Genomic DNA, 72,089 nt, shown 5'->3' on the forward strand with positions numbered 1-72,089 from the left:
AGTGGGTCAATTGTTTGGTGACAGGTGGTAATTAGACTTAGGGTGGTGATCACCTTGTAGTGTATACAGATATTGAACTATAATGTTACACACCTGAAACTTATATAATGTTATATATCAATTTTACCTCAATTAAAAAAAGATGAAATAAGATGGAAATGTACCATGCGGCAGCTTCTAGGAAGGTTTTTGGAAGATAATTTATGAGTGTCCTTTGCCCTTTGCCCTTTCCTTTTTATTCCTTTCTCCTTTGAGCTTGCTGGAACTTGAGGTGATGACTGATGCTCACCGTTATCTGAGGTCTTGATGACAAGGGCTGTGCCCTAGAGCAATGAACTGAAAGGACCCTAGTCTCTGTACAGTGCTGCCTTTCCAGGCCTGGATTTGCTGCCTCTAGATTTTACATGAGAGAGAAATCAACTTTTCTTTTATTTATACCTCTGTTATTTTGACTCTCTGCTTCATGTGACTCAAACTAACTCTGTCTGATACAGACAACTTTTATTTTATTGTAATTTTTGGAAAGTTGTTTTCGGCTATATGCAAGGCACATTCCAAAGAACCACTTCAACCCATATAATAAATAGAATTAAAAAATCCAAGACCAATTTCAGTAAAAGGTACATTGTTCTAGATGATTCTGAAGTTAATGATCATTAAACAGAGATATGGTTGTGGGATTTTAATTCCATCCTCATGAAAACTTGCTCTAGCTATATCAGTGTTTATAAATGCAGATGCTCAGACCCATAAATACATGACTTGATTAATATTTCTATTTTAGCTGATAATTTTAATTTTATAAAACCATAATGCTTGAAGGAATGTTAACAAGTAATTTGGCAGGGACCTCTTCTTTGGGAGTAAGTTTTATTGGGTCCATATGGAAAGACTAGATTTGCTGACTCAGAATTGTTAACTCAGTAAGTCAGCCGACTTACTGTGGACTCCTGGTTGACATTGTTTGAAGTTTTATGGGCAATTTGGACCTTCCCGTGAAAGGTCAAGTCTTCTATACCACACTGCCTTTATTTTCTTAAAACCTAGACTGAGGTTCTGATTTAGCTATGCGTACTTGGCTACTACTCTTACTATATTGGACAAAATCTCTCCTTCCCTTGAATTTTCAAGGCAATGTACACATTTATCTTATGATGTAGTTATCCGTATTCTCATAGCAGCTGTCTTCCCTCTTTCCCTTTCTCCACTCTCTAGTCCATTTCTTTCCCCAGTTAATAGATTGCAGACTTTTGAATGGAGAGAAGCCTACTCTCCCTTCCCCATGGTAGGGTCTTAATAAATATTTGGCTAATTGAATTAAATTTCTGATAGTTATTTGTCTAGCGGTGAAGAGTGAGCTGCGTGTGTTTGTAATTCTTCACTCCCACTCAGCATTCATGCCAACTGTTGACTTAAATCAGATGCAGAGTTGAGCACCGTGGTTTTGTTGTTTACTTTTCAACAATCTTTTTTGACTCTGATCGATGAGGGGAAAAGTAATTTACATTTGATGTGTGGCTCCCTTATCTTAAGCAGAATGACAGCTGCTTGAGAGATAACTTGTTAAATATAAACCATGCAGTTACCCCTTGCTTGCACAATATGCTTTGTCTGAGTACAAGAGGATGTAAATACAGGCCTGTAATTACTTTCTGTTACGCTTCTCTGCATTTATGGTGCTGAATATATACAGATGTTTCAACAAATAAATTACCGCATAGTTATTTTACTTCTATTTTGGTGACAGAAAAATATCTTTTAGGGATCCAGTGTTTAATAGGATGCTTCTACAAATATCTTCAGAATTTGTCTAGGTAGTGTAGGTCTATCATTAATTAATTTAAGGTCAAATGAACTTTGATTGTTAAATGTCTGACAAACCATGAGAATTCAGCTCAATAATGTTCCATGTCTGATGAAGATATTTAATTACTTTGTTAAATTATTTGAGGCATGTGCCATGAAAATCATTTCACAAGTTCAGAAACTTGAAATGCTATTTTAAAAGCAAAGTGAAATCTGAGGCATAATTAAATCATGAAACTTTTTATTAGTATTCCTCAATGTGCTATTCTCCTTGAGGTCTTGAAAGTGAACACGGTGTGTTTCTGGTATAGGATTAAATGTACTCTATGCAAGCAAAAGCCAGATTGAATGACTTTTGTCTTGAGATTTAGTAGGTTAGGAGGTATATCTCATTATACAGAGAAGTTAGGATTCCTGTTATACCCTAATGAAGTATTTATGAGGCACAAAGGCAATGGGTATCTCAAATGAAGTATCACTGCGTAATATATGCAAAACTCTAAATACTCTCTCCATCTGGTTTATCTCTGACTTTATGCTAGTGTCAGCAGCCTCATGTCTTCTGACCACAGATATACTACAAGTTAAAGATTTTACTGACAAAGGATACGTAGTTAATATGAAGTAACACTTTGGGAACTTTGTTTAAATCTTTCAGGTATTTCTTATGTGTTACATTATTTAGAATGGAAGAAATTTTACAGAATTACAACCTGGTATGTCCTCTAATTCATTGGGTTACAACCGGTTAAGCTCTTGTACGAAATTTTAGAGAAATTCACTTGAAATAGTTTTTTATATGTTTATATTTCCTAAATTTCAGTAATTAAAATATTTTTTTTCTGGAATGGTTTTTAGCTATTTAGTATAAAGACATTGATCATAACGGGTGACTGGACACAACGCAGGTTAAGGAGGGAAATTGAAGGAGGACGTTTCCTTTTCTCTTTCATAAAGCAGACGTAGCATTTCATCTTTTAGAATTATGACTCTAGGCTTAAAGCAGTTATCAAATCTGAGTTTGAGAGACAACCAATTATACCAAAAAATATGAGTATGGAGAGAAAAGCTTATTCTTGTGTTCAACTACATTTTAGCCTGCCGTGGGGTAACGCTTGAGAGTCGAACTTGCATTGAAAAATTTAGTTTGCCTCCCTGCTCTGATTTATCAGCTCGGTGTAACTTGGCTTCTAATAGTCATAAATTTGGTTTTTCTATATGAATACAATTTAGATAACTTGATGACAAATAAAGCATAATTTTACATGTCTACTTCACTATTATTACACAAAAATTGTATACAATAACATCGTACCAGAATTAGAAAGGTTTATGATTATCTCTGTAGCACAGAGTTTGGATTAATGATTCAACTTGCAAAGAGAAGCCCAGCTGTTTTTAGTTTCCATTTTCACAAAGCAATTTATTTTTAGTTTTCTGCATATGGTTTCATGATTTCTGTTTTATAGGTAATAAAAATCCAGCATGTTGATGTGTTTACTTAAGCATATTGTAGCTTACATACTGGCAATTCGATTTTACAGAATATTATTGACTTGTATTTACATTGAGTAATATATGAAGGTCTGTCACTGTACTAATTTCAAGGACACCCTTCGTAAAGTCCTCATCAGGGTGGGATTTCTGCCTTTTTCCCAGAACCTCCCCCACAGTGCCTGGAACTGTGTAACTTAGAACTCTATATCCGTTGAATGAATATTAATGTCATACTCTTTTATTTCAATGTTATGAATACAAACTACCATGAAAAGAACCAGCTCCTTGAGATTTTGGTGATGTGAAGAAGTTGTTAATTTTTGGACTCTGTTAACAATGAATACTCTGGTATATAGATGATAATATTACCGGGAAACCCATATCGCATAGAGCATTGTTTTAACTGCTGCAATACTCTTCACTATGACACTGTGATACTGTTTTTATCCTCATTTCACAGATGAGGAAACTGATGCTTGGAGAGGTTAAGGGACTTAGCCAAGAAACAGCTAGTTAATGGCAAAGCCTTGCATCAGACTCAAAGCAGTTGGCTCAGGAACCCGTGCTCTGAAGCAGTAAATTATGCTGCCTCCATAAAATGATCTTGCTAACAACATGAACAATAATAATACCCTATACGTGAAGAGTATTGTGCTTTTCAGTTTGCAAAACTACATTAAATTAGAAACGTAAGTTGTCTGTTAACATAATTTTAATGGAATATATTCAGTAGCTTAGAGATTCACTTACTGGTGATCTTAACGTGGCCAAGGAGAAGTTTATATTTGGGTAAATTTGGTTTTTATTGAGGGAATTTTACATTTTTTAGGTGGTAACAATATATTTCTTTTCTTATTCGCCATAATGCAAATGTGTGACACCATAGAATAGGGGTCAGGAAGCTCTTTCTGTAAAGAGACAGACATATGTTAGACTTTGTGGTCTACATATGGCTTGTGTCACATATTCTTTTGTGTTTGTTTTTAGAACCCTTCAGAAATGTAAAAATCACTCTTTGCTCACAGGTTTCATTAAACAGAGGCTACATGGGCCCAAGTTGGCCAGCGTCTGCTCTACAGCATAAATTCATGGACTCAGGCAAGAAACACTCAGTCCACACAAGCAATTCTAATAGTGAGCATCCAGATTGTGCAGAAGGCAAAGGAATTTCCCTTTAAAAAAAATTTGTGTTCTGCTTTTGATTGTTTTGGAAAGATTCTGAATTTATTTTTCCAAGTGTAGTTGAAAAACAGTTAAAATCTTTTTGTACACATAGACAAGTTTATTCTAAAATTTATGTGGAAATAAATAAACCTTGAAATATCTAAAATTATCTTGAAAAGGAAGAAAAAAGTGGGAGGAATCAATCACTCTACCCATATTAAGGGCTGCAATATAAATACAGTGAGCAGGACAGTGTGGACTGGCAGAAGGATAGATATAGACAAATGCAACAGCATAGAGACTCTTGAACTAGATCCACACAAATCTACTCAATTGATTTCTTTTCTTTTTTTTTTTGGTGAGGCAGATGGTCCTTGAGCTAACACCCATTGCCAATCCTCCTCTTTTTGCTTGAGGAAGATCGTCCCTTAGCTAACATCTGTGCCCATCTTACTCTATTTTGTATGTGGGATGCCACCACAGCATGGCTTGATGAGTGGTGTAGGTCTGTGCCTGGGATCCAAACCCGTGAACCTGAGCCACTGAAGCAGAGTGCACTGAACTTAACCACTTCACTACCGTGCCAGTCCCTCAACTGATTTTTGACACAGGTGCAAAAGCAGCTTGATGGAGGAAGAGCAGCCTTTGCAGTCAATGCTCCTAGAGGAATAGGACATCTGTACGCAAAGAAAATGAACCTCAAATTAAACCTTACATCATATACAAAAATTACCTCAAGATAGATTATGCACTTAAATGTAAAGTGTAAAGCTATAAAACATTTAGGAAAAAAATAGGACAAGTCTTTGGGTCTGGTCAAAAAGTTCTTAAACTTGACACCAAAAGCATGACTCGTTTGTGGGGAAAACTGATAAACTGGACTTCATCAAAATTAAAAACTTTTACTTTGTTGAAGATGCTGTTAAAAGGATAAAAAGACAAGTTAGAGACTAGGAGAGAATATTTGGAAACCAAACATAGGCCAAGGAGTAGTATCCAGGATATATAAACAATTCTCAAAATTCAACAGTAAAAAAATAAAAACTCAATTAGAAATTGCGCAAAAGACAGAAGGAGACATTTTACTGAAGAGGACATACAGATGGCAAACAGGCAGATGAAAAGATGTTCAACGTCATCAGCCATCAGGGAAATGCAAATGTGAATGACAATGAAATACTCCTCATTGTCTTTGAGTACCTGTCAGAATGACTAAATTTTTTTTTTAAAAAGTGATTACACCAAATGCTGATAGAGATGCAGAAAAACTGGATCACTTATACATTGCTGGTGTGAATATAAATGTTACAGCCACTTTGGAAAATAGTTTGGCAGTTTCTTATAAATGTAAATATCCAGGTATCATATGATCCAGCTATTGCACACTTGGGCATTAATCCTAGGGAAATGAAAACTTGTGTTCTCATAAAAACCTCTATACAAATGTTCACAGCAGCTTTATTTGTAATATCTACAAATTGGAAACAACCCATATGACCTTTATTGGGTAAATTGTTAAACAAACTGTGGTGCATCCATACTATGGAACACTACTCGAGAGTAAAAAGAAACAAATTATTGATATATGCAACAACTTGGATGAATTAGAAGAAAATCATGCTGAGTGAAAAAAGCCGAAAAACAAAAGTTACACAGTGTATGATACCACATATTTAATCTTCTTGAAATGACAAAGATATAGAGACATAGAAATGAAGAATGAGACAATAATTGCCAGATGTTGGTGGAGGAGAGGATGTGGCTATGAAAGGGCAGCATGCGGGACCGCTGTGGTGATGGAACTGTTCTGTGTCTTGACTGTATCACTGTCAGTATCCGGGTTGTGATATTGTATTACAGTGTTGCAAGATTTTCATTGGGGTAACTGGATAAAGGATACATGTAATCTTTCTGTATTATTTCTTACAAATGCATAAGAATCTATAGTAATCTCAAAATAAAGAGTTTGGTGATGTAACATGAATACAGGGTAAAGTCCAGTAATGCTACACTTGAGTTAATTTTTAGAGAAATTTACACTCAGTTTGGACAGTAACTTACTTTTGTGATGTGGCTCTTCAAGGTGAAGAGGCTTTTATAGAGGATACACAGGTTCATGAAAATTCTTGTAATTCTTGAATGAGATGGGCAGGAACTCTCAACAGAGGGGCTTGCTCTCTTTCCTTTGGTGTTTTCAATACTTAATAGGATTTTATTTATGAATCAAATATTTTAGAGCTTATAAATTCACTCAAATATATAGATGATATATCCAGAGAGAGATATCTGAGAAAATTTGGACCAGTTAGAAAATTCTTCTCACGAATTTGAAGATTAGAACTAAGGGAAGAGAGTTAGCCTGGAGGTGGAGCATCTGGAAGGGAGGCTTGGGGGCGACTGGAGCCCATGCTGCCCACTATGTGAGGAAGCCAGTGTGCAGTAAGAGAGAAAGAAACCAATAGGCAGCAAGAAGCAGAGCCAAAAGTCAGAGCAAGAGTCTTGGCAATGACTGAGATTCTTTCCCAGTTATCTCTGGGGAAGGGAAACACCTTCTTTCCTTCCCATTGTGTCCTTTATGGACATCTAGCTATTAGCGGAGCTATTCCTGTTTACATGAATTAGGCGAGCTTGTCAGTTCAGGGGACATGGGGTTTTTTTTAGGGGGAGGATGGGAAATATATATGTATTCCATATACATATATCACATCTATATCTATATATATTTTTATATCTCTTCATATATGATATGTATATCAGGTCTCATATTGAAAATTATCTACACTAATTTGCTCCTTCTAAACATAATTTATATAGTCAGATTGGTCCTCACTTATACTGCCTTATAAATATTATTTATATTAACTTTGGAAGTTATTTTCCCCACATTCTATCCACTTAGGAGAAAATATTATTTCTCAATCACTAAAGTATCTTTATCTTCCTGCATGAGAGACAGTGTGGATCAATATACAAAACCCACTGCCTTTGTTTAAAGAATAACTTCCCTTCAACAGGGGGTATTCAGAATAAAATGGGTTAGGTAGCAATTCAGTGGAATTCTTTTTTATTCGTAATTGTTCCTCCTGTATTCAGAGTACTTTCTACTTAGTTGATAGTCATACCTTAAGCTTCCTTTTCAGAGCCATCCTCACATGGTAGACTGTCTTTATAGTATCAAGTATCCCCTATAGGCTATATAGGCATTCATGCCAATGTTTCTGCATCTTAAGATAATCTATAATTTAAAATTAAACTATATATATTTTTTCTCATGAAATTCTTGGAAGTCCTTTTAGAAAATTCCTTCTCCAGCTATCAGTTATATCAAGGATATGTTCAAGCAGCATATTATTAGAGAAGCTACTCAATGTCTTGCAAGTGATCTCTGATCAGCTCGTCCTCCCTGGATGACACACCACGGTAATATATCACCGGAATGTCAGATAGCCAGAGCAAGAATTCTAAAGGGGTACATAGGCTGGTATATTTTAAAAAATCACCAACATGTTTTTCTTCAAATTTCAGGTTGATTTAGGAAGGGAAAAGATGCTTTTGATATAGAAGTTTCAAAGACTTTCAGAGTCTTATTATCAGATCTACCAGTATGTAGGAGGAATAACTCAGCAATGGATCAAAAACTTTTTTTTGCCAAGACTCTAGTTTTGGGATTATTTAGAAAGCTCAAGTTCCTCTGAAATCTAATCTTTAAACTACTATACATTTAAAAAATTTCCCCAAAACTACCAATTCTTCTAAAGCTAAATGATGCCCATATTATTTTATTGTTTATAAGTTGTTTTCTGATTAGGAAGGGAATATATATGTATTAATAAGTACATAGAGTTCAAAGAAGTAGAAAAATTTCTCTTTACACAAGAAATAAACATTAATATTTTGAAGTATTTCTTCCAACCTTTTGTCTTGGAATATTTTTCACACAGTTAAAATCATGGCTTATATAAAAGTTTTTATTGTGACTTTTTCACTTGATATTGTAATATCAGCATATTCTCTGCTACAAAATTTTATAAACATTTTATTGGCTGCATTATTCTCCATGTTATGAATAAACTTGATTTTATAATACATTTCTGGCCACATAAGTTGTTTCCAATATTTTTAGAAATATAAATAGCTCTGGGATAAATATTTGGGAATAAAGATTCCTTCTTTACCTTAGAGTATTTCCTTTGTATAGATGTTTAGAAGTATAATTATCGCATCAATGATTATGAGTATTTTTAAGGCTCATGATCATGCTGCCAAATTGCTTTCAATATTGCTCAAAGAGCTGAAAGGAAGGGTAGTTAATTTCAGTATAATGAGGGTTCAATGTTATTAAGTGGGCATAACCAGCCAGGATAACACAATAAAGAAGAATGGACCTCAGATTCCATAGTATTATTTTAGAGTCACCGCAAAGAACTTCTCTCTCCTTCACATCATTCAATTTCATTCAATTTCTGAAATTCCAGTAACAGCATAAAAATTAAATATTAGTATTAACGATAAAGCCTCCAATACAAAATCTATATAATTTTCACCATGCAGCTTTTCTCAAAAAGTGCTCTTATAGCACTATTCCTGTACCACTCATCCGTTTTGGTGTAAGCCAATGAGTCATCTCTAACAATCACCATGAAAGCTCATATGCTGACCGCAGAAACTGTTGTTCAGTAAGGTCAAGTGGAGGGGAAAAGAGTAGACTCCGTCCTTTGAGCAGAGCAAAATTAGAGCTCAGGTTGTGAGGTGAAGCTAGCAAGGGATCATTTATCATTTGATTAAATGGATCATAATAGTAAAGCTGAAATCATTGACACCAACTTTTCCTATCTCATATTTATCTATCATCCACTGCCCTACTGTTAGCTTACTGACAATGTCCTACATTATCTGATGATAATCCAAAATTTTCCAAAGAGAATTCACCAAGGTGTCATAACTACTGCAAGTCCTTTGAACAGGAGTGATAGGTAGTATGTTGAAAGGCTGAAGGGACATAATTGTCCCCTAATTTTTTTGGACCAGTCTTACTACTCCTCTTCTCCTTGTTTTGATATAGTCAAGTTGAAAATCACTATTTGATTAGATGCAAAAATTTAACTCACTAGTTTTAGTATATGCTATTTACAGAAGACTTTGATTAGATTGTACACCATCTTTTTAACATTTATAAACCACTCTACTGGATCACTACACTTTCTAAAGATATTATTTTATTTTTAAACAACTCTATATTATTTTATTTTCATTTTACATCTACAAAAAAAGATGCTCATGGAGGTGGTATACTTTGTCCAAGGTCATTTATGTAGGATGAATACATCCGGTCTAGCAAACTCAGGTCCTACTGATTTCACTCTGTGATCTTTCCAATATACTGCACTGACAACAGTTTCTCAGCTCTCCACTACCGGTCACTTAAAAATTTTAATTAGTTGACATCTTGAGAAGTACAAGATAGGTATTGGTAGAAAAGAGTAGACAAAAATGAATGAGTGAAATGAGAGCCTATGGGAAAAAACAATTTCAGCTTGGTATGAAGATTTTATAGACTATCATATTGGTTGTTTGCAGTCAGCTTTTCTTCAGATTGATTGTGGTGTCCATAGGATTGCTTGATGCCTATTTTTTTCCCCCTAATATTTTGAGTATCCAAAAAAAGATATGCCTATGGTAGTTAGGAACCTGGAAAAAGGATGCAGAAGTTCAACTGTTGATTTAACCAGGATAATAAAATATTTATTGTTCTCTTTTTCCTGAACTTACTCTTTCTCTACTAGTATCAAAATAAATTTAAAAGATCAAAAAAGACAATGTGACACGTAGTGTCTGCTATTCCCTGAAACTGACCTGAACAATATGACCTAAACAATAGAATTGCCTCCTTTGTTCCTCAATTTTTTTTTTTCCGGTGAGGAAGATTGGCCCTGAGCTAACATCTGTTGCCAATCTTCCTTTGTTTTTTGTTTTTGCTTGAGGTAGATTGTCACTGAGCTAACATCTGTGCTGATCTTCCTCTATTTTATATGGGGTGCTGCCACAGCGTGGCTTGATGAATGATGCTAGGTCTGCACCCAGGATCCAAACCTGTGAACCCCAGGCTGCTTAAGAGGAGTACACCAACTCAACCACTACACCACCACGCTGACCCCTGTCCCTCAGTTTTAATTTATATTCCTGAGGTCTTATTTATACACATTGAACAGAAAGTCAGGGTTTTTTTTAGATTTTGTTGTATTGACCATTTTCTGTCTGACACTAATTGCCATCTTTGTCAACAACTTTATTGGCGAACCCACAGCTCATCGAGCACACAATTGACCCCATCTCCTGGGCAGAGTACATACTGCCAATTACTTATCCGTACCTGTGGACTCATGAGGAGCTTCTGTCTCCAGAGCTGTCGGGTCATCAACTTTCATGAACACTAAAATATATTCAGTTAAAAAAAAAGGAGGAGTAGGAACTGGAGAAAAAAAAAGTCTGAAAAGGTCAGTCATCCAACTTTCCAGTTTATTCATAGATACTGATGACGTATATTCAATTTGCCAATCATGCAATCAAGCCAGTTCAGAGAAAATTCTGTAGGCAAAGAATGCATGCTTGGTTACGTAGGTCATAGATTCGGATGAAAGTGCTGTTACTTTTGCAAACAAAAATATCCCTTCTTGTTGATGCCAATGCCACTTAGCATTCTGTTACCTTTTGATAGATCACTTTGTGACTTTATTATAGCCACTGGGAAGCTGCACACCATTTATTTCAGAGCAGTAACAGAGTCATGTCAGTTACTTACGAATAAGGTCATTGATGGTTTTAATGAGCTAATATTCACGTAAGAAAGACTCAGTAATATTATTTCACGGCTCTGTGAAACTGTCGCCCTTCTCTCAGTGGTATGATATGCTGTGTTGTAAAGAGGTACCAACACTGTGGTGCACCAGTAGATCTTTAAGAACACTTTACAAGCTTCTCTTGATTTTGTTTCATAGCAATCTCCTGTTGATTGCCTAAACAATCCTGAAAGGATTGAATTTCAGACTAATGCAAAAACTTGCATCATGCTTTCCTGGTTGCTGATTCCTAGCACTCTGTAGATTAGTGCAGAAATTGTTTTACTGTTCTTCAAGCATTAATCACAAAAGAAGGATGTTTTCAAGGGAAAAGAAAATGTAGCTATTTAAGTTGAGGCAATTTATTAAATCATTCTGTAAAATTTACTGTTACAGTAGAAATATCTAAAGGATAATGCTACCTATAACAAAGAATATCAGATTTTTGCCTTATAAAAGTCCTACTTGGGAATTTGTCAGGCAAGAATAATGTTTCCACCTTTTCCCTGTTTCCTAAAAAGCATTTAAAATTTTTATTTTAAATACCAAATCACTTCATTTTTCAAGTGCTTTGGTGATAATTGCTGGAATATAATGATGAACATTTACTTTTTCATTTGAGAAAATTTTCATGGATTTCAGAATCCTTAAGCAGGTATTTAATCATAATATTGTCTTAGATTTTGAACCTTTTCTGGTAGAACTCAAGACTGGCTGCTATTTCAGAATTCCTACCAGTTAATCAAATTGGCAACTGTCCCATCTTTCTATACTTGAATACTTCATGCTTGGCATTCTATTGTTGGGATCCTTACTGAGTTGGGGTCCCTTCCTTTACAAATTATTGCATTCAGGAGAAAATCACTTTTATTAGAGTATGCTCACATTTTAAATATTCAGAACCCATATTTAGAGTAAAATATTATACATCTTGACCAGAGGAATATGCAGACATAGACACAAAGAATTAGCTTTTTCATAACAGAAACCGTGTCTGCTCCTATTCCAGGGCTAGAGATGTGATGCATTCAGGCAACAAACAAATGAGATCATTTTGAAAATCCCAAATGCTACAAGGACAGTGTAGGATCAAATGTTAGAACATAGTGGTAGTTGTGGTGGTGGTGGTGGTAGCAGTGGGCCACTATTCTAGGTAGGAGGGCCAAGCAAGACTTGAGACATGATGGCTGAGATTTTAATAACCTCCTTGAGCCAAAAAAGTCAATTACTAAAATGAACTATTTTTAAATTAGAATACAGAAAATATGCATATTTCTCCATTTTGGACAAATTGAAAGGGTGGTGGTCAGAGCCAAAACTTTCCCATTGACTTTTGAGATTAAGATGAGTTTTGTTTTCATACATATGTGAGCAAATGGCTTTTCATCAAACTGTTGCATGATGATCTCGTAGACGAAAGTTCCAGACAGAGAGAATACCAAGTATAGAGAATTCAATGTAAGAAATAGCTTGACTCATTAGAGGAATACAAAGAAATTCAGTGTGTCTGGATCTGTTAGCTGTGTAGACTATAGAGAAAAGAGATGAGGTTGGAGAGTTAGGCAGGGCCAAATGATGTAGGGATTTTTACACAATGAATGGAGTTTCTTAGAGTAGTAGGAAGCCATTTAAGAGTTTTTTGGCAAGGGGTAGCTATAATCTGATTTCACTGAAATTTTTCTGGCTTCCTGGTGGTGAATGAACAGAAGCTGGGCAAGAACTAGGTAGAGGGACAAGGAAGAGACTATTGCAGAAGTCCAAATGAGAGGCGATGGTGGCTTGGAGTAGGGGACTAACGGTGCATATGGAGATTAGTGATGGATGTGGGATACATTTTGGAAGTAGAACCAAATGTTGATTAAGAGAACAAGGACAGTAATGGATGAATCTCAGACTGATGATCTTATTTTTCTTCTCATAGAGACCTAATCTCTGCCGTTTACTAGAATTATGGAACACCTCGTACCTGTAGGTTTAGAATCATTCTAACTCTGGAACCAGTCTTTTCTTTGTCAAGTGGAAGTCAAACACGGCAGGCCTGCCTTGTTGCTAGTGCTATTAATATTCTGTCCCTGCTCTGGTAGTCGCTGGACATCTCTCTTGCCAACCTGACTTTCTTGGGCAGATCCGCAAGAACACAAACATAGTCCTATTCCCCAACCCAGAACCTAGATCTGAATGCATGTCAGACCTCCCTGAGTGCACAGATCTCTTACCCACAGTTCCTTGCAGTGCATCGTGTAGACTCCCTGTTGCATGTTTTGCTCTCCTGCAGGAATGCTCTCTGAGTTGGGCCACCTGTTTACCATTCTTTATAAATTATTTTTCTTTTCATATGTGCTGCCTGTCTGCTAAATTTGCATCTCTTTCTGCTATAGTCACCTCCAAAATTCATAGGACTTTCTAGGATATGCCTACCCTTGGTGTAGTAGCATTCTTTGGTCTGAGATCCTATCTAGGCACTATGTGTTATGTATTTGGTCTACTTTGCATTTTCCTTCTGGCAGGCAGTTAACTTACTGCCTAGCTCCATGGTTTGACCCTGTCAAGGCACAGCTCTGTGGTTTGTTAGGGTGAGCCTGGAGATAGAGTAGCTTCACTCCTAAGATGTGGCCTTTCTAAATTCTTAACCAAATGCCAGGGTGTTCAGCAAGCTCTTGTGACTTGGATTCCTTAGACCATCAATTTCCTCCAGCATAGTGCTACCTTCAGAATTTTCATGCAGTTTCAAGCCCCGGTTGCCATTCTCTACCTGACCTCGCTCTATGCAAGTAGACCTAGTGTCTGCTTAAAGACGCAAGGATACTCCTATGCAGGTTTATGGAACTCCTTCTTTGTGCAGCTCCCTCTTCTCCAGTTGGCTGCCTGCAAATTCCAGCTGTGTCAGCAGCCCCACACTCCTGGCTCTGTTTTCTGTACCCAGTGAGAACACTGCTCTCTGTTTAGGCCCCGCTACTCTGTGTCAGGGATTTGAAGAAAGCCAGGGTCAGTGTGGAGCTCTCCATCCATGTTTCCTTTCACGGATTCAAGCTCTGCACTGTCTGTTGTCAAATGCCTGAAAATAGTTCTTTGTATATTTTGTTCCAGTTTCAGTTTTCTAGTTTGTGATGGGAGGGTAAGTGTGTTACTCATTCATTACTCAATCATGGCCCAAACCAGAAGTCCCTCAGATTCACAATTTTAAAGAATAACTTACTCATTTAAATTATGATAAAACATGAACAGAAATTTTCTTCCCTTATCACAATCACATCAAAAAGCTTATTGCCAAATATTCCTGAAAAGCAGCCTAATTTCTGTGAAGGTTTGGATTATCTTAAAGATTTTTCACTTGAAAGTATTTGAAATTCTTCCACATCTTTCACATACTTTCTGATGTGTAATTTTCTAGGCTATTCATGAGTCATTTGGCACCTTTACAACAGGAACAATTAACATGAATTATCTGGGTATCCGGGAGGCGCAAAAGTGAAACCTTCTAGACTGGAAATGGAATTTTCTGTTTGGAGAGATACATTTTCTTTCAACATGCTCTAACACCTCTGGCAATTATAGCTCAAGACTTTGTAGTCAATATCCAGTGGTCAAGATTATGACAACATTTTCTAGAGTGTTTAGCTATATCCTATAACCTGGAACAAATTCATAAAAACTAGTGCTAGAAGAAGCTCTAAAGAGTATCTAGTCCAATTCCATCATATGATAGAGGAAGGACTCAAGATTGTGAATTTTAAGGTGACTTGCCCAAAATCATAGAGCCAAAACCAGGACTAAAACTTAGGTCCTTTTTCTAAGCCAGAACACTTTACTGTTTGGGGCAAACTTTAGCAGTTAGGCCTATTCTCAAAGTCTGGCAGGAGTGAAATTCCTATAAAATAATATTAGACTTGTGAGGCACTGGTTGCCAGTGGAAATCCATATAGCCTGTACGAAATCTATAAGAGAATCATCACACAGTATGTGTGAGTAACAAATTGAGAAACAGTAAACTTTCTTCTTTTCAGGAACAGGAGAGGGGCTCCTCTATGTAGACTAAATACTAGATAATCTAACTTTTATTATTATCCAAATATGAATGATCCATTGGAATCTGCTTATGCTAAATGTTCACCTGGATTTGGGAGTGATTATGACCTTGAAAAACTAAAAGAATTTCTGACATTGGGAAAATTGAAGGATCTTTTGATCCTACTTTTCCAAATTTTTGTTAATAAAATACCTTATTTTATAATAAAAGGTTGCTCTCAAAAATGAGGAGTGGAGCTGAGTATCACAGACCTCGCTGAAAAAACTCATAGCTGAAGAGGCATTATTTGATCTAATTTTATATTAAAGACTTCTTAATGGGTGTTTTGTGGGTTAGTGATATTTACTGGATATAAAATCCCCTCCCTTTTGAGTGTTTTGTGGACAAATGATACTGGTCACAAGTGGAATATTCTTTTACTTTTTATTTATTTATTTATTTATTTGCTTGTTTATTTTTTATTTGGCAAGGAAGATTGTCCCTGAGCTAACATTTGTACCAATCTTCCTCTATTTTTTCTATGTGGGATGCCACCACAGCATGGCTTGATGAGTGGTGTGTAGGTCCATGCCCAGGATCTGAACCCGTGATCCCCAGGCCACCAAAGTGGAGTGCACAAACTTAACCTCTACGCCACCAGGCTGGCCCCACAAATGGAGTATTCTTAAACTCGACTTCATGGGTACCTCCTACGATGATGACGGTTTATATTTCAGAGTGCAAATAGCCTTCCATAGTGAATAAGAGACAGCCGAAATGTTATGATCCACTCATGAAATGAAGAATTGTTAAAATACATATTCTGGCATTTATTTTTATAATTACCCCAAATCGGAATTTGTTTTTCTTTTTGTTTTTTTTTTAAAGATTGGCACCTGAGCTAGCAATTGTTGCCAATGTTCTTTTTTTTTTTATTCCTGCTTTTTCTCCCCAAATCCCCCCAATGCATAGTTGTATATTTTAATTGTGTGTCCTTCTGCTTGTGGCATGTGGGAGACTGCCTCAACATGGCCTGATGAGCAGTGCCATGTCCACACTCAGGATCTGAACTGGGGAAACCCTGGGCGACTGAAGCAGAGTGTGCGAACTTAACCACTTGGCCACAGGGATGGTCCCTAGAAATTTTTTTTTTAATTTTTGAATATAAATTATTCATATTAATTCTGAAAAATTGTCTTGGAATCTGAGCATTTAGATGTAATTTTGCCTTAAGATCTTGTTCCTACACTGGTAAAATAATATGATAAGTTGCAATATATTTCAAAGGAACTATCTCTTTTCTTGGCAATTAAATGTTACTGACTCCTTTTCTTGATGAAATGAATCTAAGGGCACTAGGGTAAGCAAAGTTCAACTAGAGAGACTTGAATCTTCTGGAACCTTATGAAGTACTTAAAACATAATTCATCTGAAAAAAAACAGATGAATGCTGAGATGCTTTCTTATAAAAATATTCCATATTTTAATTCATTTTATTATCAATACAAAACATATTTGTTAAAGAAAAACTAAAATGTTCATTGTAGTATCACCACTTAGAGGCAACCACTGATAACTATAGACATATTTAACAGAAACATTTCTATACATGCACAAATATTTCTACAGCTATCTTCTTTTGAAAAACCTTTCCATTCTATTTATTTTTTACCTAGACTTTTCCATTTAATTTAGCATAAATATACTTCTGCGTTATGAAATGTTATGCTATGATATTATATTTAGGAGCTGTATGGTTTTATATTGCATAGATGTACAGTGAACTATTTAACAATTTACTTTATTGATACCTATTTTGTATATAATATTTCTGTGATACAACACTGGCATGAGTTACTTTTTAGAAAATATTAGTATTGTCTATGCCTCTTTTCTTTGGGTATATTTCTAGAAGTGGTATTTTAGGATAAAAGATATTTATTTTTAAGACTTTGATACTTGTTGACAAATCATCTTCAAGAAAAGTTTTATATTCTCAACAGCAGCAGATGACAATGCCTTCCTTGTCAAAATGTGTTTATGTATTTATTGCTGGTGGCTTAGAAAGGAAAAACAAAATCTCTGAATGAAAGGAAATCACAGTTGTGAGTTGTGGAATAAGCCAGTCTACTTTTTTTCAGGGGGTGAATGGATTGCAGACATGTTGCATAACATATTTACTTTCCAAAAGTCAACTTAAGATTCTCAGCCATTTCAGAGTTTCAAGGTAAGGCAGTGGAGGCTAATGGAGAGCTGGCCAAGCTGCCTTGTCTTCCTACTTCTGTTTCATCTCACAGTGAAGGGCCTTATGCACACCCATGTGGACGTTCCAGTCTACATGTTCCAAACTCCATTCAGATCACCCCCTCTATAGCTTCCCCTTGGCCACTTTTCATCCAAGGATGCGCACGGCAATGTCATGGGATATCCTGGGGACAAATGCACACACAGGGAAGAGGATCTCAAGGATGTTTTATAAGAATCTTTTGGATTCCTGATATTCAAATCTTGGTCTAGAAGGGGAGACCTGTGCTTTCCCGTGGGCATGCCTCTTGGCCCCGTGAACTTCTCCTCACCCCAGGAGGAGGGATCAGCTACAAAAGGGCTAGAATGCGCCTGGAGCAGAGCCTTTCTTGTCTGGATTTAAGCATGATAATGATTACTCTAGTTATAGGAAAAAACTAATACAGGTTATCAGGGATAATTGGGATTCTCCCTGATCAGGGACCAGAGATACTGAGTCAGGATCAGGGAACTGGAGTTGGGAATCAGGTTCTTTTAAATTGAGTTTTCAATGTAAGCTGTTTTGAGAAGATAAAATTTGAGCAAAACCTTAATAAAAGAGGGAAAGTTAGCTATTGGTTACTAGAGAAGAGTATGCTAGGCAGAGGGTAGCAGTAAGTGCAAAGGCCCTGAGGTAGAAGTACCTTGCCTATCTGAACAGCAAGAGGCCAGTGTACAGTGGAGCAGAGTGAGTGAGAGGCAGAAGAATAAGAGATGGGCTCAAAGAGATAACGGAGGTGAGGATGAGGTATGGACAGAGCACACAGGGACTTTGTGAGGCCTTTCGTCTTACTAAATGAAATGGGTAACCTTTTGTAGGTCACAAGAGTAAGATGACCCACCTCATGTTTTCAAAGATCACTCTGACAGCTGTATTGATAATAGATTCTTCAGAAGCAATAGAGGAATCAGAGAGACTACTTAGAGGACTATTATAGTTATTTAGGCAACAAATGGGGGTAGGCTGTGGACTAGATAAAAATAGTTGGATTTTGGGTATACTTTAGGATAAAGCAAGCTAGATTTATTCTGTGAAATTAGAGACGAAGAGTTATTAAAAAAAAGGAATAAAGGAGAATAAAATGTGGGAAGAGCAGACTTTAGTAAGATAACACCAAGAGTCCAACTTTGGATTTGTTGTTTTGAGATGTCTACAATTTGATACCAAAGTAGTTGTGCAGATTTTAACAGTTGGGTATATGATTGAGAAGTATAGGACAGAGGTCTAGGCTAGAGATGCAGTACCTTTGCGCAGTGTGGGCGTCGTAATTCTACATAAGGTCACCAAGGGTGTTAGCGTAAATGGATTGGAGAGAAGACTGAGCCGTGGGCACTCAGGGAGAAGAGGAGGGATTGGCAAAGGAGACTGAAAGCGGAGGAGAGTGAGTTTTGAAGAAAACTAAGGGAATGTGGTGCCCCGGAAGCCAATGAAGAAAGTATATCGAGGAAGAGAGAGTGATCAACTGGGTCAAATGCTGCAGTCGTTCAACTTAAGGTGAAAACTGAGTGCAGACCACTAGATTTAGCAAAGCAGGCATCGTTGCTGAACTTAGCAAAAGCGGTTTCATGGAATTTCAAACAGGCATAAGCCTGACTGGAGTGCATTAAGTTAGAAAGGAAGGAATGGAATTGGAGAATCCGAATACAAGCAATTACTCGAAAACGTAAAGTACGTAAAAATTTTAAAAACGTATTTAGAAATTCATTTATACTCTCCACTTAAAAATAAATATGGTTATTTTCATATATTTTCCTTATATGTGTGTATATTATTAAGGAAACTTACACCATAAACAATTTCTGTGAAAGTAATTATTCTACAAAAGCAAGATTTTAGTTACTATAAAAGCAATAGTCCATACCACTGCTTTATTAGTATTTATTTAACTAATCCTTTAGTATTGGGTTTTTTCCCTATTTGTTATAAATAACACCATGATAAATTTCATTGTATGTAAATGCTGGTAAACATCTCTGGCTATATTTCATTAGCATAAAATTATAGGTGTAGAATTACAAGGTCAAGAGGTGTGAGCATTACCGCTTTTGATATATTCTACTAATTTGCTTTCTTGAAAGGCAGAACCAGTTTACAACTGTTTCATTAAATACAGGAGGGCACTTTCTATCACTTGTTTGACAAATGTAGGGTTTGTAATTTAAAAACAATGCTGTTTTGATAATAGGAAACTTTTAGTTCATTGTCATGTTAAGATGATTTTATTGTATCTAATAAATTTGAATATCTTAATAAATTTGATTATTTTAATATCTTAAGTTTATTGGCTTTAGGGTTTTTTCTTCTTGTTGTTTTGTCTACATAAGCCCTTTCCCAAGTTAATTGGGATAGCCGTTTTACTCTTATTGGTTTTTCTATTACCTATATTTTTAATTAACATATTGCTAATATTAGACATTTGCCTTGCAAATATGCTGCATCCTCAAATCAGATATTTATATTTATTTTCTTATAATTCAGGTATGGTTTTATTTTATAGAAATTAAATCTAATTTATATGCATTTTATAATGTGAGCTCATATACAGATTCATACTTTATGTTTTCCCCCAGTAAACAAACGTCACAGTAGCATTTGTTCAATAATTTACCTTTTCATTACTGCTTTGAAATACCACCTTTACCTTAACCTACAATATTTTATATAATAAAATGTGTTCCTAGACTTTCCATTTTGTTTACTGGCACACTTTATACTTATACTAGTTTCACATTTTTTAATTATTCCTTTATAAAATGTGTTGCTATCTGATAGTGCAAGTTCAAAAATTCCTTAGTTATTCTCACACATTTATTATTCCAGATACCTTTAGAACGTCTTTGTCTTACATTTGGCTAAAACATGGTTGGAGTTCACATTGGAATTCCAGTACTTCCCTAAATCAATTTAAGCACCCCTGTTAAAAAGTTCTATCATGACTTATACAAATCAGTAAGTATGATACATCACATTAAGAAAGATAAAAATCATGTGATCATTTCAACAGATGCAAAAAAAAAGCATTTGACAAAATTCAACATCCATTCATGATAAAAATTCTCAGTAAATTGGGTGTAGAAGGAACATGCCTCAACATAATAAAAGTCATATGTGACGAGTCCACAGCTAACATGATTCTCAACAGTGAATAGCTGATATCTTTTCCTCCAAGATCAGGAACAAGACAAGGGTGTCCACTCTCACCACTCCTATTCAACATAGTACTGAAAGTCCTAGCCAGAGCAATCAGACAAGTAAAAGAAATGAAAGTCATCTGATTCAGAAAGGAAGAAGAAAATTGTCCTTTTTCCATGAAATGGTCTTACAGATATAAAATCCTAAAGACTCCACCAAAAAACTTGTTAGAAATAATCAATGAATCCAATAAAGTGGCAGGATACAAAGTCAATATACAAAATCAGTTGCACGTCTATACACTAGTAATGAATTACCAAAAAAAAAAAAAAAAAAAAGAGAAAGAAAGATAGCAATCCCACTTACAATAGCATCAAAAACAATCTAATACTTAGGAACAAATTTAACCAGGAGGTGAAAGGGCTGTATACTGAAAACAGTAAGACTTTGATGAAAGAAATTGAAGACGCAAAAAATGGAAAGATATCCCATCTTCATGGGTCAGAAGAATTAATATTGTTAAAATATCCATACTACCCAAAGCCATCTATAGATTCAATGTATCCCTATCAAGATTCCAATGGCATTTTTTTTTTTACAAAAACAGAAAAAAACAATCTTAAAATTTGTGTGGAACCATGAAAGACCCCAAATAGCCAAAGCAATCCTGAGAAAGAACAAAGCTGGAGGCATCATACTTCTTGATTCAAACCATATTGCAAGGCTACAGTAATCAAAACAGTATGGTATTGGCATAAAAACAGACCCATAAATCAGTGGAATAGAATCAAGATCCTAGAAATAAACCAATTCATATACAGACAACTAATATTTGACAAGGGAGCTAAGAATATTCAATGGAGAAAAGATAGTCTCTTAAACAAATGGTGCTGAGAAAACTGGGTATTTAAATACAGAAGAATGAAACTGAACCCCTACCTTACATCACTCACAAAAATTAACTCAGAATGAATTGAAGATTTAATATGGGAGCGGAAACCATAAAACTCCTAGGGAAAAACATAAGGAAAAAGCTCCTTGATGTTGGTCTTGGCAATGATTTTATGGCTATGACACTGAAAACACAAGCAAGAAAAGCAAAAATAAACAGGTGGGACTTTGTCAAACTAAAAAGCTTATGCACAGCAAAGCAAACAATCAACAAAATGAAAAGGCAACCTATGGAATGGGAGGAAATATTTACAAACCACATATATAAAAAGGGGTTAATATCCATAATATATAAGGAATTCATACAACTCAATAGTGAAAAATCCCAAATAATCCAATTAAAAAATAGGCAAAATCGACATTTTGCCAAAGAAGGTGTTCAAATGACCAAGAAGTACATGAAAAGGTGAAAACATCATTAATCATCAGGGAAATGCAAATCAAAACCACAATAAGATATCACAGCACACTTGTTAGAAGAACTCAACAAAAAAACAAGAGATAAGTGATGGCAAGGATGTGGAAAGGATTGTGGAGAGAATCGTGCACCTCTGGTGGGAATGTAAATTGGTACAGTCGCTATAGAAGACAACATGGAATTTTCTCAAAAAATTAAGAGTAGAGCTACCATATGATTCAGCAATTTTACTTTTGGGTATATATCTGAAGGAAATAAAATCACTATTGAAGAGATATTTGCAGCCCCATGTTCATTGCAGCATTATTTGCAATAGCCAAGATATGGAAACAATGTTAAATGTCCATCGATGGATGAATGATAAAAAGATGTTATATATGCAAATATATACATATGTATGTATATATATATGTATACACACAATGGACTATTATTCAGCCTTTAAAACAAGGAAATCGTGCCATTTGTGACAATATGGATAAAACTTGAGGGCATTATGCTAAGTGAAATAACTCCAACAGAGAAAGACAAATACCATGTGATCTCAATTATATGTAGAATCTAAACCAACCAAGCTTATTGAAACAGAACAGATTGGTGGTTTCTACGGGAGAGAGTGAGCTTCCCTTGTGTCTGGGGCCTCCAGCTATTCCAGACTGACACACTAGTACATACCCATTCTTTAACAACTTGTTAAAATTTTGCTGATTTCTTCTTCTCCATATTTATGGTGGTTAGTTCTTTTCCCATGATGTGCCACAAGTGATACAGTTGATACACTTGGAAAGGTTGGTCTCTCTTTAAAATTCAGGCTTTCAGATTGCCTTGTGAACTCCAGCTCTCTGATGGCTTGTAAAAATTTAAGATTTTGTTTTTCATCTGGCTTCTTTTCATAGTCAATTGGGAATGACTTTCTTTGCAGGCTTCTACATGCTAAATGGAAGCAAAAATCGCAGGTCTTTGTATATGAAGTTAAGCATTTATCTTCATCTGTTAGACTTGGTTTCTAGTACTTCGATAAAATTTAGTCTACTTCTAAACAACGATCATAGCACAGATCGCTTCCAGGAAACCTTCTGTTTTTGTTCACGCCCTTAACACTTCAAGGATGGAGATTTTTATGTCCAAAGATGCTGTGCATCTCTGCTCTCCATTCTAAATCTGGCTCTATTGAATAAAGGAAAGGAAGTGTCTGAATGGACATAGAGAAAATGGTGGGAGAGACAAAGTGTTAGGGGAGAGATCATGACTTTGTTCCCACCGAAAGCAGTCAATGTACTGTATGGAATGGCTGTGGAGGTCCTTCATACCCTGGCCCTTACATACATCTCTAGCCTCAATTTTTGGCATCCATGTCTCTAACTGCCATATTGTAGCCAAATGGAACTACCCACTATTTCCCAAGCATACACCAATTTATATGCAAATGCTGATTTCCCTTTCTGTAATGCCTTTCCAATCTGTGCACTCCAATCCCCACCCAGCAAATTTCTACTCAGAATTGGAATGTCACCTCCTCTGTGTAGTGTTTCTTGAATCTCTTACACAGAGATTCTTGCTCCCTCTGCTGTGTTTTCTGAGTCTGTTTACTTCCTGTTGCACCCATTACATTATACTGCATTCAGTGGATTATCTGCTCAAAGTCTTGCAAAGATGAAAGTATACAAAACCTATAAGGGCAAGGCTGATGGTCAGCACAGATCCAGACATATTACGTTAACTACTTATTTGTTAGTGACCACATGATATTTCCTTTTTGAATTGCTAAAAGTGTTACTGGTGCATTGGTTTCTTGTCCCCCAGGACAGAAATTGAGAGACAACAAATGGCAGTAGAAAAGTAAAAGTTTATTAGGTTGTGCATAGGAGAGGCACAAGGGAGCCAATGTGGAAAGGAAAGGGGCAGGTGATCGGCTCCTTAGGGAGTGGGATTGTGGGACTTTTATTAGGCAAAGGCTGGGAGGAGGGCCTTGTCATGGCGTGTAGAGGTGGGGTTGTGCTTGCGCCTGTGCTGTCATGCAGCATGTACTACATGTGGTGTATGCGTCATTAACATGCTAGCTCTCCATGTCTGGGTGTGAGTTTTAGTATGGTAATGAGGCTAGGGTCACCTTCAGACAATTCCTGGGTACTAGAGAGCGTGCAGAAGCCCAGGAAGTCCCGAAACTGCAGAATGTGGATCTTGGTGGTCTCTCTGATTCTCCCAGCTTGCAGATTGGTTAGGGGCCTTATCTTCTTAGGCCAGGGGCCTTGCAGATGGCCTCGTCTCATTAGGCTGGCTCCTGTCTCAAAAGTATGATAAAAAAGCCAATAAAGCAGTTAATCTCCACTTAAATAAAGATTAGGACTTTGAAGACTAACTCCTCCACAGGGAAAGAAAAATCTGGAAACAACCAGTTATTGTATATGGACAAACAGAAATGGCAAGCAATAGGATATATTGGAGTATGGAAGCCAATTCGGCCTGACTTTGTTTTTCCAAAAGGGCCCGACGTGGCCGTTGAGCGAGCATCGTATATCTGCTTCAAGCATTTGCTATGTCCCACAGGTAAGAACAAATGTCCTTAAGATAAAGGCGCAACTTCCCCCACATTGGCATTTCCTTAAGCATAAGCATCTCTCCCTAGGCTAGGAACTGATTGCTGTGCTCAACTGTGACCACCCAGCTCGAGACAACAGACCTGCTACCTGCTGTGTCCACCAAGACAGCAGACCTACCTGCTGTGTCCATCAATTGCTGTGCCAGAGAGCAGTCTCACGAGTATTATAAATGGGACATTTCAATTACGTGAAACATGCTCTTTGAGGGGATATAACCACTCTGTACACCCCACTTCTTTGGTGCCTTTCTTTCCTTGGGAATAAAAGTCCCCAGGCGAAGCTAGTCCTCACATTTTGGCTCAGAATAAACTCATCCCAATTTTCATTTATAGATTGGTTATGGATTATTTGTGTGGACAATACAAAGACACAAGATCTCCCTCGGGGTTTCCCCAAGGGTCCTCAGCTAATCTACACTTCAAAGAATGGGCCTGGAGCTAAGGGCAGCAAAAAAAGGCAAACTGGTGAATACTTAGCTAACTTCTTTTCTTAACCCAGACTTTAGCCTTAGGACTTGTGTGTGACTCCGGGCTTTGAGTGGTACAGAATCCTCTGCCTGTTCCTGTATTCTATAATAAGCTATTTTTTCGGTTTACCATGATTTATTTGTGGTTCAATGTAACTATTTGTGCAGTAAATGAATTATGTGCCTTCTTCATAACACTTGAGAGGAAGCTCATTTGTTTGACGGAAATGTATAGTCCTCCCTAGTCATTCACCAAGTGCAATCTCTAGATCCTCCAATAAGGATCCTGTTTTCCAAATCAGATACCCAACTTTCCTTTGTTACAAGGAGATGGAAACAGGATTTGTGTTGCCTTTTGCTTTACATCCTCTGAACAATGGATCTTCAAATGGTTAGGATGGAAGAACTGTGGTGCCAAGAGGGAGCTGGTGATGCTGTAAAGTATGGCTACGCCATTCATTCCCCCAGATCGTGTTTGAGGCTTTATGATTTTCTGGGAGTAAATTTTCTCCCTGATGACAATAAGTGTAATTATGATGTCCTGAAGAAAATCTTTAAATATTAAATTCAGTTTGCTTACTCTAGAAATAAAAAGTATTTATTCCTATGGATTAAAAATGTTCAACTGTAGTGGCCGGCCCTGTGGCTGAGTGGTTAAGTTCTCGTGCTCTGCTTTGGCAGTCACGGATTTCACCAGTTTGGATCCCGGGCATGGACATGGCACTGCTCATCAGGCCATGCTGAGGCAGCGTCCCACATAGCACAACCAGAGGCACTCACAACTAGGATGTACAACTATGTACTGGGGGGCTTTGGGGAGAAGAACATATAAAAAAAGATTGGCAACAGTTGTTAGCTCAGGTGCCAATCTTTAAAAAAAAGAAAATATTCATCTGTAATGTTCAGTTGTTCCTGACTGCGTTATGTATTATACTTCCACACACAGTATTTGCTGGGTGCAATAAAATGGAAAGAAAAGGCACTCAGTAAATATGGCTATTGATTATATTCTTTCCTGCTTCCTTTTATTTAGAGTTATTCACTTATGCAAAATTGTGAGCCAAGTGCAGAAAGTAGTGTTGCTGCCTAATCTTCTATTGTAGCCTGGGAAATAATCTGAATAGAGAGAGTCAGGGAAACAATGACCCTTAAATATTTCCATAAAATTTTTAGTTATTTCTTTATGGGTTTCTTGTAACAAATGAAAACTGAATAGACAGGGGAAATATGTGAAATTCTCAAAAATACAATGAGGAATGAGATTACTTCAAATTGCTTGGAAAAGGAAATATCAAAATAGCCATTTTAGTGTATTCAATAATATAGTGGCTTCTTGAAGAATTAGAATTTAGAAGGCATAATGATAGGCAGTGTATTCCAAAGAAAGTGACCTGACCATTTTTTGCCTATATTCTCTTCATTCCTACCTCCTATGAACAGCCCAATTAAGCAGCAAGGACAAAATGGAGATGAGCAACGCTTTTTCTTCAAGAGAGACTGGCTCACTTCATTCATTCTTCTTTTCCCTCAGGAAATTGGGAGTTAGAAAGCAAAACTCCTTTAGATGGAAGAAAGTGGTGTGTGTGTGTGTGTGTGTGTGTGTGTGTGTGTGTATGAGTATCCACTAATGATTAGTGAAGCGGTATTTCTTACATTTGGCCCCCTTATTTCAGGATTGCTAGAATTCAAAATCCATCGAAATACTTTGAGTAGGGAGATTCCTGGCATGATTCACAAATTGCTTAGTCTTCCACATCCCACACACCAGAAGGTTCATAAATGTTGACAGAGCGCTCAGACTACTTCTAAAGTGTATGTATTTAATCGAAAGACCAAAGGCTTCAGTGATGCCCAGAGAAGTGACGATCCAGGCTTGTGCCTAGTTCACGATGGCTTCCTGCGAGTTCACCCTGTGACAAAATGCTTTCTCATTGCTTCTCTCCACAGTGCTCAGTTAGTTAGCTCTACTGTTTTGGTTACTACAAGTATACTTTCAGCTTTCTGCCATTGTCCAAATTCCTGAAGTCCCTACCTCACCACCACCACCCCGAAAGCATATTTACCAAGACTTCTCTCTTGTTCTGCTTTGGTCAACTACTCATTTGTTCTTGAGGATGCAGAAATCTTATTTTAAAAACATACTCCATGGCGCCCCTGGAGTCCGTCAGCCCTGTCCAGAACTCAGTGGAGTCAGTTTTCATCATGTTGGCTCTACCAAGTTCTGGGTTTTTTACTTCACCTTCCGGAAGGAAGTAAATTTGGTTCCTAAAACCTTGCTTAGGAATGCATTTTCTCTTCCCTTCTGTGCTCTCTACCTTGTTTATTTCTAAGAGCTTTTGCTCAAAAGAAATAAATGCATAACTCCTGAGGAAGTAACAACCTGAAAAAACATGCCAGATCGGTGGAGCAGAGATGGAAAAGTCTTTGGAACCAGGCTAACTTGGGCAACAGCCTGCTTCTCCATTGATTAAGCCTCTTAAGAAAGACTTTATTCTGTCTACATTATATTCTTCTCATCTATAAAGTGGGATGATTAAACAAGTTCATACATTAATTATGGTAGGTAAATATGAAAATACACGTGGAACACAATATGGCACCTGATATAGTGTGGTATGCTCGGTAAAAGTTTCATTCCCTTATTTTCTTGTCCCCCTTTCCCACCACCCTCAGACCACTTAAGTTGAGCTCAAAATAGAAAATGTACAATTAATTTTAACAACTGACAGAGGGAAGTCCCAGTGTCTGACCATGAACCATGGAATCATACTTGTGTTGACATGAATCGCCTTCTTCCAAATATACTCTAGTAATAATTGCTACGATTTCTGTCTCCAATTAAGTCAATTGCTCTGATTTTATCAAAAAAAGGTGCTAATATTTTTTAAAAATTATATATGAACATTCACTCCAAACAGATCCATTTAAAGCACTTCTGAACAAGATATGCATTATTTCCAGGAAAACTAGAGGTTAAATTTTGCTTCCTTTTTAAGATGCTTATGAGAACTGACAGAAAACCTTTGCAATAACCAAAGTTTAATTCTCCCTTGATATTTTCATTTTCCCTACTATTTATTGAGAGACATCTGGCTTAAGTAAGAAAAGTAGTGGGCAATCAGCAAGCACTTTTGTTCAGGATGTTATAAACTGTCAAAAAATGAACTTTCCAATGTGATTACTAATCACCCCTCTTTGGCCCTATTATATCTCATAATTGAACTGTCACCTACTTGTTTTATTCATTATGATAATGGATGCAGTTGGTAAATGTATGCAAAGTGTAGAAAGTAAGGTTAGGGCTTACTAGGAAGACAGTTTAATATGCTGTGAATTTGAGCATTCAGAAAATATCAGTCAAGATCTGAGATCTGTTTAAGCAGACGACTGGACTTTGATGGAAATGACAATCCATTTACCATTTCTGCAGTAAATAAAGTGCTTCTTTACTTCCAGATACTTGTTGGGTTAATAAAGTGTATTTTAAAATTCATTCAAAACAACAATTTCTCCTTCTCTCTCTCCCTCCTACTCCCCAGGCCTCCTCGCCTTCCTCCTTGTCCTCCTTTTCCTCCCTCTCCCCTCTTCCACCGCATTCCCCTCCTCCCTCTCCCCTCTTCCACCGCATTCTCCTCCTCCCTCTCCCCTCTTCCACCCCATTCCCCTCCTCCCTCTCCCCTCTTCCACCCCATTCCCCTCCTCCCTCTCCCCTCTTCCACCCCATTCCCCTCCTCCCTCTCCCCTCTTCCACCCCATTCCCCTCCTCCCTCTCCCCTCTTCCACCCCATTCCCCTCCTCCCTCTCCCCTCTTCCACCCCATTCCCCTCCTCCCTCTCCCCTCTTCAACCCCATTCCCCTCCTCTCTCTCCCCTCTTCCACCCCATTCCCCTCCTCCCTCTCCCCTCTTCCACCCCATTCCCCTCCTCCCTCTCCCCTCTTCCACCCCATTCTCCTCTTTCCTCTTCTTTGCCTTAGAACTGTGTGGAAAAGACTGTTTACTAATTGCCTATACATTTTTGTGCTCTTCCTTAGTTGCAGAATTCAAATTTTATCGAGGGATATCTTGTACTCATCTAAAGTATTTCATTTTCTAGTAGTTCTGGCCAATTGTTAACAAATGTGTTGTGTGGGCTTTCTGGGAATGCTGCTGAAAACAAGCTGACTCAACTGCTTCCTGATGGTGAAAAAATGGCAGAAATTTTGGCAGCCGACTTGGACTATGAGTTAACCTTGAAGATAGAAGTCACAGGCTAGGAGGTAGAACAGCAAGATGGAAGGAGCATGAGTCCTGGGGACTCTGGAATCTCCGTACTTCTGACTGCGTACTCTACATTCCTTTTATCTGAGAGAAAAATGAACTTCTACTTTATTTAAGCCTGTTTTATTTTTTTCTGTAATGTGGAGCATGTCTAATTCTAAGTGATACAAATAGTATTTTCTGATATTCCATGAAATACTATTATTGTTCTGGGTGCTTCGATAAAAAATAAACAAAAATAAAATAACCCCCAAACCACTACTAAACAAACACATAAACAACAATGAGACAAAACAAGAACCACGGACGTCAATTAAGTTTGTAAAACATTTCAACCTGATGCATACGCGGCCAGTGTGAACACCCAGGGTCTACTGAAGCAAATTAAAGGCACTGTAATTGCCACAGTAAAGAAAGCCGGTTAGCTTTGACGCAGCCCTTCCCAGCATTAATTATGTGTTCATGGAGCCTTTTCTCATGAAACACTTGTTAATAATCTTGCAGAACAGTGGTCTTGCTTGGAATCACCTTAGGAAACATCACTTTTGAGACTGCACAGAATCCTGGGCATACTGAAGCCTTAAGTTCAGACTCAGGGAAATGAGGTGAGTGTCCGCTCTGTCACTTACTAGCTGGTACTACCTTCTGTAAAATAAAGGACTTTGAATTGGACTGCTAAGACTCTTTCAGCCCTAAAATTCTGTAAAGCTGATGGATTCTGCCTAAGCTATAGTCATCTTTTGGATATTCCTAGACTTACACATATGCAACTAGCCTACTTTATCTCACATTTTAAATTCTTCCCCAGTTTTGAAGAGACTCAACCAAGAATTAGGATATGGCAATTTCCTCATGACTTTGTTTCCTGACTTCCTTCACAGTTCCCATAGTCTTTTCTGTCCTGGTTGTGAGGGCTAGTGATTACATTCATGATTTAATTAGAAGATGGAGCAGCTCAATTATTCGGATGGATCTTTTGAGATAATTGTTATCTTTTAACTAATTTAAAGCTGTTCACATTCTGAAATTGAAATTATTGACTAAAGCAATTACCAACTAAAGCAATTCCTTATATCAAAGGTTGGTTTAGGGTTGGAACAATCTGTGGGAATGTGACTCCTTATACTAAACAGAAATGTCTTCTAATCGGGCTGAACTAAGCAAGTCAAAAACACTAAGGAAAACAAGGTGCAAATGCATCTGGACTTTTGGCAACCTTTTTATGTAGATAATTTGATAGCTTTGCTTTATGAATAGGAAAAACAAAAAAGAAGTGTATTAATTTCTCATAAAAATCTACTTTGTAGAAAAGCAGACCTCCAGAATTGGTTTGATAATTTTTGTATTTCAAAATTTTAATTGATTTTTCAAATGCTTTCAAATATTTTTGTTTTTTAGAATTTAACTTTCAGTACTATTTCTGATAATAGGTGTTCTTATATGTGAAATAATTTTAACATTGCTAAATATGGTGTAACAATCATGAAGATGGATATTTTAAACTGTACAGAACAGTTAAATTCAGTGTAACTGAATATAAAAAAATCCCAAAGTGCCTAAATCTAAATTTGCAAAGGAAGAATTAAGAAAGCATTATTTATTAACCAGGATTTTCTTAATTAACTAGTTTCTCTCACAGTTTTGCTCTAGACAGTAACCCACAATCCATTAAGAAATGCTTTTGAAGGGGTCAGCTGCAAGGCCGAGTGGTTAAGTTTGTGTGCTCCGCTTTGGTGGCCTGGGGTTTCACCAGTTTGGATCCTGGGGGCCAACAGGGCGCCGCTCATCAGGCCATGCTGAGGTGGCATCCCACATAGCACAACCAGAAGGACCTACAAATAGAATATGCAACTATGTACCAAATGGCTTTGGGGAGAAGAATACAAAAAAAAAAGAAGAAGAAGATTGGCAACAGATGTTAGCTCAGGTGCCAATCTTTTAAAAAGAATGCATTTGATTAATAAAAAATAGCTTTACAGATCTCTTTTGAAGCATAAAACAAGATGTATCAAAATCTATATATGTATAGTCAACCTTAAAAGGCCTCTGTTTGTATCAAGTGTTTGATTTGGGGGCAAGCCTGTGGAAAACTTGCTGTGCAGAAACATCTCTACATCCTTCTTTAAGATCCCACGGGACTGATGGTGAGAGTAGCAAATGCAGGTGATGTATCAAAAGCATTCGCTACAGCCAACAGCACAAACAAGACTGCTTGTTCTGCTATTATTTATTATCTGCTTTTGGTGATGTTATGTGTTGCCTTCAAAGACTATGAGTTCAGATATCAACATTGAGTTCAGGTCACATAAGGCTCTGGTCACTCTCTGGCACTTTAATAGCAGAACTAAAGTGCCAATGAACTCTGTTTCTGTGGCCCACAGTCAGAATGATGGACAGTAATTGCCAGATCACCTTGCTAAGGGGCACCTAACTGGAGCCTAGCTGATTGTGCTGTAGGCTGCTCAGATAATGCACTCACCGTCTTGCTCTCAGGACCCTCACTGAAAATTATGCACAACAGATACAACTGATTGTCTGGCTCACTTTCCTTTCCCTCTTCTTCCTCAACAACAAAACCTGATGTTCTTCAGTTACCACATGAACAAGAGAAAGATGACCTCATCCGCAGCCTGAGATGAGTTCCAATTAGGCTAATCCAATCATGGTTGTTGTGTGTTCCCACCTTTGACTGTTCAGGGTTGGGCAAGTGACCCAGATAGGCCAATGAGGCTTCTGGAGGGGATTCCAAGAACTGTTTTCTAGCTCTTGACAAGCAGACACTGGGGAGATGTGCTTTTTTGGCCTCCTAGGTATACTGAATCTAGATGTAACATCTGGAACTTCTGCAGACCTGTTACAACAATGACGGGAGTCAATCTGAGGGCAGAGACAAAATACCAAAGATGCTGAAGTAGAGAGAGGAAATAACCGGGTTCTTTGATGACACTGCCTGGAGCCACCCCACTTCTAGACCTTGTGTTATGAGAGACAATCCATTTCCTTAGTTTTAGAACATATTTGAGATGGCCAAAGACATCACCACTGATCTATGTAAATACAATTTGTAAACTTATAATTAGATTATAGAATTTTAGGGTTGAAACGGATCTTAAAATTTAACTGAAGAAAAATAAAATATTAAAATATAAATGGGTACAGGTTGATCATGTTATTTTTCTATGACATAAAACTGCTTTATGAGCAAGGTTACCATAAGGAAATGCAGGTGATTGGTGATGCCGTAAGATTCTTGATGAGACGTTACTTGAGGTGCCCAGGTTTCTTCTAAGGCATTTCAGAAAGATGTTTTAAATGTGAACACAACTGGAAGAAGAAAACGGGCCTGGGATATTTTGGGATATGAATCTCTAGCTGGACAGGAGGGTGAGAAGGTCCAAGCTAAGCAAATTTAAGCATTTTTCTTAATGTTGCTATGTACTGTCAATCCAGGAGGCAAAAATCCCAAGTCATGAGAAAGTTCCCCACATCAATAAACTCTCTCCTACCTCATCTTATACCCCATCTCCTCTCCAGTCCAACAACACCCCCTGGATCCACTTCCACACTGTTCCCCTCTTTCCTGCCAGTACCTATTAGCCAGGTCCTACCTCGTTCACTGAATGGGCTTTTCAGTGAATAGTCCCAGAGCAGGAACAGTGTTTCTCCTTTTGGCCTGTTCTGAGACGTGACTCTAGTCATTGGCCTGCACATAATGAGAGAAGATGGGGCAGATCTGGGAAAGGACAAGCATTGTCTTGTAAGGCATCTCTGTAGAGCAGGTCATTGCAAGGTATCCAGAAACAGTGAAACTGGTCTTCTCAATAGTAGCGGAGAGAGGATTGCTTCTAATAGCCCAGTGGAACTAGGGAAATGAAGTTTCACAGTATTCAGTAGCCTGAACACAACCACACAAATATACTTATACCAGGTCTCAGGATTGTACCTTTTCCCTGTCAAGGCCGTAACTTTAGTATGAGAGGTCTGTCAAGCTTCATATTCAGTGTCTTTTGTGGTTCTGCTAGTGTTTCAATTAAATCCTGAGCTGGATATTTAACATATTTAACCTAATACTGTGAAAGATGCTTTAAATGCTGTCATGGGGTGCTTATAGCACTGACAGAAATCCCTGAGTTGATAGTTTACTAATCTGAACCTATATTTTCAGTCTTTTTTTTCTTTAAGGATTCCAAGACAAACAAGAGAAACTTGCCAATATATGATCATTTTAATTTCAATTGCCTTCATCTTGTGCTTGTGCTACAGCTACTAGAAAATCCAATGCTTTCCCTTCCACCTGTACTTCATCCCCATCCATTTTAGATGAAAGAATTGAGATGCTACAACATGCCAAAGGCCATTGTCACTCCACTGTTCCTCAGCACTGTCATCTTTGTTGCCATCTGAGGGGTGAGTGATCCACTTCCACCATTCCATCCTGGGGTTCTATTTTCTAAAATCACTTGTGACCCCAATTATGTCTGAGTTCTTCTGAAAGCAGAGGCTGAGACAAGAATTTGAGCAAGTGTAAGTTATTTAGGAATTAGGGAATCCTAGGAAACAGAAGGGAGGGGAAAAGAAGACTGAAACAAAGAATAAGGAAGAGTCAGTTAGGTAGGTTGTTGCTGTGGGCAATAGGAGTTTGATTCCATTCAGTCTTCCTGAGAAGAGTATAGGATACCTCCCAGAATTTTCCTCCTGAAGGACAGAAGGCTAGGGCCTTAATCCACCAGAACCTGTCTTATATTCTTGAGGACTTCTACTGGGGGTGTTCTGGGCTGTGCTTGCAAATGGGCCAAGAGGGCTCCTGCAGGTTCAGAAAAGGTGGAAAGATGCACAGTGCTCTTGAGATCAAATGTCAGTCCAAAGTGACTATTGTGGATGAAATTTGAGCTGAGCAGAGAGAATGTGACATGGGGTACCAAGCCATCAACTACAGCTCATATCTATAGGTGACCGCTACTGATTACTAGATGTATGATACAGCAATGGCCCATTGTGTATTTCTGTGGATTGTTGGTTACGAAAGTTCAAAGCCTTCAATTTCAGTATGCTAATAAAATATCTAAATAGTGGGCAGGCCCTGTAGTTAAGTGGTTAAATTCGTGTTCTTTGCTTTGGCAGGCTGGGGTTCACCAGTTCGGATCCTGGGCGCGGACCTGGCACCTCTCATCAAGCCATGCTGTGGTGGCATCCCACATAGAAGAAGTAGAATGACCTACAACTAGGATATACAACTATGTACTGGGGCTTTGGGGAGAAGAAAAAAGGGGTAAGATTGGCAACAGATGCTAGCTCAGGGCCAATCTTAAAAAAAAAATTAAAATATCTAAATAGAAAGCTCACAGTAATTCATTTGTGTAAAGCAAAATATACTAAATTCAGGCTTATTATCACTTTTTTCCCTTAACTATTTTTCCACATAAATCTCTATTTCATTACTTTTGTAATTTTCGTCATCAGTTAGGAATACTGCAACTTGTTCAATTTAGGAACACTACAGTTTACAATTTCTTCTTAACTTTTTATTTTGAAATAGTTTTACACTCATAGGAAGCTGCAAAACAGTGGAGTCCCGTATACCCTTCACCTACCTTCCCCCAATGCAATACAATTGTACCTCTTGATCCATTTTAACTTTCCAAACTGCATATATAAAGCTATCAGATTAATCTTTCGAAAACAGACATCTGATCATGTCACTTCTTGTAAATATTGCCCATCGTCTCTCTTGCTTTCAAGATTCCTTCCTATCAATTCTACAGGTTTAGCTCTCTTTTTGGGTTTATTCATTCATCAAATATTTATTGAGAATGTACTAGCCGTTTGAGATAGAATAGCGAACAAGGCTGGCAATAGGTTTGTCTTCTAGTGGAGAAGATAGACAATCTATGAACACAATAGTCAATAAACTTACTAATAAGTTACATAAATCCAGATTATGGTAACTATGATGAACGGCATGAACAAGTTTTATATACAAAATGACTCCATAAAATATAAAATATATAAATATAAGATAACCAGGACAGGCAGCTTTTGATAGGTGAGGAGAGGCCTCTTTGAGGATGTAACCTAACGTTATACCTAAGGGATTTAAGCAGAGCAGTTGTGTGGAGGAAGAGCAGTGGGGGAGATAATATTTTAGGCAAAGAAACAAAGTGCAAAGGCCACAAGGGGGCCCTTGATTTGAACAAAGAAGAGAAAGGAAGCCAGTGACTGAGGGAAGGAAACTTGGAAATGATGAGTTTGGAGAGAAACGCAGGAAGAATCTTGTGTAGGACCTGTGGGCTATGGTATGAATTGGGGATTTTATTGTAGCTGTAATGAGAAATCAGTGGAGGGTTTTGAGCAGAGGGATGACATGCTCTGGCTCATACTTTGGAACAGCACAGTCCAATATCACTCTTTGCAGCAATGGGACTGTTCTCTGCACTGTCCAGTTTGGTTGCCATATTGGACACGATAGCTATTGGGCACTTGAAATGTGGCCAGGGAAACTAAGTTACTGAATTTTAAATTTTATTTAATTTTAATTTACTTGAATTTAAATAACTATATGTAGCGAGTTGCCACCATATTGGGTAGCAGAGCTTTAGAAAGATCATGCTGGTTGACATGTGAAGAATAAATTGAGGGCAAAGGTGAAAGCACAAAAGGGGATGCAGAGATGCCAATTAGGAAACCATTGACATAGTCTTGGCAAAAGATAACGGAGGCTTGACTCATGATGATAGCAGGACCAGAGAGAGGTAGAGAGTTTAAAGAAATGTTGGGAGGAGCTAACAGGATTTTGATAGATTAATACGGAGAAGAATGAAATAAAATAATGACCCAAAGATGACTTCTAGTTTTTTGAGTGAGAGGTGCCAATTATTAAAGATTGTAAGACTGAGGGGGAAAAGATTTGAGGCAGGAAGAAAAATGTCTATTTTTGAACATTCTGAGTTTTAGATGCTTATTTTTCTTTCCTCAAGATGTCTCTATGTTGCTGCCTCTCCCTATTCTCTCAGTTCTCCAACGATTTCAATAAATTAGACCACTCATCACCTCTCTAGCACGTTCTACACCTTTTTTCTATCTGCGCTTTGTTGATAATGTTACCTCTGTTTGCAATACCATCTCCCATTTTTACCTGATTATATCCCATGCAACATTAACAAACATCTCTTACACTTTTTTAGCCAAGACCAATCATTACTGAGGCACATATGTACGTATATTTTGACATTAGTATTTCAGGAAACAACACTTACTCTTACTACTTGTGAGGATTCTGACATTTTCTTTTCTATTCAATTTGATTTGATTCTTTAAAATACCACACATACTCAATAAATTGTTTTCTCTACCACCAAAGGGTCAAGACCTAGGGTTTGAAATTCACTGCTTTAAGACTGATGTCAAATACTGACTTTCCTCATTCTTCCAAGGCCTGCCGTGATCACTTCCCTCTGCAGAAATACATTCTGCTTTTCTTAGGTATTTACCATACATTACCTTTTCTTAATGATACTCGTTTATTTTTCTTGCCCATCTGGTTCACTACAAGTTCTGTTATGGCAAATAGTGATTACCTTTCACATCGCGTTGAACAAAGTTGGCCTTCAAATAGGTGAGGAATTGAGCTGCATTGGAAAATGTATTCTACTGTGCTGTGTGTGACACCACATCACCTTAACACCCAGCCACTTTGTGCTTTCAGAAAACATAACTGGAAACTGGTCCATGAGCATGGTTCTGCATTGTCGAACTCACATTCAACTCGCAGTAAGAAGAACAACTTCCATAATCCAGAGACCTTCTGGATTTTAGAGCTGTACAAAAAGCAATTAAGAATAACTGAAAAGGCTATAATCATTTGTAACTTCTGACTCATGTTTACCCTACAACTACATTCGAGTGTGCTACTGCAGCAGGGGGATTCATTTGAGGAAGCCACATCTCCACTGCTTTGCCCATCCCTGGGACACTTCGTCCTGAAATTCTCTACATTCTAGGGGTACAGATAAAATCTTTTTTGTGCATTTGTTGACAAAAAAGAGAAATTTCACTGTATATAGGATGTCCAGAAGAAAATCTCTAAAAAAAGCTTTTGTTTTTGAAGGCCTTAGACTTATTTCAGTGCTTAAGCTGGGCTTGTCCAAAGGCAGCGGAGATTTGCTGATGCGGCAGACTCTGAGAGGATGGCATTGGAGCCCCCATATTGGGAATGAGGATAAGGGATTTTCTAAGTGTTGCAGAGTGTTGTACCTGTCCAAACATGGCTCCTTTGAGAGGGATGAATTCTGGAAGGAGATGTCTGCTGTGTGGCCAGCGAGTACTAACATTGAGCTCTGAAGCCTTGGCCAGGAGCCTCTTGTATTCACACTTAGCCCAGTGGAAAGAAACTTCTAGTGTTGTTGCTGGCATTGGCTGGACCACATGGAGCCAAACACAGATCCCAGCACTGACAACCAGAGCCCATCCTGTTTCATAGGATGTTTTAAAAGATGATACAGGTTCCAAGGTTCATATATAATAAAAGTAGTGGGGATGGAGCCTTGAAAGCTGACCAGTATTGAAAATTCCACCAACCTTGGTATTCAGAGACTTCAGCTAATATTTTAAAAACTGACATTATCTATAATCCAAGTACCATGGAACAATCCATTCCTGTTACACAACAGTTTTAAAGGGTGTTGAATTAAAGGGGATTAATTCAACCAGAAAGTTCTTAGTGCTCCAGAGGTATCTGGCTCAATATACTTATATTCGTTCCATTTTAATAAAAGAAAGCAGGCAAAATAAATTGCTCTCTCATCAATGTTAAGCTCCTTTCCCTTCGATATGTTGGAAAACCAATATTGCCTTGTAGAGGTGTTGCATTGACTTATGAGGCGTTAATGTGCTTTGCTATTAAGAAATTCTTGTAACGTGAGTTCTGGCATTTGAGGTGAATAGATTAATGCTTCACTTATACAGATACTGTAATTGCATAAATGCAAAATAAGGCAGATCTTTTCTGCAGCTGGCCTGCAGGAAGCAGATTACAGCAGAAAAATAGCAAGCTATCGTTTCTCTTATCTTAAAAGCAACAATAACCACAAAAACCTTCTCTTCCTCCTCCAGCTTTTACTCACTTCTCTCCTTCCCTTTAAACAAAAGCTACTCAAAAGAATTGTCTATGATATGTCCTTATCTCTTCCAACTTTCTTGCCCACATTGCTGCATCTAAACTGTTCATATGACGGTCACAAATGTCCTCCACTGGTAAACCAAATGACCAGTTGCCTGTCTCTATTTTCTTGACCCAACAGCAGCACTTGACTCAGATGCCCTCTGCCTCTCACCCACTTGATAAACTACCTTCACATGGCTCCCAGACGCCATCCTTTCCTGTTTCTCTGAAACTCCTGCTCAGTCTCTGCTGGTTCTTTCTTACCTCCCAGCCTCTAAATGTTGGAGAGTTCAGGTCTCAGTTCTGAGTCTTCCCTTTTCTCCGTCTACACCTGCTAGTTTGGTGATTTCACGCAGTACCATGGGTTTAAATACCATCAAAATGCTGATGACTTCCAAATATCTATCTTCAGTCTGGGCCTCTCTCCTGAACATGAAGCTTTAAATCCTCCTGCCTTGTCAACATCTCTGCTGGGAGGCCTGATAGGCATCACAAATGAGCACGAGTTGATTAGAGAAGGAATGAGTAAATATCTTTATTATATGAACATTCCCAAGTCATAGTCCGTGTGGAAGACTCCGGCTCCCAGTGTTTGTCGTGTACAATTTGTCAGAAATTTATTTTCCCCCTTCTCTTATTCTGATTTCTAAGCAGATGTTGTGGTAGTGACAGCAGAGCAAATACCTTGTAGACCACGGCTGGACAACAAAGCATTTAATTAACTAATCAGAAAGTTGACTAAGTACTCCAAGTAAGAAATTTTGATTTACTGGGACTTAGCGGAGAATGAAGAATCTATTCATTTATTCCACAAATACGGGCCAGGCTCTGTTCTAGGTAATGGAGATATGGCAGGTAATAAAACAGACAAGATCCCGTACTCCCGTGTAATTTGCATTACAGTGGGGCAGGGGCAGAGCAGGGAGAGGAACAGACAGTAAACAAAGACAAATACATATACAATATGCCGAATGGTGATAGGGCCAGGAAGAAGAATAATTGAAGACATGGAGGATAAAGGGAAGTGGCATCTATTTTAGATGGGATGATCAGGGACAGCCTGTGTGAGGGGATGTGGTTTTACCAAAGGCTTGAAGTGAGAGACGGAAAGAGCCATGCACGTTCCTAGGGAAAGAGGTTTCTAGGCAGAGGGCACAGACAGAGAAAAGGCTCTGAAGAAACAGACTGTTTACTGTGTTTTAAAGCACAGTACTTTTGTAAAACCTACTAGAGAGTTCTCAACTGCTATTTGACTTTGTTCCCTTTTCTCTTCTCCCCATGCATATTAAGTTAGGGAGATCTTTGCAAAAGTATACAGTGCACCTATGAATGATATAATTTTAGTTTAAAGAAGATTATATCATTTACATACTATATTCCCTTTGCTTTTTTGCATTAAAATAAATAGTTTGTCTAGGTAAGAATGGGAACACAAAATGACTGCCCAAGCCATCTTAATGGAGCATCAATCAAACCCAGCGTGACTGTCTGTGGATACAGGCCTGTAGGTGAGTATGAACACACATATGCAGGTGCATTTCTATTTCTGTGAAGAGGTCAGCACAAGATGTTTTCCTGAAGGTAGAACTTTTGTCTCAGTGTGTTTAAGACCACAAAAGTGGATTTGGGCACATTCTTATTTTCCTTTCCTCCTCTCAAGAATAATTTAAATTCACCTCGGGGGGCTAGCCCCGTGGCATAGTGGTTAGGTTCACGTGCTCCGCTTTGGTGGCCTGGGGTTTGCAGGTTCAGATCCCGGGCATAGACATACACACCACTCATCAAGCCATGCTGTAGTGGCATCCCACATCCAAAATAGAGGAAGACTGGCACAGATGTTAGCTCAGCAACAATCTTCCTCAAGCAAAAAGAGGAAGATTGGCAACAGATTTTAGCTTGGGGCCAAGCTTCCTCACAAAAAACAGAACAAACAAAAGAAGAATTTAAATTAACTTAAATCAGAATATTTCAATATACCTTTCCCTCTTGTTACACAAAGTGTCCTATTGTGTTATTATTTAATTTTGAGTTGCATTCTCTGGCAAGTATTCTTTCAATGTTTAAATCTCCTTGCACTGTGATGCACTGTTTGTTGGTTACTTTGGGTGTTAGGAGATGATGACTGAAGAAAGAATTAACTATGTTACATGGCTGAAAAAAAGCTGTCCTCATCTTTCTGGGAAGCTCTTTTTCCTTGACAAAGCTTGCAGGAGAAGGGAGAAGGTGCAGACTTCCTTGCCTGGCAGTGAGGTTGGCCAAATCACGCCAAGTGATCAACGGATTGAAACATGGTCCAGCCGAATAGTCCAGTGTCCTACATTAATAAAGACTTCAAGAAGAGATTTTTCTATCCTAGAGAAGATAAACTAATTCAAACAAAAGCCTTGAACTAGTTATTTGTATGTAGAGCCTTTGTCTCTTACATTCCTGGTTTGACTGTTGCAAATGGCTCTGGCTAAGTTTTTGGTTCCTCACGTCTTGCTTTATCTTGTACCTAAATAAAAATGATCTGTATGTTACTTCTCCTTGGCACTATATGCTTCATGGTTTCAAAAAAAAAAACTAAATTGCTACTAAAATGTTTTTCATATATCATCTTTTGAGTTATTAAGTTAAAACAGCTATCAGTGCCCTGTAGTGATAATTATTAAAATCTTCCCCATCTTAGAGGCTAAGAAAGTAATAATCATGATGATCCAGCAGCCTCTTAAATGGTAAATTGTACTTTACAAATTGTGTACAAATAGGAGATAAGCATATATTTTAGGAAGCCAACAGTGAGCATATTGAGTTAACCTACTATATAGGCCCTCCAGCCCAAATTTTATCATAAACTCACACTCACAAACAACAACAAGACAATTTTTGCCTATCTATATGTGTCTTTTTGGCCAAATCAGTGGTTTCACATGCAACTCCTTCTGCTCAATTAGTACAGTTGATTTCATTCTACTTTCTGGGTTCTGAAACCAAGGGGTGGGGGCAGGCACTGTGTTTGGTGCCAGGTGATAAGCTAGGAAATATTTGAGTTTTATACCTGGAAATTAGCCATATTCACCAATAATATCTAACTTACTAGGGTCTACTGTAGCATTTTAATTCCATTTCCACACTGGTAAAATGTATAGAGGTCACAGAGCTTAAACAAGAAGAAAAAAACCTAACCAGAACAATTATGAAGATATATAGATTGTTCCAGAATTTTCTCCTCATTCTGCCTGTTCAAAAGGGTTCTGGCTTTGCCTGACACAGTTTCCTATTATCTCCTACCTTTCATGGAAAATTTTGGCAGTTTTTTAAACTGTCTTGAGATAGAATTTGGAGAAGTTGGGAGAAAAGAGGAGCAATACAAGGACTAAAGTTCCTGAGAGCGGGACTGGGGAATGCCCTCGCTTCTCATCTTTCCCAGGCAGAGTCTCACTCTCTCTCCGTGGTACCGGTCTGGCCAGACCCATCTCGGACGAATTCAATCTGTGCCAGAACCCTAACACTGCCCAGGGCTGAAGAAAAATACAGTCACATTTCCCATCTCAGGTTAAGCGTTTATCACCAATCCCCAGTGGGGCCGCAACATGGCCCTTCAATCATTGATTTCCCTAGTCAATGAGCTCCTCCACTCTCAGATCTTCTCCTCTTTTTCAAACCAAAAACATCCCCTTCCCAGCCTCACTCTGAGCAGATAAATATGCTTCTTATTTTATTTGAAAATCAGACAATCAGAAAGAATGTTCTCATCCTTCCTCCACCAAACCTACCTACTTGCATCTGGACCACATATCTATCTTTCCTCAGGTTATAAGAATGAACTGTTTCTGCTCCTGTCTACGTTGATCCTTCCATTTATGTATAGAATAGCATTCATTATTTCCTACTCGAGGGTTTTGTTCCTACAAAAATCCTTCGTCTCTCTCTCTTTCTTCTCTCCTCCTTTTCTCCTCCTCCCCATCATCCCAACTTTTCTCTCCACCTAGGTTCTTTAAATCAGAATAGGATAGACTATCTCCCATCCTAAAACAAAACAAAACATCTGCCTAGATCCTACATTTTCAATTAGGTGCTGTCTGATTTCATTCCTATCTCTTACAGCAAAATCCTGTGAAAGCATTATCCACATTTACTGTCTCTTTCACTTTCCATTCTCTCCAGAAAGTTTCCTATTTGGATTTGTCTACACCATACTGAAACTCCTTCTGCAAAGGATGCTCAAGACCTCCATCTTTCCACGTGCAATGCCCAATTCTTAGTATCCATTATACTCAATTTTCCGCAGCATTTGATAGGGTTAATCTTTGTCTCTCATTCTTTAAATGCTTTCTACGCCTGGCTCCAGGGAAACCACACTCTCTAGGTTTCCCTCCACCCTCCTGGACTCTCCCTATTGGTTGCTTTCATTAGCTCTTCCTCATCTTGCTGCCTCTACCTGTTGATGTTGCATGCCTGGAGGTCATTCTTCCACATGGCACCTTTCGGTAATTTCCTCAGGTCTTACAGCTCCTTAACATGTAATTATTCATAATGACTCTCAAATTTATAGTGTGTGTGCTCCAGACTAAAATATCTAACTGCTTCTTCGACATCTGCAGTGGGAAGTCCAATAGGTAGCTTAAATTTGATTTACTTAAAATAGAACTCATGGTTTCCTTCACTTTACAAAATCTTTAATCCTTCTCCATCATGCTTGACTCTAAAGTTTTAGGTAGTTTCATATTTAGCTCTAGAGCATTATTAGAATTTCCTATAGAGCATATCCTTTTTCCTTAATGATTTCTTATTCAGAAGTATATTGTACTTTCACACTTTGCTTTATAAGACTTAAAGATTATTTTGGTGGAGTGACACACATAATGACAGATAGAAGAAAGGTACAAACTTATGTTCTTACAGCTCTGAATGGGAGAAAGCTACCCCGCAGGACCACTAGGGGGTTGCGTCAGAGACAGAGTAACAACAGACGGAAGCTTATGTATGGCAAGTGGTTACCTAGATTTTGCTATGTCTCTGGAGTCTGGCTAATTAGAACAATTTCTCAGGGCTTCGGGGCATAGGGGCTATTGCTAGTTGTCTAGTACCTGACCCCAGGGGAAATTAGGGCAGATGTATGGTGGCCCAGAGTGTGAGAGTCAGATAAGGGAAGTGGTTGGCATGTGGACTTAATCAGCTGCTGAAGCCAGGGCCTCAAAAATATGACAAGAAACCATTAAAAACAGGAAAAATAAACAATATTATACATTTAACCTAGTAGCATTCACAAGTACATATTTTTGTATTTTGTGTGTGTGTGTGTGTGTGTATCTATATCTACACATAAAGATTTATTGATTAATCTCCACTGGCTCTTCTTTTCCTATTCTGTCACCTTTAGGTTTCTATTCTGATTTGTTTAGTTAAGACACTTTACCACTTTTTTTCAGATAGAGTACTTGGATGTTAGTTTCCCTGGTAGTTCTCAAATATTGTTTCTTTAACTCTAAAATGAAATAAAATCTTCGCCGTGTTCTTGAACAGTACCATTTTCTCACAGTGGTTGGTAGCTGCTTTTTCGTTGTCTTCCGGCTTCCGCTGTTGTAGATGACGATTCTCGCCTTTTTTTCTTTACCTTTTTTCCCCCGTGAATCTTAGAACATATTTTGTCTTTCCTTTTTTTTTCTCCCTTAGAGTTCCGAAATTTTACAGGATGTCTTTAGGTGTCATTTCTTGTCTCATCAATCTGGTCTGGAGCTCAGAAAGCCCATTTAATCTGTGGCATCAGGTTTTGAGTTAGGGAAGAAAACCCTATTATTCGTCTTTTGATTGACTCTCCACCATCTGTCTTTTTTCTCTTCCTGGGAGTTCTTTTAATCTTAGATTAAGTCTCCTGTTATATCCTCCAAGATTCTTTTCTTTTCCCTCATGGTTTTACTTTCATTTCTCTGTCATTTTTTTCTCTGTGCTTTCGAATCCTTCCTGCACTTGATCTTCTAGGACACACATTTGAGTAGCAAACATCCTCCCTTTCAACTCATCTCCTGAATTGTTTGGTTGATAAATCATGTTGTTAATCCACAAATATCCTTTTTTGTTTGGTGAGGAAGATTGGCCCTGAGCTAACATCTGTTGCCAATCTTCCTCTTTTTGCCTGAGGAAGGTTGTCGGTGAGCTAACAGCCGTGCCAGTCTTCCCCTATTTTATGTGGGATGCCGCCATAGGGTGGCTTGACAAGTGGTGCTAGGTCCATGCCTGGGATCTGAACCTGCAAACCCAGGGCCACCGAAGTGGAACATGCGAACTTAACTGTTATGCCACTGAGCAGGCCCTCAAATATCCTTCTCCTATGTACTTGCTATACTTGAATCTCCTTATAAATTCTATTATTTTTAATCAAATTGTCATCTGTATCCCTGAGTAGCTTTACTTCTGTGGAAATGCATTCTGATCGTTCTGGCCATTCTTTCTTTAAATGTTAGTCTCTTTTAGAGAGGTTGTTATTTTCTTTGTTGGATTGCTAAGCTTCAGGCCACAAATGGGAGCAGTCCGACAGGCAGTGGAAGTTAATGCCATCTCCACCCTACAGTTGGACAGTAGAGAGACAGATGGGCTATCATGCTGTGCAAGGTCCCTGGGGTAAGTCACCAGGAGTGTGGATTTCCTTGTATCTCCCAGCCTTGGGAACAACCTGCTTAGCAATCCACATCTCCAGCTTCTGCTTAGCACTTTTAGGGCTGGAAGATCAGTTCTCTAAATGAATAGAAAGTTTCTCAATAGTTCTCATTATTTGAACACCAAAAGTACCCAGACTTCTCTTGGTCTTCAGTGTCTTTGGGCCTCAGAAGTCATTGGTCTCACTAGTTACTCTGTAATCCTTTTTCTTGCTTTAATTTTATTAGGTTGCTTATTTAGATGTATATAATCTCACTCTCTCACCAAAATAAAAGCTCCATAAGGGCCAAGACTCTGTGTGGCTCCTGGTTCTCTCTCCTGCTTGACACATAAATGATATGTGTCCAAAAATATTTTTGACAGCTTAGTGAATTCAGAAATGAGGAGAATTTGGGAAGAAAGACCAGAGCAGCTGTGGGAGAGTGAGAGAAATGGATAGAAGGGGGAAGAGCGATTAAGGGATGTTGCAGTAGAGTAAAAGCATTGAAGACATGTCAAAAAAGTACATGAACAACGTTGAGATCTCCTGAGACTGTCTTTTTCTTTTTATAACATTCCTCTGTGGACTTGACTTCAATATGGCTACCGATGTGATCCAACGGATTTGACTGTCTTTATATGGTTTGTATATGCTTTTAAGCATAAAAATGAAAAGAAAGCATTGGAGCCAGCCCTGATGGCTTAGTGGTTAAAGTTTAGTGTGCTCAGCTTCAGTAGCCTGGGTTCAGTTCCTGGGTGCGGAACCATACCACTCGTCCGTCAATTGTCATGCTGTGGCAGTGGCTCACATAGAAGAACTAGGAGGACTTACAACTAGAATGTCCAACTATGTACTGGAGCTTTGGGGAGAAAAAAAAAAAAGCATTGTATGTATATGTATAATTAATCATTGCTAATGAGAAACTTCCATATGGTGACATTATCAAATCGCAGATCTGACTGGAAACTTCAAACCATTTGTAAGTAGATATAGCCTCAGTGAATAATCAAATTAGTAAGATACATATAGGCACTTACATGCATCTACTGTGGTTTTAGGGGAGAAGAACACACTTCTAGAAATTAGGTGCTATATAGGTAGAAGCAAAAGGAAGAAGGGACCAGAAACTCCAGAAGGAAAATTTTGGAAAAGGTGCAGGAAAGCATATTGTTTCTCTCTCTCTCTGAAAAACAGTGCATAATTGATCCTACCACATTGAGGCAAATCAGAAAAAAAAAAAAAATCAAGAAAGATTTATTTTGCCTTGGTTTTTAAAGCAAATTAGAAAATATTCAAATTTTAAAATCTGCCTTAGATAAAATTCATTCAAACAGATAAAACAATATTAGAAAACATTTAGCTTCCTAAATAATTTGCATAAAATCTACAATTGGGTCAATTCATTTAATTTTTACTTAACATGTGCCTGGAGACACAAAATAGAAAGAAAGAAAAGTGACAAGTGAGATCAAACTAATTTCGTAGGTAAATACATTGTGTTAGAAATAACTAGGAGAGACTTGAGCTAATGCATTCATTAGCTAAGCCAGGTAAATTAAACATTAGTTTGTACATTTTTAATTTTTATATATCTTCAAGTTATATATATGTATGTGTGTGTATGGTGTATATACACACACACATATAATAGTTAGAGACCATATAGGCATTCTTTCTTAAATGAAAGATTTTAAGCCAGGTGTCTTCCTAAAGAAATAATGTAAAATCTGCACATACATATAAAACTCATGCATCTTATTTATAGAGTGAGAATAAAGCAAAGAAAAAATAAAACTAGGTATAAGCATTAGGAGACCTGAATGTTAGCCCTGATTTGTATATAGTTTTATTTCTTAATGTTTTGGGGTCTTCAGTTTCCTTTAATAGAAGGAGAATGCTAACTATATGATCTTAATGTTCTCCAGTTACATAATTTCATGACTAGAATGAATTTTGCCTTAAAATTTTTTTATTATATTTAATCTTAATTGTGGAATTTGTGAGTGTATGTGGTATGGGGTATATGTGTGTGTGTGTACACATGTATACATGTATATATATACACACACACAAATGCAAGTATGTCTATACACATAAATGTGTATATTTATTGGTGTTTACTAAAGTGAAGCCTTCCGTTCAAAACGTTAAACTGGCTAAATGCAGTTACGTGTTTGCAAAGTCATCTATTGTTTTAAGCAACTGAGGGATCCAGTGAGAACCTATTATTTTCACGGGGAAGATGGAGGAACGCTTAAGGGTTTGAGTGACATCTTTCATCACGGTGCTACAAGTTCTGTGGGATCAGTGAGCTTGTTATCTGAAGTATGCAAGCAATGAATTATATTGATGAACCTCAGCAAATCAAACGGGCCACATTTATTATATATTACCTCCATCAGTGATGCTCAAAAAATGTGATTCTTTTTTCCAAACAATTTAGACGCCTATGTATATTATGCAGGCAAACAGGCATATCGCTTTGCAAGTAAGTCTGAGCCTTTCTCAGTTTCATCAATTTAAACTTTTTCAGAGACTTCAATAGTTGTACAGCACTGTCATTTGTAGATTTAGAAAGCATCGTTAATTTGTTTTTAAAGATGCAGATTTTCTCTCATAAATACCTTTTTTTTTCGTATAAAGTAAATTGACAATAGATGCATTGTGTGCTTCCATTCTTGGATAAAATAGAACTTGATGATTATGTTTTAATGAGGGCTGTGGTTTCAATGTGTGAACAAAGTAATTGCTTAGAAACCCTTTGCAGTCTTATTCAAATCAGATTAAATATCTGAATACTATACCAGAAAAATAAGAGGACAATTTTCAACCATTCTTAGTCACTGAATAAATAGAAAAGAAAACGAAATTGCTCATATCACACCTTATAATTATGTCTTTCCTGCTGAGGTATCCCAAAAGGTGCAATTAAAAGATAAGTATATGAAAATAACGGCTTAATTTAATATTGAAATAGAAATACAATGATTGTGAGTATTCAGAAAGTGGATTTGTTTCTTGGTTCTTCCTTATAGTCATCTGCCCAGTAGATAAACTCATCTTTGAACTAAATTAGCATTAATGAGAGACGCCCTTCAGATGGAATTACATAGTCTCTGGCTCAACCCAGGATTCAGAGACCCTCAAAGTTTATTCTGAGAAATAAGAGGACTCTTACTTTTCTTTACTCTTTTCTTTTTGGAGAATGTATGCTTTCTAACTTTAGAAGTATAAGGATGAGATCAAAATAATAAAATACGTTTGGTTGTGCTTGATATATTAGTTTTCTATTGCTGCTGTAACAAACTACCACAGATTTTGTGACTTAAAACAATGTACCACTATTATGTTACAGTTCTTTACATCAGAAGTTTGAAATGGATCTTATTGGGTTAAAATCAAAGTTTTGACAGTGCTGCATTCCTTTTGGAGTTTCTAGGAGAGAATCCATTTTCTTCTCTTTTTCAACTTCCAGAAACTTCCTACGTGTCTTGGCTCATATCCCTTTCTATACCTTCAAAGTTGGCAGCATTCAGTTGAGTTCTTTCCACATGGCATATTTCTCAACTTGATGTTTGCTTTTTAATCTTATTTCTGGTATTTTCAATGCACAGGCATTTTTATACCAACATAGTCATATATACTGACTTTAAAAAAATATTTTCATTGTTCATATGCATATAAATTAGTTTGTAATTACATATTAGCTAAATATTTTCCACTACTTTTTCAAATTTTAATGCCTTTTTTTTAGTTTTAATGAAAATACATTTTAGTACATTTGTATATATTGTAAGGTAAGAATTTAAATAAATTGTTTTCAAATTATTTTCTTGATTGATTTATTGAACAATGCAACCCACCCACATTAGCTTGTAATTCTTGACTTATCATATATATATATATCAAGGTACAAATGCCAAATAATTTTTTTCAGAGTCATGAAAGTAAAGTTTGTGGTTACTTGGGGAAATTAATCATCCACAGTTGAACATTTTAAGGAAGTGGAAATTTATCGCATATTATTATCAGTTTTGGCTAGTAGTCAAAAAGAGAAATAAGAAAGAATTAATAAAATTATTCTTTGCATTTTAATGTTAATTTATTTTATTTAAATATTTGAAAAATCAACATTTTTCAAATTCATTTCATCAGAAGACCAGTGTACCGTTAAAAAAACAAGTCTTTACTCAAGTTACTTTGTAAATATTGATTTACTCCATCAAGATTATTTACTGTAACTGCTGTCAGGGTCTTTAATATGCTCATATTGTGTGAATCTCCAAGAAAGTAAAATATGAGGTGATATTCCCTGAATTTGGCTATAGAATTTTTTCTCAAAAGCAGGCTTACATCATGAGTGAATCACGCTTTGTGAATAATGATACATAACATTCATTATTTATCATTTTGATCAATGATAAGAAAATGTGAAACAGTTTTCAATTATTTGTGCTTTGTTTGTTGTCATAATATGAAGCATATTTTTCCAAAATTTCTGATATCCTGAAAAACTGGAAGAAATTTAGGGCTAACTACAATGCTGTTGATATAAGAATAGTGTTAGATCTCTCGATTGCCTGATTTCTGATTTTCTTTTAGGTCTGTCATCTTCTTAAGTAAGTTGTATTGTTGTCACATGGTCAATTATAATTATTTATCATGTCTCTCACAGTGCCTAACACAGTTCCTCATATGTAATTCATACACAGTAAATAAAGAAACACATGATGCATCACTGTTGCCAGACATATGGTAGGGATCTAAAAATCACTAATCCTGTCACTTACATACTGTTGCATTTTCACTGATTTGTTTCTCAAATTTTTATTTACATTATTCCAAACATGATACAAGGCTAGCCATTGTGGGGATTAATTCGCTGTGTGGGTTCCTCTTACTTGTCCTAGTAGGAGAGAGAGCAGAATTGTACAGAACATACTAACATTATATGGAACAAGCCATGTTTTGCTGTCATTTCCCTTCATTCTCTAGGTTAGCACCTCACCTACTGTGGAATCATTCACCATGAAATATTTTTAGGATTGAACAGGACTTTAATCTATTGTCCCTCGTCCACTAGATGCTGGACACTCCATGAGCTCTGCTCCTCCTCTGCTGCTCCCTCCAGGTAATGTGAGTCTTTGGGGCACCCTGCCTATTTCACTGGGTTCTGTGTCACTCCCTAGGTGCAGAGCTGTTATGAAGCTCCATAGCTTCTTGCACTGGGCATTCCATACACCCCAGGCACCACTATCCACGCCTAAGGAACATTGCTGCTGATTCCTAGATGTTTGCTGGGTACCACCACAGATGCACTACAGCTCTCAAGACGTCAAAGTTCTAAAACATAATATGGGAAGAGGCCACTTTTCTCTGTGTAATGCACTGTGGTTAAGATACCAAAGCATATTGTTTGCGTTCTAACTTCTTGCGGATCTTTAGTAAAACATTCTCCAGTTTTAGCTTACAACATTCCCACCACCCCTTTTTCTTAAACATGCTAGGCACAGACTTATCCAATAACAAATTCAAGTGAAGGACATCAAGCAATTCTCATCACTTCCCTGAAAAATAAAGCTTCATTAGGCCTAATACCCTTTTCTCTTAGGAGAGATATTCTCCTTGGAGGCTACAAAGTCTAAGATTTATGGAGTTGCTGGGCTTAATGGACTCAGCAATTCCCTAGACATATCCACATATACTAAATGACACACTCAGACACAACTTAGCCTCCAACTGGTAATTCCTTCTCTTGATCACAAAAGTAATAATCATGTGAACAGTGCCAAAAGGCGCATGCAGATCAAGTCTGAAGTCTGTTTAGAGGAGGGAGAGATTGAATATATTTGGGGGACTCAGTCAAGGATTCTTGGAAATATTTGCATTTTGGCTGACCTAGAAAGAAGAATGATTAGGATAATTCAGGGAGAGAATAGATGCACTCTAGGCTTGACTAAAACACCATATTATCTATCAAAGAGACAAGAAATAATAGCGTGTGTATGGGAAAGAGCAAGTAGTGCTATTTGCCTAGAGAATTGAGATATGTCAGAGACAATGATAGCTATTTGGAAAAGGTAAGTAGTGGCTACAATACAAAGGAGATTTAGTAAAAGAGATTTAAGTAAGTTTTCTGCAAATGAAATGTCTCTTGTTGTCAGTGTTCCTTAAAAATAAAGTTATTTTAGTATCTACTTTCTCTTTGCTATACTTGTAGTGCTGTCTTGATGAGAAAAACAGATAAATAATATTTAGAGACTAATGTTTGCAACCTCTTGATCACTTTCAAATTGGGCCAAAACTTTTATTTTGTTTGTAATAAATCTAAAATACAGACACAAATTTATACCTTGTATTACAGTAAGAAGCAAAGTGTTAATAATTTAGATGTGATCTTTCAGGTTGATTACTTTTTCTCATTCAAAAGTTAAATGCTTCTCACAGGGTGAGTGTGAAATTGAAGGTGATGATACAAAATCACATCACTTAGCATGAGCCTTATAGATGGTAAGTTACCTAGTCCTATCAACAGCCATTATTATTTACATTTTTCAGATGAGAACACTGAGGAGCAAAGCAGTTATATAATTTGCCCAAGGTCATTTAGCTACCAAGTGGTGGAAGGTGGTGAGTCCAGGAAATAAGATTTCAGAGTCCAATCTCTTCATCAGGGCATTATGCTGCCTCTCCAGGAGGGCCAGAGCCCCTGATACATGAGGGAAACTCACTCAGGACTCTCAATTTCCTTCTCGTTAATTTCTCTCTCTTTCTTTTCTTTTGCTTTGCTTTCTTTTCTTTCCTTTTCGTTAAGTATTAATTTTGATGGCATTTTGGCATAGTGAGGAGGAGCAGTGAAAAATGTACTTTAAAAAACCTGTTTTTCATTCTTATTCTTTTTAATGAAAAACATTATCCTCTTTTTGTGTTGCACAAACAGCTTTAATGCAAAAAGTACAACCATCTATACCAAATATTAACCAATATATGTATTTTCCCAAAAGAATCAATAGTGACAACTGTCAGGTGTATGAGAGAAGTTGCCAGTTATTCCTTCTCTGCACAGCTTCCTAAGGAAACTAAGAGACACAAAGAAGTGTAGCAACATTGCTGGGGCAAAAAATAGCAATGAAATTATCTGCTGGGCTAGTGCCTAACACCTCAAGTTCAGAGTGCTGGTGAAACACTGTTCCAGCACGGGGCTTCCCAGAAGTGAACATGACATCTTCTTTCCATAAGCCTAAATCCTAATCCTATGAACTAAGCTCCTTCTACCTGGCTGAACAATCCAAAGTGATAACCAGTCGGCTTTAGCTGTATGTACAGGGAAAAGATGCACAAAGGGAGAATTAGATGGCATACTGATTTCACTTGGAGGCAACAGGAAGCTGGAGCGAGAGGCACACACACATAGGCGTGCATTTCAGGCTGCCATGACTCTGCACGTTAATAAATATGGGCCAATCAATGCCTTGGAATATGATGAAGGAATGGAAAAAGGGATAGGAGGAAGGAACAGAGAGCATCTCACCCTACAAAAAGATCAACACTTTAATAAGTCAGCTTAAAAGAAAATTCAAGTTCATTTGGCAGGAAGGAAATATACTGGCACAGATCGTGTCTAAACTCTATGGGAAAAATTTGTAAATAAATTTACTCTAGATGTCTGAAAGAAAAATTCCCCAATTATGAGAGAATATTCACTGAAATCATTATAAACATCACAGCTGATGGGCTTAATGGATAATGAGCTTATCTGGAGTTACTTAAAAAGTAAACATTACATTGGACTTTATGGGTAAGACTTTTTACTATATCCGTTAATCTTACATGTGAAATTTTCTATGTGCAATATATTAAAGATATAAGTAATCACACACACAAAGCATTAACCTAGAAAGACTATATAAGAAAATAAAAACTTCCTCAAGAATAAATACTATACTTAGCTGTCAGATAAATATAAGCATGTAAATAAGTAACTAAAAAGACAGCCTTCATTTATATGTTCAGAGAAAACAGTTTCAGACAATTCATGTTTCTTCAACCACATTCACATTTTTCATATCCTTAATACATTCGGTAATTCTCTGAGTTGAGACATGGATATGAGCAATGGATTTCAGAAGGCATTGTCTAGGAAGCCCTCCAGCAATTATTTCATTGTCTGGGAGGGTGCACAGTTAATTGATTTTTCTATTTGTAGACTATTTTATAATTTTGTGGGTTAGAAATTAATTTGTAAAGAACTATTGGTTATGTAAATAGTATTTGTCCATAGAAATACACATGCATTTTATTCAGTGGGATACAAGTAATTTCTTCCATGTAGAAAAGATAACCACAAACATCTCATTTTATTGCCCTAAGGGATATTAATCTGTTTAGTACTAAATAACATTCATTTCAGCATACACACACACGTATATATGTTCTTCAAATTCTCTTTGAATTAGTCTTTGTCTTACTAATTTGCTCATTAATTCTTGAGTTAAATAAAATTGCTGACTTGTGTTTATTTTGTATTTGCATGAGATTCATAGTTTTAACTTTTGAAAATTATAAATCACTACGTATGCACATATCAGTAAATATCATATTGATTTGAATGGATGCATAATAATTAGCATTACTGGGAAGTAGTTCAGCGTGGCCATAATAGTTATTTTCTTTATGACCAATGAAATAAGAACATTTTTCTCACCTCTACGAAAAAATGTGATAACTTTTTGCCAGATACATTAAAGTGGAGGGCCACTCTACAGCCCAAGGCTGTCAGGCTGCCATTTACATGGACTCTGACGGGAAGGCCGCCCCCAGCAGTTGTACAATACTACTACTCTGTTAAAGTGGAATAATAACATTTATTGAACACTTATGCTGCAGGCATTGTTTTAAATGCTCTACATATATTAATTCATTGACTTCTTTTGTTCGATTTAGAAGAAAGTGATAACAAAGACAACTTAGTAGTATGGGGGGGAAGTGGGCCGATATGAGCTACATCATGGATTCTAAGGAGTACAGGAAATCTAGGGTGGTGGTAGAAATGCTTTCTAAAGGCAAGTATTTGTGCAAACAGGACAAATATTTGTTCTTCCTAATTACTAAATAGTTGATTTCCATCATCCCAACTGTTTTCTTTTTCCTTGGTTTTTGGTGACTTTTTTTTCAAAGGCCCTACAGGAAAGAATTAAAAAAAGAATTACAGGACAATAAATGGGAACTGTAGCCAGAGAAGGAAGATTTGCTTCTTTAAAACATGCCTTTAAATTGATTAAAGCTTCACAAGAACACGGAGGCCATCTAAAATAATTCTGACAGGTAGCTGTACTACTCATGTCAACATTAATCCATGCTGAGTGAACATCAAGGTCAACTGTCTCGAACAGTTTAAATTAATTTCAGCGTTCTTGAAAGAATGAAGAGGTGGGCCCTTTTTGCACATACTACTATGCAATTTAGGTTAAAGTACTGTATTTAACAGCCTTTGAAGCTTCAGAAATAGAATTACTTGAACATTATTTCATTGAAATAATAGAATTTCAAGATTTGAAGGAACTTAAAGATCATCTTATAAATTCACTCTTATCACGTTTAAATATCAGCCAGATGATAATCTTCAAGTATGCCAGACTCTGATCATATATTTCTAGCACTAAAATCAAAACCCTCACTGCTCCCTTAGGCAATGTAGAATATCTTTAGAAATACCTAATTTTTATCAGCTGTTTCTCTGGTTGAGCAAAATCTAACCCCATGTACCTCTCAGTAATTGGAGGGAGAAGGTTGAATATAAGTCTAATTTGGGTTACAGAAAGAGATAATAGAGGCAGAAGAAAAAAATACCTCCAGAATTGGTAGGAGAAATAAATGCCCAGATTCTTCAATGCCAGCAAAATTCACTTGGTATAAATAAATCAAATTTATACCTAGGCACATTGTATGAAACTGCAGAACATCAAAAATAATCATCTTAAAAGCAACTAGAAAGGAAATTATTTACTTTAAAATAGAGAATTAGACTGAAATCTGACTTCTAACTACAAAAGGAAAGCTAGAAAACCATGCAATAATATTTTCAAAGGACTGAGAAGTAATATCTGTCAATACAGTACTGTTGCGCAGTGAATATATTCAAAGCATGAAAGTGAAACAAAGATGTCTACAGATGAAAAAACTGAGAGTTTATTACCAATATATGACTATATTGACTAGACTTTAGTCAGACAGTAAAAATATCATAATTACTGCACTATGCATGGCAGCCATGAAAATGCAACACACTGATCTCCTGCTGTTGGGGTCATAGGTGACTGCCAGCCTCCACTGCTGCCCTCTGGATGACACTATGCTTGCCTTGAAGTTTTCCTTCCCCAGTTGGTCCCAGCAAACGACTGAGCATGGTGGGCATCCCAGCACAGCACATTCCTTGGGCTTCTATTGGGCTGAAAGAACCATGGATGAACCCAGCAAGCACTTTCTCAGAGGTGTTCTGCCATTTGAGACTCTTCCTACCAAATCCTTCTTCCTTCTCCTTCTCTGTAATCCTTCCTATTGTATGAATGTTGCTTTGTTAGTATCTTTGTGAAAATCTTATAGTCTATACTTTGGTGTGTACCAGGAGAACTACTAATTGGTAGTCTCCATGAGAATAGGTGGTCCATGAATTGAGCAAAGAGCCTTGATGGGATTCCTTAAGGGAACGGTATCCTGGGATAGGCCTCATTTTTGTCATATTTCTCAATGGATTCAGAACTGAAAAGGAGAAAGGGATAATATTAGTAGAGCCACCTTGCATCTGTACGATCCAGCACCATGCTGTGCACAGTAGACAATCAAAATTGAATGAATATATAAGTTAAAATCTGCCATTCCCGTGAAGGTTGATATTTGTATAAAATTCACTGTACAGTTTTACAACCTCCAATACTAGAGATTTAATCTACATTAACAGGTATTTATATTTTTCAGGCAGAGGATCATTCTATTACTTTTCTTTTCACCAATCATTCACAGGAAAGGGGAAGATTTTGCCAATTGCCATTTTTTGATATTCTCATTTAGCTAAGCACCTTGGTTAAATGTTACATTCATTTTCTGAAAGTGCTTTGACTTTTACAGTAAAATAAAATCTGCAATAAAATCTCTTTTCTTAATTAGGTAATATCGGCTATGAAAAAGGAAACCATAAAAACATGATATTGTGCATCCTGGAAGACCTTGCTGCTGAGAGGTTTACCACTGCTCTTCTAGGCTTGTGAGTGTGAACAAAAATGATAAAATCTTCCCTTTTTCCGTTCCAGTCTGCACGTTTTCTTCAGTCTTATTTTTTAATCACATTCTCACCAACATGGAGAGTGTTCTCAAAGCTTCTGTGGATTTTCAGTCTATATCCTGCTTCCTTTATGGGGCTCTGGCCTAAGGGTGTGGTCACATGGTCACTCATGGCACCAGGCCAGCTTGGAGGGTGTGCTCTGCCCTTCTCTCTTTCCGTGACATTGGCATCTCATTGAGTCCTCCGTCTCCTTTCTCTGCTCTCTTTCCATTTCATTCCCTCCTCAAATCTTTGTTTTTCCCATTGAGGAGAGAAAGCCTCGCTTTCCAGTGGGGCTTGAGTATTTCCTACTCAGGTTGATGCGCCTCTTTTGGGAATATAAATTTTGCTTTCCTTTCAGTTTTCTCCTCTGTTTTCAGTTCAAGACAATCTTGTGTACATGGCCAAATAAAACAGCGTGTTGTCAAATCCCGGGACAGGATGGTGATGGTTATTGAGACTTCCAAGTCCCTAATGTGATCATGTAGAGGGACTTTTAAATATAATTGGACTCATTATGCAAATATATTATATGTAACATTCGGTAAATTAATAGTTTTAAATAAAGAACACAATTTCAAGGGAGTTGGGAGATTTGGAGGAGTGACCAGGGATCTCTCACATGAATGTCTACCTTGGAGTCCATGATGACTCAGCATAATCAGAGCTGACTCAGCATGATCCACACTGACTCAGCAAAGTCCATGATGACTCAGCATAGTCCCTGACTCGTGTCCAACAATCAAACAAAAGCTACACTATATCTAGGCAGTGGCTGTTTTCAATCCTTAACTACATGTCTGGTGCTTTAAGGGTTTCACTCCAGTTATAAAGTAAAACTTTTATTAAGATCGAATGTGGAAAAAATTATAATTATAAATGAGGGTGTATAACTCTCACTTTTTGGGAGTGATAAAGTTAGGCAGAACATCAATAAATCATCCAGACCAGCTCCATTTCATAGATTAGACAACTGAGCCTGAAACGGGGTAAGTATGTAGGAGGTACACACTTAGAAAATTCTAACATGCATGGAATAAGAACCAGGTGTCAGGGCTGGCTTGACAGTGGAGTAGTTAAATTCACATGTACCACTTCAGCAGCCCAGGATTCGCCAGTTAAGCGGACCTATGCACCGCTTATCAAACCATGCTGTGGCAGGCGTCCCACATATAAAGAAGAGGAAGATGGGCACAGATGTTAGCTCAGGGCAAGTCTTCTGCAGCAAAAAGAGGAGGACTGGTGGCAGATCAGGGCTAATCTTCCTCAAAAAAAAAAAAAAAGAATCAGGTTTCTTGCTTCTCAGGGCAGGGAATTTTATTATATACTTTTCTGATATTTTACTTTATTACGTAAAATAGGAAAAGAAATAAATTTATGTTAATGGAACTAGCTGTATCTTATTAAGCCTTACAAGAATTTTGTTTGTTTGTTTGTTTTATAAAGATTGGCACCTGAGCTAACAATTGTTGCCAATCTTCTTTTTTTTTTTCTTTTTCTCCCCAAATCCCCCCAGTACATAGTTAGGTATTTTTAATTGTGGGTCCTTCTAGCTGTGGCATGTGGGATCCCACCTCAGCATGGCCTAATGAGCAGTGCCATGTCCGCTCCTAGGATATGAACCGGTGAAACCCTGGGCTACCAAGGCCAAGCTCCTGAACTTAACCACTCAGCCACGGGGCCGGCCCCCTACAAGAATTTTGAAAAATAGAAAATATTATTCCCAATTTATGAATTAGAAATCTAAGGCTCCAAAATAAATAAACAGGCCAAGGTCGCACATTTATTAAACGGTCTCACACACTCCATATCTGTACGACTCAGCCCTCTCCTGAAAGCAATCAATGTTATTTTGGAGGTAGAAACATATGGAAGCTTAATTTCACCAAAATGCTTTCCTCATGTTATTGTCATCACCCAAAAGCTGAAACTGGGCTTATTTGCAGTTTGGCAGATGAGCCAATTGCAAAGAAATCCTTGAGAAGTAAAAGCAATTATGCCACTAAGAAAATAGTTTTTCTTTTTCTAACTTTAAAAAAATGGGAATTCATGAAAAAGTTATTCAATAACATTATTTTAACTAAATGCTTCTATTAATTATATTGAAAATTAATATATTTGCTGCATTCATCTTAATTTAAGTTGAAATTTTTTTTTAAAGATTTTATTTTTTTCCTTTTCTCCCCAAAGCCCCCTGGTACATAGCTGTATATTCTTCATTGTGGGTCCTTCTAGTTGTGGCATGTGGGACTCTGCCTCAGCGTGGTTTGATGAGCGGTGCCATGTCCGCGCCCAGGATTCGAACCAACGAAACACTGGGCTGCCTGCAGCGGAGTGCGCGAACCTACCACTCGGCCACGGGGCCAGCGCCTAAGTTGAAATTTTTAATTGTACATTTCCATCATTGGTAGAACGAGAAATTTTGAAAATCACACATATTCCCACCCTTTCTACATATGATTATTAAATATATAACAGTATATATAGACACACATATGTATGTGTATAATCATCTACATATAATTTGTATCCAGATTTTTGTTTAACATTATCAGCAGCATTTGTCTTGCAGTACATGGTATTTACAATTGCTACTTTAAATGTCTGCATGTGCCAGCATTACTAACATTTAAGTTTTTTATAGCTTTTTATTATTTTTAAAATGCTTTGAAAATTTTTAGAAAGATACATACGTTTCTCCATTTAGATTACTTCCCCATAGCCCCCTGATGACGGAGGACTTATTCCAAGTGTTAACATTTTTCTCTTCTTGACAGCTTTGACCAAATACCTCATTGCTTTCCAAAAAGGGGTCATGGCACCAGTATGTTCAGGCCCAACCAGCGCCACCACACCTTTACCGTCACTGGGGACTGCTCCTAAAATGGATTAACGAATTTGACCAAAATGTTGCCACATGGCAATCTTCATTTACAAGTGTTGAAATGTGGCCTTGTATTTGCTCTCAAGTTATATTTGCCTTCTGTACATTTTCTATTTATTTCCTTTTTTCATTTATATTTTGGTTGCTTACCATGTTTCACTCTACAGAGAGAGAGCCCATTGTAGAATACGTTAAATGCGTTCACTCATGTATTATCTGCAAAGGTGTTTCCCAGTCTGTTTTTATTATTATGCAAAAGTTTTAGTGATTCTTTTCAGTGTTGCATCCCATCCCAACCCTCAGAGATTAGATCAACGTTGAAATTTATTTTCTGATTTTTCTTTGACTGTTTTGCACAATTATTTCCTAATTCCATAAAATCTGTCTTTCAAATTAAATGTTGTTTTAGCTTCAAGAACCTTGTCTTCACTGTTTTTTCTTTAGTTTGTAAGTCCAACAAGCCAATTTGCAAAGGAATCAATCTTGCATGTAGATCATAAAGCATATTAAGCTAGCAACGTGGTAGATACCGCATCAAGATGTGTTTTGTTATCTCAGCATAATTTGGGTTAAGTTAATTCTTTCTGCAATGTGTTACATTTTTTTTCCAGTCAATAAATGAACAGAAATCAAAAAACTCTTTTCTTCTCTGAGGCCCAGATGGAAAATGGCTTAAGTTCAAATTAAATGTTTCCTCCAGCAGTATGACCAGCAGGTGAGATAAGTTCTAAACCAAAGCATGAAAGAGATGGTAGACCAAAAAAAAGAAAAAAGGAATTACAAAGCTTACAAAAATCAATAGCATGTTATAGTCTATGTGAGAAGCAGCAGAAACTACTTTTAGGCAAACTATGGGAAGCCATGTCCAACGACAAATTAGCCTTACTTTTAAGAGCTAAATGCCTTGGAGGCATTCCTTTGATACTTCTTTATTTAGGTTAGGCCCAAGATAGCAAAGTTGAGTGGAGAATTAAGGCTTGTCGTACCATACATCCATTATCTACGATGCCTTGTCTGAAATGTCTTTTCTTATGCTTTCAGGCAATCCATTTCTTTCCCTTCAAAAACACAGCTCAATAGGCAAGGACTTCAAGAGGCTTTCACTGTTTAAATCCATTCAACTATAGTGATTTCTGGTTTTGATGACACTCTTCACATACGTCAATATGCATATGTTTTATATTTGTTATTAGGCTATTATTATAATTATCTCTGAATATAGTAGAAAGGAGATAGTCATTATTGACCACATACAGTGATAAACCAGGCCAAACAATACTTTCTCACAAAATGGCGGGCACCATTTTGCGTTGAATTATTGGGATCGTAATTTTTGCTCTCTTTTTTATTTTTTCTATACCTTTGCAACTATAGACTTTGCTTTAGATAATTTGTTGGGAGAAGTATTATGCATTTAATAAACCTTACTAAATCTGTTTTGTAATGTAATGTTTATAGCTTGAGGGGATACTTGAAAGCAAAAATGAATCAAATTTTGAAATTTGGAAATATTTAAATAGATAATTTTATTTTCTTTCCTTTTAGGATAGTAAGATAATGACAAACCACTGAAATTACATTGCAAACAACCAAAATAATATTTTTTTAGATATTACCATCCAGTGTTAGCCAAGCGTGAGCATATTAACTTTTGTATTAATTTCTTTTGGAATATTTAAGTTTGTTTTCTACTCAGGAGTAATACGTGATTTAAAAAAGAAACAAAAAGCTATTCCACCATTAGTGTTGTTAAACATGAAATCTATCCTTTCTCCAGATCTTACCATGTTAAATTTAAGATTCCTGTTCATTCAATTTCAAAAATATTGAATGTCTACTGTACTCTATGGCAGAGGTTGACCTGCCACTAGTGTTTGTAAATTAAACTTTATTGGAACACAATAACCCCCTTTCATTTACTTATTGTCTATGGCTATTTTCACACTAGAATATCAGAGTGGAGTTGTTGTGACAGAGACCTTATGGCCTGCAAAGTCTAAAATATTTATCAACTGGCTTTGTACAAAAGTGTTTACCAACCTCTGCTCTAAAGGAACATGGAAATTCACGGTGAACAAGATACACACAGTCTTGCCCTTACTAGAGGCAGATATTAAACAAGTAATTACAGAAATAAATGTAATTGCAAATAAGAGTTATATAGGAAACTTCAAATATAAACTCTCCTTCATGTAGGTTTTCAAAATATAAATTTATGGGCAAATGAGAAACATATTCATAACATGAAATATATGAAAGCATGTTTAGCAAAAATCACATAGGATTTTCAGACATATTAATAGATTGAAGAAAAAATAATACCATTTGCTAGTTTAAATCCTTCTGTCCTGGCTTAAATGATAAAGGTAAGGAGAAGGGGTGGATGATTATTATAGATTTTCTCTTATTAATAATTATTTTATTTATAGAAGCATTTCCAAAGTAGATGCCTAATAAATATTATGTGAATGATTGAAATTCCATTTTGTTTTATATCCGTTTAGATGTATAGTCACATAATTAGCTTTTTTAATTGTTCAAAGAAGTTATTTATATATTCCAATTCTCATTTTACAAAGTTTTCTTAAATGGTTTATAATGAAAGATAAATACAAGTAATGATGCAATAGAAATATAAAATCAGAACCAAGGAAAATGTAGATACAAATGCGAGCCATGATAGTCAATGTAGTATTAAATTTGGCTCTAAGCATCCTCAAAATTATTACGTGAAAGAAAACTTGATTTGTCATCAAGTTCCCAATTTGGAAGAGAAAACACAAACCTAATCCTTGGGGAAATATAAAATTTCCCTGGAATAAAATTTCAAAAAGTTATTTCCTCCTTAGTGAAAATTAAATAGGTTAAAACTTTAATATAGAACTGATGTTCATTATCTTCCTTTAATATAGGAAAATAAAATTATTCTGTGTATGCTTGTGTGCAGGATGCTTACAAAAATATTGTTTCACATATTTCGTATTATAAATACACTCCTCTTTGTAAATTTATAGTCTGACAATCTATATAAATAAGAATTTGTATTTGAAGTTTCCTACATGCCAGTTACTACAATCAAGTTTATTTCTATGATTATTTGTTTAATATCTGCCTCTAGTGAGGGCAGTATACACATACACACACATTACATTTTACTGTATTGTCTCCCCACATTGAAGAAAGTAGTTTTATATCTTATGATAGTAAGATAGATGAAGACCTCAAGTAATGATAAACTATTCTTTAGTGGCTTTGGACAAGTATCCAGGGTGGTGAAATTTTTGTGGGTCCAAAATATAGATCCTGGGTGGTCTATTCTTTCAATGCTTAAATTCGCCAAGATTTCAATGCTCAGATTCTCTAAAAAGGTGAATTCTGTGGTGGCTATAGCTTTGGAAAGATGACTTTCTCTTGGATCTTTTTTTAGTCCAGAAAAGAATTGCTTCTGGGAATCTGATCTGCTGTTTTATTGAAACAAGTATCACAAAATTCTGCTACTGGTTTGCAGTGAATATCTAGAGAAGGTTTAGTTGTCATGCTTCAGATAAAATCTGTCAGTGAATCCGTCACATTTTCTGTTACTTTGCTCTGCTTAACAAAAAAAAAAAAAAAAAACACATACTCTGAGATAATCCCTTCAGAGAAGCAGTTTCTTAAAAATATATAGGCATTCCCTGGTTCATATTGAAAATACTCAATTTGTAAATACTTCTTCTAACTTTACTTTTTCAATTGTCTCTTCTGTATTATAGTGAACCAAATGCACTGGTTTTTCCGCTTAAACTTAAAAGGGCACCATTACCATAGCTTTGCATGTGAAAATTTATAATTATGGCATAGTTCTTTTTCATAGCATTGCTTCCAACAATTTAGAAAATTTAGGAAAAAAAATTGTTCAGCAATTGAATATCAGTTAAATAAATTAAGGAATATCAGTGTAGTGGAATGCTATGTGCTTATTAACATTAGCTTATGTAAGAATATTCAAGGACATGATATGAAGCCATAAAAAGGAGGAAAAATTTTGTAATTTATTGTGTTATACGATTTGTGTATGTGTGTGTGCAAAAAGATGTATTTTTTAAAAAAAGACCAAAATTAGATTCATCAAAATGTTAACAGCAGCTAATGCTGGTTGGTGGAGTTTTGAATAATAATTACCTCATTGTGCTTTTATGCAGATAGTAAATAAATGTATTTTCTACCTATAAATGGATTATTATTTTTTAAATTTAAGGAGCAAACTGACTTTGGAAAATGCTGTGTTTAGAATACTTGGTTGAGCATGCTTGTCACAAAAGAGAATAAAACAACTCTGCTTGAGAAAATATCATTTGTTTGCCTGTAGGAGTGAGGAGGAAGGGTGTCAAAGGAATGAAGTCGGGGTGAGGGAAGAAAGAGAATGAGTCAACATTCCCAAGAGACAGAATGAGTCAGTCTTCTCAGAAGATTGCACATGCTCCAGCATGAGCCTCCTTGTAAATTCTCAGAACTTTAAACAAGTTGTCAAATTGGTAAAATTCTTGGTGAGTTTCTAGTTGTGTAGAGACTGGTGAAGAGGTTAAGGTTTTGTGTCTGGACCGTCATGGGGTGAAGTTGAAGCAACATATGAGGGTTCAGGAGCCAAGACTAAAGGAGACCCACGAGAACACAAGGATTAAGCAGAATTGTGGGCAGGATTAGAATTGCCCACATTATCAAATTAGTAATCCAAGGCACTCTGTTCTGATCTCAAGGTTGGAAGGACCTCAGCCATCACCTACCTGTGTTTGGAAGCTCTTCCAAGAAATATAACCTTAAAGTACATGTCCCTGCTTTGTATCAGATGAAATCTCCCCACACCAGCCCAGCAGAAGTGCATTGTCCACATAACTCCAAAACAGTCGGATGAATGGGTTTAATGGAACAGAGAGCAGCCCTGCATGGGTCATTATGGTTCTGGGAACGCTATGTAAAGACGGAAGACATCTGCTATCAGACATAACTTTTGAGACAGCGTGTGATAGATAAAGGTCAGCATTATACAAGCTTATAAGAGTGACAAAATTCATGCAATTTCCCCATGAAGAAGCAGGCAAAAGAGCATTGTGAATCAAGAGATACACAATTACTTCTTTTAAAAATGAGTTTTCCTTGGTGAAGAAAGGAGATCTATGGCTTATATATGACTCTAATGGCCCCTGTCCTGTTTTAAAGAGAAGACAGGATGCCCTAGAAAATTGACACTTATATGGTTCTGTTTATTCAGCATCCTTTAGGGCATTTCTCTGTGAGAAATCAGAGACATTCACATGCAGTGCCGTGTCAAGCTTGCAGAGAGAAGTTTTGAGTTGGGAAGAATAAACCACTAAAATATTACAGGAGTGTCAGATTTCGGAGGTGGAGAAGAAAAGATGGTTGGTAGAAAGTTTCCAGGGACTATCCTTAAGAGTTATTATATAGCCACAAATTTAGCAATATATCTAGCTCTTTCTGAGGAGAATGCCTGACCAGGCTCCCCCTGGTATCAATAAAACAGAGAGTCTCAGGGACTTAGATACCTAGGTTCTAGCTACACTCTCTCTTATAGGTAGGAGAAAAGTTCTCTGCATGTTGCTAAATTAAATTTTTACAAGCAGCCACATGTGGCCTCACTGTTAGTGAAGTTACCTCCGGAGGAAGAAGGAAGGGAAGCAACATTAACTTCTATCTGGGGAAGGACCCAGAGTAGAGTTGGGACTGCAGACTTTATTCAAAGTCTGGGAGCTGGATGTGGTGGATACATTCAGCCTCTTGAAGTTGAACACACAACAAGCTAGACCCCAGGTGGTGGAAGTAAGGAGGTCTCCACCTCCAGTCAGAAGGTCTCCACCTCCACTCAGACAATTTTCGAGAATGAGCCCTGTGACCTGATCTGAGATTATGCCGATCAATTTGCCTTTTTATGTGGAGAATATTGTGAGGAACAGGATGTTTAGGAAGAATGGACACACATATCCCCGCATCCAGCAGGCTGTGGTCTGCATGCGGCAGATGTAAGGGAAAGCGGGATACTCCCAGGGGCTCTGGTCACAGAGAGGATGGGCCTCCAGTAGTAAATCTCCAGTGTGATCTCTGGATGGCGATGTTGGAAACAGAAGATGGGGTCATGGAGAAGGTGCACTTTGCTGGCCCACTTGAGCTGGAGGCTCATAGTCCTGGTATACTATCCTCAATGGTGGGAGTTGGACCAAGGGGTTTGGGCCTTGTTTTATGAATGAGGATGTTCTGTCAAAAGACTCTGAAGGGAAATTTGTCTTCTCTCTCTCTCTCTCTTTTTATTAAATCTAAAGTCTGTTTTGTTTGAAGAAAATATATCTGTACAATTCTCAGCCACCCTCATAGCCCACAAGGCACTTGTGCCATTGAATAGAGGATCATCATGGGTAATTAATGCACAAAGACAAAGTTAGTAAACAACAAGAAAAGTTCTGGAAGTGTTATTCTTCTGGGATGTCACAGATGACCCCTGCATGACTCTGGATTAGAAAGAGAGGAGAAAGTTGGGCCAAGGGAGTGGGCCTGTTGTAACTGTGCTGCTTTTCTTGTACTCAAGGCTCAAGGAGAGAGTTTATGAAGTAAATTTGCAAGGAGCTATAACTGTTTTGCTCGTGGGAGTATGTAATGAGGGGGAAAATTGAGTTCTCATAGCTGGTAGGAAAAAAGCGACCGAGGGATCAAGCTGCCTTTGTTTGGAAGATGCCTTGATTAGACCACTTGGGTAAATGAGTCTCTGCGGGGTGTGGACAGGACCTGGCGTTAGGACTTCAAAGATAAAAGAATCTGGAGGAGGCGCAGCAGGAGGAAATGGATAACCTGCTGTGTCATGTGACTCCCTCGGACCTCTACCTCCCAGATCTGTTGTAAAGTTATTAAGTTTACAGAATGCTTGGTATGGGTGTGTGTGTGTACTGATAAACAGGAATGAACTTTGCACAAGGGTCAGCATGAGATAAAAGAGAAGGCATGTATATCAAAAATGAGATAGAAATTGCGGGAAACCATAAAATACATACTTTTACAAAGTAGCACAAATTTTGAGGGAGGAAGAAAAGTTTAGAACTTTGTCATACTGTGAAACTGGGGTTTGAGGCAATCCTACCTAGATTTAATGAACTGAGAAGACCTTATATTACATCTGGGTTAAATCTAACTAGCAAGTACATAATCTATTTTAGAAAAGTTTCTAGGAAAAAGTATTTTTCAAAACTCTGGAGGTACTTATGCTCCAGTTTTCTGGAAAAGATTATTGGTTCATCCATTCATTTATTCATTGAGTGTCTACTATGTGCCAGCATTGTTCTAGGTGCTGGTGGTATAGCTGAGGATGCAGATAATGGAATTTAAACCAGTCTGAAAGTTATAGATATTTATACTTTAGCAGATGGGATGTTCAGAGACCAAATGTCATTGATTGTCCTGTTTTACACTTCAGAAATATTAGAGATGGGAAATTTAAGATTGTTGCATTTTGATACTATTTTCCAATGTCAATTCTCTGACATCAACTGGATATCGTACAGTTCAATTAAATCCTGACGCTAACTAAACAGAAATAGCGAAGACCTCACAGTCAAGGCACAGCCCTTTACAAGACTGTCCCTACTTCAGACACCAGCTGCAAGTGGGATTCCCGTGTGTCTAGTCTTGTCAGGCTGCCATAACAAAATAACGTAGACTGAGTGGCTTAAACAGCAGAAATGTATTGTCTCACAGTTGTGGAGGCTGGAAAATCCAAGATAAATGTGCCAGCTGATTTGGTTGCTGGTGAGAGTTCTCTTTCTGGCTTGTAGATGGCTCACATGGTTGGGGAAGAGAAAGAGACAGAGAACACACAAGCTCTCTGGTGTCTTTTCTTAATAAGGGCACTAATGCTGTCAGGAGGGCCCCATCCTTGTGACCTCATCTAAACCTAACTATCTCCTAAAGGCCCCATCTCCAAATACTATCACATTGGGGTTTAGGGCTTCAGTATATGAATTTGGGAGAGAAACAGTTTAATCCATAGCATTAGGTTACCTGCACTTTTTTCCAAACTGACTACAAATTCAAGGGTTCCCAGGATCCTTCTTCAGCTTCAATAATTCATTAGAAGAACTTACAGAGCTCACTGAAAGAGCTATACTTATGATTATAGTTTTAGTATAAAGATTACAACTCAGGGACAGACAAGTGGAAGAGACAGGATCTCCCGATAGGGCAGGGTCTGGGGAAAGCGGTAGACACAGAGCTTCCATGCCCTCTCCCTGTGAAATCCAGGCACGTCACCCTCCCAGAACATCAGTGTGTTTACCAACCTAGAAACTCCACTGAGCCTTGACGTGCACAGTTTTACTTGGGATTTTATTAAGTATGCATGATTAATTAAATCATTACCTATTGGAGATTAAACTCAATATCCAGTTCCTCCCCCCTACCTGGAGGTCAGGAGGTAGGGCTGAAACTTCTAACTTTGTAATCATGTGGTTTGTTTTTCCAGTGGCTACCCCATCTGAAACTATGTAGGCTCCCACCGTGAATCACCTTATTAGCATAAACTCAGGTATGGATAAAGGGGGATAATTATGAATAATAGAAGGCATACTTCTATCACTTGAGAAATTTCAAGCGTTTTTGAAGCTCTGTGCTAGGAACCAGAGACAAAGCCCAAATATACTTTTTTATTATGTCACAGATACAATGCTAATATTAACTACCTCCCTGGCCAGAGAGTGCAACCAGTGAGAGGTGAGCTGATCTAAGGTGAGCTCAGTGGGCAGCTCTGCTGCTGGGCAGATGGGTAAGTAAGAAACATCCAGTCAGGCCTTTATGCCTTTCCTAGAGGGTCACCCCTCCACACACACCCAGAAGAGAGACTTTCTTGACTCTCACTCTGCCCCTGATTTTTTGAAGAAGAAGAAGATTAGCCCTGAGCTAACATCCACCACCAACCCTCCTCATTTTGCTGAGGAAGCCTGGCCCTGAGCTAATATCCATGCCCAACTTCCTCTACTTTATATGTGGGATTCCTGCCACAGCATGGCTTGACAAGTGGTGCACAGGTCCACACCCAGGATCCGAACTGGCAGACCCTGAGCTGCTGAAGCAGAACATGCAAACTTAACCACTGCACCACTGGGCTGGCTCTCTCTTTCTTACGAGTACCTTATTGGGTCCATGGAGAAGAGTCTACAAGCTGGTGTGAGTTCTCTGTTCCTGAGGCTGGTCCTCACTTGGTTTCCTTGAAGGTGTCTGTCTTTCCTTAGATTTCAGGCAATTTGATTGTCCTGCAATCTCAGCTCTCTTATGGTTTCAAGAAAAGTTACATTTTTATAGTTTATACATCTATGGCTGATCTTTCCATTTACTGTTTACAAAGCTTATTCATACTTTTTCTTTCATTTGATTCTAACCATGATCCTGTAAGACTGGCAGAGTGGGGCTTATTAGAATTGCGTCATTAATCTAAAGGTAATGTTCTTTCCAGTATATTATATATTTCTCAAAGATCCTAAATGGATTGGGTAAGTTACTATCCCTCGTGTCAGTTTCATCATGACCCAGTGTTCATTAGTAAAGGATAAAATTAACTACTCAAAGGATAAAAAAAAGACAGACCAGAAAGTACATATGTTCCTCTACCCTCCAAATAAAGTATCTAACTTTCCTCCATGTCCAGTATTAGTAACCATCTCATCATAAGTTGGATATGCTTTTTACCCTATCCAAGTACTAAGACAGAGATCCTCAAACTTTAGAATACATATGTGAGAAACTATTAAAAATGCAAACTCTAGGGACCATCTTCAGATTTTCTGATTCATTGGTGGGGAGAGGAACCTACAAGTAGGTTAAGATATACATACTTGAGGAAGTCATATTTGAGATGAGTCCTGAAAGATAGCTATAAGTGTTGGCTACACAAAAGGAGTGGCATAAGAAAAAACATGCTGGCAGAGAAAAAGAGTATTCCAGGACCCTATAAAGAGGTGAAGAATGTGATATTTAAGAAACTGACAAAAGCTCATTTTGGCTAGAATGTGGTTAGCAGAGGCAAAAAGAGGAGCACCAGAAAAGACCAATGAAAGAATTAAGGTCATATTAAGTATAGCGTTTCGGAAAAGAAAATAGTGTGATCTTTAACTAAGAGTCAGAAGTATCATTGAAATATTTAAATAGAGAAATTCAATGATCATAGTTTCATTTTCAAAAGCTCCCTCATCTCTATCCCACAATTATAAATATTATAAACACTTCATGTTGATAATTTGTTAATTTAAATAAAATGAATAAATTCCTTGACAAATACATTATCATAGATGACAAGAGAAATAGGAAATCTGAATAGTTCTATGTCTGGTAAAGAAGTTGAATATATTGTTTAAGATACTTCCCATAAATAAAACTCTAGGACTAAATGGCTTTACTGATGGATTCTTCCATACCTATGAGAAAGTATTAATAGCAATATCAAACAAATTCTTTCAGAGAACAAGAAAAATAAGAAACAATTATTAATTATTTTATTTGAGATCAGGATAACCTTAATTCAAGAATTTAGCAAAGATATCTTAACAAAGGCAAATTATTGACCAGTCTATCTCATAAAATCCTTAACAAATCATTAGCCAACTCAATCTAGCAATTTTTATAAGGACAATACATCAGGACTAAGCGGAATTTATTTCAAGAATGGAAAGGCCACTAAAAATTAGAATATCAATCAATCCATGCAACTAATCAAAATTTTACAAAATAAGGAGAAAAATTAAATATCTTGTTCGATACAGAAAACATATTTGACAACATTCACCGCCCATTCATGATAAAACTTAAACTTAGAAAAGAACATCCCGAATTTAATAAAAGTATCATAAAAATCTTCAGTAAGCAACATAATTGATAGTAAAGCATTAAAAATTGCCCACTGAGATCAGGAATGAGACAAGAATGCCCACTCCACTATTTCTATATAATGCTATGCTAGAGATCTGAGTGCATTAAGGTAAAAAAAAATAAAACAATAAAAAAAATAGGTATTAGAAAAAGAAGAGATGCATCTGTAACTATTCACAGATGACATGACAGAGTTCTTGGGAAATCCAAAAGAATATTCAGACATGATATTAGAATAAATGAATTAAGCAAGGTCTTAGGGCATAAATCAATATACAAAGAACAATTGTATTTTTATGTGCTGGCCACAAACAAAGAGAAAACTATAAAATGAAACCTTTAATGATAATCTTAAAAAATCAAATATTCTGGAATAAATACAGCAAAGAATTGTGAGATATTTTTACTTAACACTGCAAACATTATTGAGAGAAATTAAAGTAGATGTAAATAAATGAAGGTGGAAAATTCAAGACTATTTCTCCAAAAAGTGCTAAATAGATGCAATGCAGTCCCAATCAAAAGTCCAGGTTTTTTTCTTAAAAAATTGATTAACTGATTCTAAAATTTATATAGAAATGCAAAGGATCAAAAATAGTCCTACAATCTTGAAGAAGGATTAACAGTTAGACTACTTACAGTACCAAGTATCCATAATCAGACTTATTATAAAGCATGATGATTAAGACAATGTAGTATTGGATCAAAGACAGATAAGCTGACTTTGAGGAAGCTGCATTTGAAGGAAAAATTGTGATTTCAGAGTAGGTCAATATTTCTTTTAAAGGACATGTAAAATATTTTCTACAAAAAAATGGTACATTGGACTGCATTAAAATTAAGAAACTCTGTTTCTAAAAAGTCACCATTAAAAGATTGAAAAGACAATGCATAGAGTGGGAGTGGATATTTACAATACACATTGTATTCAATGACAAAGAATTCATATTCATAATGTATAAAGAACTCCATCAAATCAATAAGGGAAGCCAGTCAACCCAAAAGAACATAGGATGTTTCACAAAAGAAGATATTCAAATGTCCAATAAACATATGAAAATGTGCTCGACTCCATTAGTTTTCAGGGCAATGCAAATTGAAATCACAATGAGACTCAACTACACATCTTTAAGAGTGGTTTAAAAAAAAAAAAAGACTGACAATATCAAGTTCTGACAAAAACCTGAAGTAACGGCAACTCTCATTTACATGCTGTTGTTTGTATAAATTGGTACAAAACTTTGGTAAACTATTTGGAAGTACATAGTAAAACTGAATAAATGCATTACCTAGTTCACTTTTGGGTACGTATGCAATAGCAAGGCATACGTGAAAAGTTATCAACAGAAAGGTTGATGTCAGCACTATTGTGTGGTAGACTTAAACTGGAAACTAACCAAATGCCCACTAGATAAACAGGCATTTATGGGTTTATATACTAATATATACATTCACACAATAGAAATATGTAATATATAATGGATAATTATGTATAAATATATATTAGTATATTCACACAATAAAATATTATACAACATGGATTAATTTTACAATTGTAATTTCCAGTGAAAGAAGCCAGTCAACAAAGAATACATTCTCTATGAATCCATTTATATAATGCACAAAAACAAATAAAACTAAATATGGTGGTAGATGTCATGGAACTATTTGCTCTTGGGGGCTGGCTAGTGACTGGAAGAGAGTACAAAGCAAACTTCTACATGCCAGCAATGCTCTCTTTCTTGACTTGGTAAGGATTTCATGAGTGTTTCCAGTTTATGAAAATTTATAAAGTGGCACACAT

The sequence above is a fragment of the Equus caballus genome, chromosome 27 (assembly GCF_041296265.1).
Source record: "Equus caballus isolate H_3958 breed thoroughbred chromosome 27, TB-T2T, whole genome shotgun sequence".
Classification (NCBI taxonomy): domain Eukaryota; kingdom Metazoa; phylum Chordata; class Mammalia; order Perissodactyla; family Equidae; genus Equus; species Equus caballus.